The sequence below is a fragment of the Chanodichthys erythropterus genome, chromosome 7 (assembly GCF_024489055.1).
Source record: "Chanodichthys erythropterus isolate Z2021 chromosome 7, ASM2448905v1, whole genome shotgun sequence".
NCBI classification, from domain to species: domain Eukaryota; kingdom Metazoa; phylum Chordata; class Actinopteri; order Cypriniformes; family Xenocyprididae; genus Chanodichthys; species Chanodichthys erythropterus.
This window is the reverse complement of record NC_090227.1, coordinates 23,749,991-23,822,079: the sequence shown is the minus strand read 5'-3', so window position 1 is coordinate 23,822,079 and position 72,089 is coordinate 23,749,991. Positions and strand designations below refer to the sequence as shown.

The 72,089-nt window shown below is 39.9% G+C and overlaps 1 protein-coding gene across 1 annotated transcript; it reads right to left on the bottom strand.

Moving 5' to 3' along the window:
* Window positions 1-25,813: 25,813 nt before the first annotated feature.
* LOC137022716 (cholinesterase-like) lies at window positions 25,814-53,601 on the bottom strand. The gene is made up of 4 exons (XM_067389158.1): window positions 53,479-53,601; window positions 39,383-40,918; window positions 33,743-33,900; window positions 25,814-26,146 (listed from the first exon to the last, which is right to left on the bottom strand). Exons 1-4 carry the CDS (start codon window positions 53,487-53,489, stop codon window positions 26,019-26,021), a joined length of 1,833 nt encoding a protein of 610 aa, XP_067245259.1. The 5' UTR covers window positions 53,490-53,601; the 3' UTR covers window positions 25,814-26,018.
* Between the last annotated feature and the right edge of the window lie 18,488 nt (window positions 53,602-72,089).

Genomic DNA, 72,089 nt, shown 5'->3' with positions numbered 1-72,089 from the left:
AAAATATTGGCTCATGTGATTTGAAAGTCTTTTAGTTTTCATTTTATTAAAAAAACAAAAAACAAACAAACAAACAACAACAACAACAACAACAAAAAAACGTCCCAACATTTCCAGAATTCGGGTTATATTTTAAAATGCAGTTTAATCCTGTGAAGCTGAATTTTCAGCATCATTACTCCAGTCTTCAGTGTCACAAAATCCTTCAGAAAACATTCTAATATGCCATATTTTCTGCTCAAGAAACATTTCTCATAGTTATCAATGTTGAAAACATCTCGGGTTACAGATGTAACCCTGGTTCCCTGAGTAGGGAACGAGACGCTGCGTCATGACGCATTGGGAACCTTCTGCGTGATTACGTCATTGAAGCACTCTTATATCTAACCAATTGTGTAGCGAAACGTCAGAGGCGGGTGACGTCACGGACCAGGAAACTATGAAGCATACCGGGATTCAGAGAACGCTAGCTTCTGAAATATGTCTAAACTAAGCACTCGCATGTATGCTGGGGGTACGGCAAGGTGACGCAGCGTCTCGTTCCCTACTCACTGAACCAGGGTTACATCTGTAACCCGAGACGTTCCCTTTCGTGGGAACTGTCGACGCTGCATCATGACGCATTGGGAATGCAATCCCAACTACGCCGTAACGTCAAGTACTTGCTTTATGTTAGCTTGACAAGACAGACGACCCCAGAGTGAAGCCACCATCAAGGTTGTAAAACCTGATAAATGTGTGCTGGCATGACCATCCAGCTACATCACATATATCATCAATGGAAATTCCAGACATCAAAGCCTTTGATGCCACCATACCCCTGGTAGAATGGGCGCAGATAGCCAATGGAGAAGGCTGTCCGGCCGCTTCATATGCAAGTGAGATGGCCTCGACCACCCACTTGCTCATCCTCTGCTTAGATGCTAGATCCCATAACAGACAAATTATTGATCTGATTCTCGCCACAGGGCAGCTCTGTGGACATACGCATCCAAAGCCCTCACTGGGCAGAGCAGATTACGTTTTTCCTGATCCGAAGATTAAAAAGGAGGAGGATAAAAGGCCTAAAGTACAATCGGACCTGGGACATTGGTGGGGATTTTTGGCACATAGCCAGGTCTAGTATGAATGAATGCTTTCACCATTCCTGGAGCAAATTCGAGATTAGATGGAGCAACTGAAAGTGCTTGTAGATCTCCTATCCTTTTCAGAGAAGTGATAGCAAGTAGGAAGAGTTTAGAGTGAGGAACTTTACTGGAACCTCCTCTAGTGGTTCGAAGGGAACCTCGGCTAACCCTTGCAATACCACGGCCAAGTCCCAGGCCGGAGTTCTTGTATGCACCAAGCCTCAACCTCAGTGTGCCACGGAGGAAGCGTGTAACGAGGGGGTCTTGTCCTACCGAGGAATCCCCCTCAAGAGGAGCATGATAGGCTGAGATCCTTCAACCTATTCAAGGTTGAAGGAGATAAACCCTCAGAGAATTTCTCTTGTAGGAATCGTAGCACGAAGCTAACAGATGAGTAGACAGGGTCCGTATTATTTTGTCTACACCAAGTAGCAAATATATTTCATTTATATGAATACAGCTTCCTCGTGAAGGGAGCTCTGGAGTTAAGGATGGTCTCAACAACCTCAAATTGGGAGACCAGCATCTATGAACCTGGTCCCCTCAGAGGCTAGGCCCATAGCTTCCATAGTTCTGGGCAAGGATGTATTATCGTGCCACCCACTTGAGACAGGAATGCCTCGGCTACGTCTGCACCATGGCATCCAGACCCAGAGGTGCTGGATGTGTTAGGGAGTACCAGAGTGGACACTGGGTTGACTCTCCCGAAGCAAATAGGTCAACTTCCGCTTGACCGAAATTTTTCCATATGAGATCCACCACTTCTGGGTGGAGTCTCCTTTCCCCGGGCCTCGGCCCCTGCCTTAACAGGGCGCCTGCTCCCACATTTTGATACCCTGGGATGTAAGCTGACTTCAGTGAGAGCAGCTTCCCCTGGGACCATAGGAGGATCCGACGGGCCAAGTAATATAGTTGGCGAGACCGCAGACCCCCCTGATGGTTTATGTATGAGACCTCTGACATGTTGTCCGTGCGGACCAACACATGGTGGTCTCTCAGGTCTGGGCAGAAATGTTTCAATGCTTTCAACACCGCCATCATCTCCAGCTGATTTATGTGCCAGGAGAGCTGATGGTCCTCCCATACACCATGAGCTGAGCGACCACTCATGATCGCCCCCCAGCCCGTGAGGGAAGCATCTGTCATAAGCATAACACCACAACCAGAATCCCCCAGCACGGGTCTCTGGGACAGGAACCAGGGGTTTTTCCACATGACAAGAGCACGAAGGAATCGCCGCGTGATCATGCGAAAAGGATTTCCCCTCAGAGAAAACCCCCTGGTCCTGAGCCACCACTGTAGGGTCTCATGTGCAGAAGGCCAAAAGGTCCCAGACCCAACAGGTGCCATCAGACCCAACAGTTTCTGGAACTGTTTTACAGTGAGTGACTGGCCTAACTTCACCCCTTTCACGACAACGAGAATGGAACTCACACGAGCGAGGGACAGATGTGCCTGAATCGTGCAGGAGTCCCAGTCTACACTTAGATAAGTGGTAGTCTGAGCCGGAACTAGCACACTTGTAACGCTTTCTATCTGGCTAATAACTTGTAGATTTAATAAATAATTAACTTGTTATATGCCAATCTATGGACCAGCGTCTCAGAAGGACAGATTCGCTACTGAGAAAGATGCAACACCAACAGTGAACAGACTTGAAGAATAATTCGGTTGAACACACAATGTGTATTTGTTTGACTGCATTCAAAAGGTAAGTTGAATCAATGTGAAATAAAAAAAAAATATATATATATATTTTCACAATTGAAAATATTGTTTCTGAATTTTCCTATCAATCTTTTGTTTTCACAGGTTTCGTGAAACTTTTCCCTTGATTGTCAACAAGGTAAGTACTTTGTTCACTTTAACTCAGTGTTCAATTCACCCAAAAATTAGTGTTCAAGTATCAAAACCCAAACAATACATCACTTGTCAACCCAGAAAATTGACACTTCTCAATGAAATAAAATAATGTCCTTTGATCTCAAAATTTCTCAGTCTTTCAAGAAAAACAGTTCTTCAAATGGTCCATAGAAGTACAAATGTCTTTTCTTTGTCCATGAGGAACATCTCCATCCAAAACACACACAAAAAAAGAAGAGTTATTCGATTTCCTACCATTCGCAGAGTTCAGAAAATCTTTTGTTTCCACAGAAAATCCAAGAACAACTCAAGGGAGGCTCGCCAGTCCAAACCTTCCTCAAAACCACTGGAAGGCCGGGACAAATCCAGAATATAGGCATCGGTACATCTCGTCACATCGGACAGGACAGCAATCCAATTTGGACAAGGGCAGAACAGGGAAAACAGAACAAAACCAAACAAAACAAAAAAAGACCTGACCAAGGAGATCTTTAAACTCACAGAAAATTCCAGAATGGAGCGGTTAGAACGCGTCCGATTTAAACCCTTTTCTTTAACATCAATCCATCGATAAAACACATCCAGAAGATTATTTCTATGTTTCTGTTCCGCGGAGCGTCAGCAAACACCGCGCTCATCAGCACCTATGCACGATAGAGAGAGCTGCCTCTGACTCCACGAGAAAACCTCGTGCAAAATCCGGAAACTAATTCCTCGGCTGCGCCACATTCTGCGCTCTCATTGGCTCACGTTGTATTAAAAACTACTCTCTATTGGTCACATTAATAACCAAGTAAAATATATGTTTATATAAAATTAATATTTTCTTTTATAATAGCACTCATTTTTAAGTAGTTCTCCATAGTTTTGTTTATATATTAGTATGTCTATATATTAATAACTTTATTTCTATATTACTCTGGTAACCTTGGTTACACACTCTTTTTGGCTTTGAGCCTCAGCCTAAGCCTTTTCATGTGGGACAGAACAGCATCTCAATGCTGGACTGCCAGTTGCTCTGACTGAGCTTGGATCAACCAATTGACGATATAATTCAGTACGCGGATGCCCTGGAGTCTCAACGGAGCCAGAGCTGCATCCACGCACTTCATGAATGTGCGGGGTGATAGGCTGAAAGGAAGAAAGTAAACCTGAGGAACTTCCTATGATAAGGATGGATGGAAACATGACACACGCCATAATACGTGTCTTTTTATATATAAATATATGGATTGGTGTGGGATACTCTTGTCCTCAGATGAAGAGATTGTGACTTGTTTATATGTAATAAAACAAACAACACCAAATAAGACACACGATAACATAGAGCACTTGCTGAAGACAACAGAAGCTAGTGTTCTCTGAATCCCGGTATGCTTTGTAGTTTCTTGGTCTGTGACATCACCCGCCTCTGATGTCTCGCTACACAATTGGTTAGATACAAGAGTGCTTCAACGACGTAATCACGCAGAAGGTTCCCAATCCGACGAAAGGGAACAGTTGTGCTGCTTAATGTTTATTGAAACAGATACTTTTTTTTCCAGGTTTTGATATATACAAAGATCAAAAGAACAGCATGTATTTGAAGTAGATTTTTTTTGTAATGTAATTGTATTTGTTTCTTTCAAAAAAATTAAACTGACCCCATACTTTGTGTATACAGGAGAGATCCCTTTATTCATTGAGCATGCACACTCAACTGCCTCTATTCTCTCAGAGTTTAAATTCAAAGTGTTCATCCAGTAGCATCACGCTGTTCTAAATCACACATCAAACGCTCAGCTGGCCTGATCAAAGTCCAACATTCCTGCAAAACCATTAAATATCCAGGCAATAAAAAGTCCAAAGCCAATGCAGCTATAGTGTTCAAAAAGCATTATTCTAGCACCATTTGAAAATGGATGAGTGTTTGGATTTGATGAAAAGGTGAGAGAGAGAGGAGTGTGAACTACAGGTGCAGGATGAGGGGAGAGCAGCATGACTAAAATTGTCCATTCTGCTGTCAAATATTTTTTGTATAATAAAGTAAACTGTTTAACTGTCTGTTGTCCCTGTAAATTTCATGTCTCTTACATGATAAAATACTGAGTTGAATTTAACGCGTAAGACTTTTGTTAATCTTCGTCATCTATATTATTATGAATAAGTAATTACTTCACGGCCACCAATAAAGTATGTTCTCTTTAGTACGAATGTGTAGTATGAACGTAAAGTAATATGGATGTACTACATTTGCCATGTTGCCCTTATCACATGACCTACTGGTGTCAGTTGCGTCGCTTCACTGCCATTCACAAATCCTCTCCCGTGGCCTCATGGAATAGTAAAGTGTCCATCATATGCACACTTCAGAATTGTGCTGGAGTGCTGTTTTATGAGTACTGTGGATTCAGACATACTTATTTTGTCACATATAGTTTTTTGCCTACAATATAGCAGGGAAGTATGCGATTTCGCATGCAGCCTCATTGGTTCTTGCACATCAAGCAAACAAGATTGAGATTCCATTTACCATAACTGATGTGTGTGCTTATATGTGAATAAAGGCCTAAATTCAATAACCATTGTGTGTGCTTATATGTGAATAAAGGCCTAAATTCAATCTGTTCATCATATAGCGATCATGTTTCCTCAGAAAATTTGGACTAAAACGCTCAATTCTTATGGATTAGTTTTACAATTTCTATTTGAAGCGTCACAGTGGTACAATAAACAACTAAACACAGCTTTTTAGCATTTTGCCAAACGACAACTCCTTAATATTAAGTTTTTCCTCATCCTGCTCTGTACTTTCCCCTTATAAGGATCAATAACGTAAAGCAGTGTTGCCCAACCTGTAGCGGCTCAAATATGTTGACTATTGTTGCAAAATTACTAATAGTTGATACAGTATATGTATACACCACCATACTGACCAATCTATGCAGTTCCAACTTTCACCTTTTTGCTTAAAGCTCTTTTTCTCTAATACAACAATCATATGCTTTAGAAATCGGAAAATGAGAGCAAGAGAGAGACGAATAGTAAAAGACACAGAGACAGGCTAAGAGGCAGACAAAGTGAATGAAAAAAGGAAACCGAGCTGGAGAGAGATGAAAATAAGAATACATAGAAAAAAAAAAATAAGACACCCACTCATACATAGGGGAACGCCGCATGAATTAATCTCCCTACGTACACAAAAGCAATAACATTTGCTGCACCAATTCAAACAATTATCACCAAGTGAAGAACAGACATTGAATGAATAAATACATGAGCTGAGAGAATTGTCACAAGTTGTTCAATGTACCTTAAACAATCACATTAGAGTCCTCCTGATTTCTTTTTCTCCAGCCATATGTTTCCACATCCCAGCTTGGCTGAACCTGAAGATAAACCCGTCACTTCCTCTCAGCTGATGTGTATCTTTCATTTGACGTGACACTGAATAGCCCGTGACAGTGGAGGTCAGCTTTTAATATATGTTGCCATGGCATTTCTGCAGTATTTTCTTTTTACCACTTTTTTTCCAATTCATCTTGATGCCTGTGCAATGGATTGTTGGGTTCATGGGTGAGAAAAGCTCTCCAAGGTCCATCAGCTTGGACAAACGTCAGACAGAATGAAGAGCCTTTCACAAAAGCAAACAGAAGTCGTACATTTTCAAAGAGAGGTAGTGATTTGAGGCAACATGAGGGAAAATTGGCGCTCCGACAGGCCACTAACCTCAACCGTGTTCCTTCAGAAATCATTCTACTATGCTGATTTGGTGCTCAATTTTAATAACGATTCTCATTATTATGAATGTTGAAAACAATTTGTGCGGTCTAATATTTTTATGGAAACTGATACATATTATTCAGGATTCTTTGATGAATAGAAAGTTCAAGAGAACAGCATTTATTTAAAAAAATCGTTTGTAATCTTTTACAGATATTAATCAGCACAATTGTTCCTAATGTTGATAATATTAAGATTATTGTTTTTTGAGCAAATCAGCATATTTAAAAGATTTCTGAATGATCATGTGACACTGAAGACTGGAGTAATGATGCTGAAAATTCAGCTTTGCATCACAGGAATAAATTACACTTTAAAATGTATTCCAATAGAAAATTGTAATAATATTTCACAATATTACCATTGTTTTGACTATTTTTGATCAAATAAATGTGTCCTGGTGATCAAGATACTTCTTTCAAAAACATAACTTATCATCTTAATTATTCCAAACTTTTCTTTTTTTACCAGTAGTGTATATCAAAAACAACATATGGAGACATTCTTACAGGGAGTCATTCACTAAATTAGTTCCTTCACCAGGTCCAAAACTCGACCTGATTGCTGGTGGTTTCTCCAGAGACATGCTGAGAACAAAGGGGGAAGAAGAAGAAGAAAAAAAACTCCATCCTAATCCATCCCCACTTTGGATTGCAATTAACACTGTAATTAGAAACACAGCAGTGGTTTTGTCCGTGTTGTGTGGTGCCGGGTCTCTGTGGAAATCTGCAAACACAACGTGCTACTGCTCCAGGGGTGGGAGATGCAGGTGTGTGTTTGTTTGTTTGTGACTGATCAGACGGAGGAAATGCACTGAGGAGAATCATTCTGTATCGTTTCTGAACACACTGACCTCATGAAGATAATATGCTGAACACTTTTCTCATTAATATAATCGGGGGTTCAAAAATTAACTCTAAATGACAGTAAAAACTGGCTCAGCAAATTGGCTGGTAACTTCAAGAAACGTAAATTCTAAACTTGAAAGAATGGCAATATACTGAATATATGAACTCTATTTTTTGCACTTATTGCATAGTTGATAGTAGAGTAGTGGGAGAGGGGGAAAAGTTTGGGAAAGGTCAACGAGCCGGGACTCAAACTCGGGTCACCTGAAGTGCATTCACGCTAAATGTTGCAGCGCTGCCCACTAGGCTATCGGCTCTGATGAAGAATTATATTAATATAACATTCAGTACTTTCATTTTTTACACAATTTTGTTCTACTTAATAAGCAAACTTAGACAACATTTTAGCATTGCTAACCAGTTTAATCTAATTAATACATAAACAAAACATCCATTATTTGTCAGTACAGTGTACATGTTAGCATATTTGATTACAGTCGCTGCCATGAAAGCCAATTAATCAACTATGAGGTTGCCTTCAAAGTCATTAAAGAATGTAATATGAAATGAATGCAATTATAATTGCACAATTGGTAGTAGGACTTTTCTTTAAGAAACAACTTTATAAGTTGATAATTACATAATCCTGGCAGAATCTAATTGGCAGTCAACTGGTCATAACCAAGCTTTTTTTAATATTATTTTATATTACACATTTTGTGTACTGTTAATGAAAAGAAAAAAGAAGCAATTTTGTGGCAACATGGAAATGATAAAACACACTGATAAAGCATCAATTATACACCTAACATGCAGCCTTTGCTCTTTATTATGTCACACTAGTGCTAAAAAGCTTCCCGTCTTTGTCAGGAAGTGAAAAAAGAAAAGAGAAATACAGCGTGAAAATGCACAAAGTGTCCATTTTACTAATTTAAATTAAAATCACTTGAATGCACATAACATCATAATTATAACTTCCGAACTCGTAATTAGGAACTTCCCGAGAGAACATGAAGGCAGCATGAGTGTTAGTTGAATCTCTTGCACATCTCATAAGGAGTGTTAATTGTGTGGCACGAGAGTGACTGTCACCGGAGATCCTGGTTATGAAGAGTGTTTCAAATCATCATTTATGAGGATTAATTTCCATCATGCAGCTTTAGAAGAGAGCTGACTATGTAGAAAGTAGGTGCTGAGGCGTGTCACTAGGGTTTGGAACAGACTTCCTATGCATCTATAAGTTCCTCAAATCTAGACAACTTCTGGTTAAATGATTGGTAAGAATTCATATAACATAAAACTCTGCTCTCGATTGTTAAGAATGCCAAACATTTTCATAATTGAGGGGACATATTACAAAGTGCTTTTTTTTTTTTCTTCTCGATTTTTTTTTCTTTTTTCTTTGGACTTTTATAACAGAGCACAGTGCCACTTTCAACCAAATACTTCAGAAAAGGTTAGTCAAGTAGCATCCCTAAATGAGTAGAGCATAAATGAACAACTATGGCATTTAAGACCCCGAACTCCATCTGCTTGACTACAGCTGCACGCAAAATGCTTGCGGCTTCTTTGTATTACCTCCAGTTTTTGATTATGACCTGCTGACTGACTGCCAATTAGATCCTGCAAGGCCTCATGTTCAAGGACACATAGCAAAAACACAAACTAGCAATGGCTCAAGCATCACACAACACAAAACGATTACGAAAACGATGATCAGATTAGTTTGTTTCTTAAGTACACACATTTATTTCAGCACTGTGAGAAGTGACACTTGATGTGAGTGCTGATGTCACAATAGCTCTGCAGACATCAAAATACATTCTGCAACTAGAAATGAAGGTTTCTTTGCAAACTTTAAGCTGGCTTGGCAAAAACAGCTTGGTGATCAAGGGGGATCAAAAAGGAAAAAGAGGAAGAAGCTTTTAAGAGCAGGGACAATAGATGGAACTCAATTGAAGGTTTGGTGGATGGTTGGAGTAGGAGTTTTAACTGTAACTAGGTCAATATGGGGCAGAAAAAAATAGCAACAGAAACTGAATGGATGTGGCTTATAAAGTTGGAATTGGCTACTGCCAATAATACAAGTTTGGTTCGATTGAGGAATCTGAATCCAAAATGTCTTAGTGGCAACCTTTTTTACACATACATACACTCCGCTCCAAATTATTATGCAAGAGACAAATCAGTAAGATTTCTGTACAATAAACATTCAGATTTTAGTTTTTCTAAGAAAATGTTTGTTCGTTTATTTATCCATGTCTTTTTAGATAACTGGTATCAACCTCAGACAAAATAATTTTCCAGATCTATGGAAACCCTACTTAGAGGTTGTTCCACATTATTAAGCAAGTCACAGTTCTCATGCAATATGGGGAGGAAGAAAGATCTTTTTGAAGATGAAAAGCATGAAATGGTGCAATGTTGTGCAAAAGGCATGAAAACAACTAATATTGTGTGAAACTGAATGGAGATTATCGAATTATCATAACATTTGTGAGTGATTTAGAGCACAGCAGAACTATGTCAGATAAAAGCTTATTAATGAAAGTTCCTGTCAAATAAATGTATTGTATTAAAAGGGCAGCTATAAAAAGCCAGTGTTGAGCAGCAAACAGGTATTTGAAGCTTCTGGTGTCTCTGGAGTCTCAAGAAGCTCTCCATGCAGGCTGGCAGTTGTGCGTAAAAATGCATTTCAGCCACTCCAAACCAAACCTCACAAAGAGAAACATTTACAGTGGGTTTAGAAATACATGAAGACTCATTTTTAAATAGTTTTATTCACTGAATAATGCCGTACTACTACTGGATGGTTGGTGAAAGGCCACCACGTTCCAATAAGACTGCGATGTCAGCAAGGAGCTGGCGGGTGATGATTTGGGCTGGAATATTGGGAAGTGAGATGGAGGGTATTAAAATGACTTTTGCAAGATATGTGGAGTTCATAACTGTCCATTTTCAGCTATGGTATAAAAAGGAGGATAGTGCATAGTTCAATGCACTATTGTACAATGCACTATGCACTATCCCATGCTGCAAAAAACACCACAGCAATAAAACTGTTTGTATTTCTACACCCACTGTAAATATTTCTCTTTGTTAGGTTTGGTTTGTGGTGTCTAAAATGCATTTTTACGCACAACTGCCAGCTTGCATGGTGAGGTTCTCGAGACTCCAGAGACACCAGCAGCTTCAAATACCTGTTTTCTGCTCAACACTGGCTTTTTTTTATAGCTGCCCTTTTAATACAATATTTTTTTTTGATAGGAACTTTCATTAATAAGCTTTTATCTGACAGAGTTCTGCTGTGCTCTAAATCACTCACAAATGTTATGATAATTCGATAATCGCCATTCAGTTGCACACAATATTAGTTGTTTTCATGCCTTTTGCACAGCATTGCACCATTTCATGCTTTTCATCTTCAGAAAGATCTTTCTTCCTCCCCATATTGCATGAGAACTGTGACTTGCTTAATAATGTGGAACAACCTCTAAGTAGGGTTTCCATAGATCTGACCTATTATTTTGTCTGAGATTGATACCAGTTGTCTAAAAAGACATGGATAAACAAACAAACATTTTCTTAGAAAAACTAAAATCTGAATGTTTATTGTACTGAAATCTTACTGATATGTCAATTGCATAATAATTTGGAACGCAGTGTATAAATGCCTAATGTCGAAAGAATATACTCACCAGCCACTTCATTTTCGAAGTTTTAAAATAAATTAACTTATATTTTAGTGTTGGTTTAGTCAATTATTAATTAATTAATTCATTCATTAATAATTATGAATTATTAAACTCAACTTATTAAGCTTATCCCACTCATTCAGTTTGAATTCAGGTAACAAATCTAATTAAAGCTGTAAGCAGCGATGAAAGGGTCCTCGCACCCGTGCCACTGTCACCGGGTGGCTTTAGAAAAACAGTGCATGATGGGCAATATGCATTTAAGTATATAAATATAGAATCACTACATCAGAGATTTGTATTTGCCACACGTCTTGCTACCAGCTGCTGGTTATATGACTATAAATTTTGGCATGTAGATGTCTTCAGGCCAGGGCACTTATCAAACATGTGAAGTTTGGATTGGACACTGTATGCTTGAGCTACAACAACTTCCTGTTTCATGACGATAATCGCATACATTAGCGCTTAGCCAAGTGTTTCATGATTTAACGTGTTTCTAGCATGTTTGGTACTTCATGGCATATTTAAATGTGTTTCAGGGAATGAATTACAGTGTAAAGCATGCCATTTCCTGTTTCCAGCAGGTGCCGCTATGACTAACTGAATATTTGCATGTTGATGTCTTCAGGCCAGGACTCTTATCACATATGTGAAGTTTAGGGCAGGTTGGACATTGTATGCCTGACTTACACCAGCTTCCTGTTTCATGGCGAAACAACACTTTGTCTGGCCACCCCGGACACGCCGTTCAACAAAAACTCAAGATCTTTGCAATTTAACATCACTAAGGCCTTAAGATTAGACTGACGAAATATGATGCTGTTCTGGTTAAATCTCAATGAGGAGTTAAATCACAGTGTAAAACATGTCACTTCCTGTTTCCCGCAGATGGCGCTATGACTGTAACTGAATATTGGCATGTACATGTCTTCAGGCCAGGACTCTAATTAAACACGTGAAATTTTTGGGGAAGATCGGACATTTTATGCTCGAGTTACAACAACTTCCTGTTTCATAGCGAAACATCAAATTTTATCAGGCCGCCATGGACACTCTACAGCAAAAACTCAAGATCTTCACAATTTAACATCACCAAGGTCTTTAGATTAGACTGACCAAATATGATGTTTATCTGATAAAATGATCTGATAAGTTTGTTAAAGTATAACATCTGGAAATGGCAAAAACTGCAAATATTTTGCAGAGAAAATTAAAAATCTCTCACTTGTTGTGTTTTCAGATTTTGCTCCCAGGGACTTCACACTATCGGTGCTCGAGCCCTAACCAAGACATAACTATATAGCTACTTAAATGGTTTGAGGAAACCGATGGCCTTAAAATGATTTAAGTTTATCAAATTCAAAGTAATAAAGTTACATAGGACTAAGCAAATACTAACATTAGTACAAAGCAACAACATCCTCTCGTACCAGTGTTTGAAGAATTTATCTTCCAGAATCTGGCAGTAAGTTTGGGAGTTCATTTTTAGTCAATCTCCTACCCTGAGAGGTCTGTCTTGCTCATGGTTAGTAGCAGCTCACAGCACGATTCCCTCGCCACCGCCGCTGTTGTCTGACTTGAACTGGTGCTAGTCCCTCAAGAGTCACTCTTAACCTCTTAATCTGTCTATAAAGCCTTCAGACAGATAGGTTATCTATAAACAGTCTTCATGTATTTCACAACACTTCAGCTTGTGATTCTTATTAAGTGTGGGTCATGTTTCAGAATCCTTTACCATTGCAGTCTCTGAGATCCTGACACCTTGTACTTCTGGAGACTCCAGATAGGTTGCAGTTCTGGAAAATGGTGGCACTGGAGACTAAAGGGTTCCTGATGGTTTCATGCCCAATTCTTCACCTTAATTCCCAATTTCTTTTGCAGTTAACACAGTTAACGCATCTTTTCTTCTAGGCCTGTTTTTGTATGACCCTGCTGAACCAATGAGCGTTTTTCTGTCCTTTGGCCACGTCTAATTTTTGCAACTTCTAGTATTGCATTGTTCTCATGAGCATTTAATATATATTTTTTTACTTTTCAGTGCGAGTTAAACCTCTTTTTTCGCCCATTTTAACTGTAAAAGAAAACTTGCTTAATTATGTACACCTGAATATAAGACATTTTTCACTTCCAGCCATCCTTAATTATATCAATGAAAAAAATATTGAAGGGTTAGTTCACCCAAAAATGAAAATTCTGTCATTAATTACTCACCCTCATGTCGTTCCACACCCGTAAGACCTTCGTTCATCTTCAGAACACAAATTAAAATGTTTTTGATAAAATAATTATCTTGCTGTCAATGGATAACACTTTCAAACGCCCAGAAATGTACTAAAAACACATTTAAAACAGTTAATGGGACTACAGTGGTTCAACCTTAATGTTGTGAAGCGTTGAGAATAGTTTTTGTCCACCAAAAAAAACTAAATAAAGACTTCATTCAACAATATCTAGTGATGGGCGATTTCAAAACACTGCTTCATGAAGCTTCGAAGCTTTACAAAACTTTTGTTTTGAATCAGTGGTTCAGAGCATGTATCAAATTGCCAAAGTCATGCCCCCCAGTAGTGAGCCACTGCAATTTTGAAACACTTATGACGTGAGGAAGCCTCGTTTACTGAAATCACATGACTTTGGCAGTTTGATACACGTTCCGAACCACTGATTCAAAACAAAAGATTTGTAAAGTTTTGAAGCTTCATGAAGTAGTGTTTTGAAATTGCCCATCACTAGATATTGTCGAGTAAAGTACTTATTTTTTGTTTTGATTTTTTGGTGCAAAAAAGTATTCTCATCGCTTCATAACCTTAAAGGTTGAACCACTGTAGTCACATTTTAAATATGTCTTTAGTAGCTTTCTGGGAGTTTGGAAGTGTTAATTATCTTGCTGGCAAGAAGATGAACGAAGGTCTTACAGGTGTGGAATGACATGAGGGTGAGTAATTCATTTTTGGGTGAACTAACCCTTTAAATACACAATTAATAATAGTTATTAAGATAAATGGGGTTTGGAATTGGTAAAATGTGCTTAAAAATATATGATCAGAAGATCAATTTGCATAATTATTCACACACTGTATATTGTTTTGGACAACAGAATTTAATACATTTTTTTCAACGACCTGCTACATAAATCCATATATAGTTTTATTTTTATGTATTTTATTGTTTTTTTTTTGGTTGCACATTTGCGCAGCAGGTCATTGTGTTCAGCATCATACATGAGATGAGTCAGTCTCTGTCAGTGAAAATGCACCCGTCACAACAACCTGATGCCCCATTGTGATTTTCTTTTTCTATTTTTGCTTAATGAGAGGAATATTTGCCACATGGAGTTCCAGAAAATTACTTTAGGCATGCCAGATAAGCATCTGAATGTAAATCTACAGAAGGTAAAAATCATCAGAAGATGCCTGAGTCACAACAGATGTTTCCTTGTTGCCAGAAGCCTTAAATTAGGGGTCTCAAACTCAAACTGGCTGGGGATCGTTGCTGTGATTCAAGCACAAAAAAAGCGCAAAATTTCTGAAAATTTACTTTCCTTTGCATCATTTTTTTTTTCTATTTACTTCAAATGCCATACTTAACAAAAATTGTAAACAGCAATGTCTCTATCATTGTTACATACAGTAGTACTTTTTAACAGCGGTCTCTCCAAACAGTTGAAGGTCAAAATCACAGTTTCAGTGCAGCTTATAAGGACTTTAAACCAGGGGTTCTTAACCTTTTTGATGTCGGGGCCCAAATTTTACAGTACAAAGTGGCCCAGGGCCCAATCAAATATTAGCACTGTATTGGTTTATTGATCTCACCCTTGATTTGATTTGTATTCAATAACTAAGTGAAATCCACTTGCAGTTTAACAGTTTATTATCCATGTGTATGTAAACCTGCACATATAACAAGATGCCAAACACACAACAATTCATGGAACAAATCAATCTGCATCAAGAACAAATGTAAAGGCTCAAGTCAGGCATATTAACACAAAAATCAGTTAGATTTGACAAATTTTACTTACAAAAATAGAAAATGTATATAAATAAAAATAAATAAAATAAAAATAAAATGTGTTGCTAAAGTAAACAAATTCAAAATAATATTTTTCAAATTAAATAAAGTTGTAAATGAAAATTGAAAAAGTGCAAATGAAAAAATATAGCTTTATAATCTGCAAAATAATTTGATAATTGTTTCAGCAGTCTACATTTTTGCATGGCAGAACCTGAAGTTGCTCTTCATATCTGTTATAAATGAACAATAACAGTCACAACAGTCCAATTTGAACAAGCTACAACTCCCTATTTATGTTCCCCTCTTAATGAGACACTTGGGCCTGCTTCACAGACATTATCAGATCCAGCCTGGGTGGAATGGGGGAAAGGCTCTCTCAGAGTAGCCTCCAGTGTTGCTTTGAGTCTGTTTCGGGCCTTGGTCTTAGTTGTGGCCACAATGGAGAATCCTGATTCACACAGGTATGTAGTTGTGAATGCGAGGAGTAGTTTCACAGCCCTCAGTGCTAGACATGGGTACTCTTTTGAGACAGCAATCCAGAAGGAGCCCAGATCCAGTTTGCCCCACTGCAACTTTAAAGTACTGTCATTTGGCTACTTCCAGAAGCTGGGATTCCAGATGTGAGGGCAAAGCAACATAATTTTTAGTGGGATCCACAGAAAATGGGTCCGCAATCCACATGTGTCCCTCTCTGGGATCCTCAGGAAAGTAGTCATCAAATTTCACTGCCAGTTGTGAGAGGTGCTGTGAGACTAAGTCACTAATCTTCACCTGGGGGGAGTTTTCCATAATGTCAGACAAAAGGGGAAACATGTCCATCCTTTTTTCCTGAGCCCTCTTAATCCACAAAGTGTTTCCTTTTAAAAGCTTGAACTTTATCTGAAACAACAAATATGTTGCTATTTCTCCCTTGAAGTGAGATATTCAGCTGGTTCAGCAGTGAAAAAATGTCACAGAGGTAGGCAAGTTTAGCTGTGAACTGTGCATTGGCGTAATAATGTGCAAAAGGAGAATTTCTCTCAGTGAGAAAAGATAGGACCTCATTCCTCAGTTCAAACAAACGCTTGAGGACCAGTCCTCTTGAGAGCCATCTCACCTCACTGTGATAGAGCAGCTGGACATGATCTGCTTCCAAGCCTTCACAAAGTTTGGCAAAACATCTGGAGTTCACAGCATTATTTTTAATGAAGTTTATGGTTTTCACACTTACATCCATCACCTCATGTAACTCTGGTGACATTTTTTTTGCCGCAAGGCTTTCACGGTGAAGAAAACAGTGGGTCCATTTAGCTTCTGGGGAACGATCAAGTATCTGCCTGACGACACCGTGATGCCTGCCTGTCATTGACGCTGCACCATCGCTGCACACCCCAACACAGTTCTGACAGTCTAGGCCGTTCTCTTTGAAGTAGTTATCCATGCAGCGGAAACATTCCTGAGCCGTAGTCCGTGTCGGTAGCTCTCCACAAAACAGTATGTCTTTGTGCAAACTACTGTCCCAGCGATAGCGAACAAAAACCAGTAGCAGTGCATCATTTGTAACGTCGGTAGACTCGTCTAGTTGTAAAGAGAAAAATGGGCTGCTTTTTATTCTTTCTAGCAACTGATGCTGTATGTCTGTGGCCATGTCCACGATACGGTGACTAACAGTGTCGTTTGAGAGTGGGATGGTTAGCAGCTTTTTTGCAGCAGCCTCTCCGATCATCTCACGGCACATATCTACAGCGGCAGGTAAAACCAACTCCTCCGCTATCGTGAATGCTTTTTTAGTCTGCGCCACTCATCTGGCTACGAGGTAGCTGGCTTTCAAAGCGCATTTAGAATTTCCAGTCAGTGCCACAACAGACCTTTTCTGCATCTGAAGCCCATTTTCTTTTCTCTTGAAAAATTCCACCGACTTTCCCACAAGCGATGGATGTTTGGTTTCTAGATGCTGCTTTAGTTTTGAAGGCTTCAGTGCTTCGTTGGACAGCATTAGCCCACACTCCACACACTGGGCTCTCGGCTCTGCCTCGTCACCTCCATCCACAAATCCGTACTTAATGAAGTCAGGATTGTATTTGCGGCAAAATCTTGACTTTTGGGGTGGGTTGGCGCAACTTTTGTCTCCACTTTTCCGCTTTAAAAATTTCTCCATAACTTTTACTACAAGCTACGGTTGATTGAGTGTCTTCTGCTTATTAGCGCTTGTTTAACAACTAACTGAGGCATTACTGCCACTAGTGGTGGGATGGGGTATTGTAACTGTCTCATGGATAACAGTGGTCACTCTGGTGTCTTCAATTGATAATTTGTTTGGTCCCGCGGCCCTCAAGGCCCACAGGTGAAAAACGTAAAGTTTTTTGTGGCCCTCCACGTGGCGCTCGGGCCGCGGCCCTATGGTTAAGAATAGGTGCTTTAAACAATACCAGACGAGGAATAAGGGTCTTATCTAGCAAAACGATCGTCATTTTCCAGAAAAATACAAATGTATATGCTTTAATCAACACAAATGATCACCTGATCACCTTCTTCAAAAAGCTTAAGCTGTATGTCCTGCACGCCTTCCCTATTCTACTTACGGAACGAACGCGGTGCCAGTTCCATTTTTTTCATAAGTAGAATAGGAAAGGGTAGTCCACTATAAGGAGATTGGGTAGTCCACATTGAAGTCCACTATAAGGAGAATAATCCTGGAATGTTTTCATCAAAAACCTTAATTTCTTTTCCACTGAAGAAAGAAAGACATGAACATCTTGGATGACATGGGGGTAAGTAAATTATCAGGAAAATTTTATTTGAAAGTGGACTAATCCTTTAAACTACGCCAGAGCGCGTACACACCTCAAGCACCGGAAGCCGTGCACAAGGCAGTTGGACATAGTGGTGTATTAGAGGTAAAAAAAAAAAAAAAAAAATGATATAAATGCTGTTCGGTTTCTCACACAAACTGATCGTTTCGTGTCTTAGGACATCAATGTGTCATCACGAGCCGCAGAGTTTAATTTGGATTTGTTGGATGTTTTTTTTTTTTTACTCTTATAGATGGTGTTCCCTTTGACATGCATTATAAGACTGACAGACGGCAACGGTTGGAGTTAAAAATCATCATTTGTGTTGTACTGAAGAAACAAAGTCACCTACATCTTGGATGCCCTGGGGGTAAGCAGATAAACATCAAATTTTCATTTTTGGGTGAATTATCCCTTTAACAACATCGAAAGCTCAGCCAAACAGCTGATCATAGCTGAACAGGGCAGGTTCCCATTCAGTCGGTCACGTTCGATGTACGTCGGACAGACCGACGAATAGGAATCTCGCTAGAGAGGCCAATCTACTTCGAGTGTAACTAAACGAGCCAATGCACATTGGCATGCAATCATATGCATCAGCTGCTCGCCTCGCAGCGCGGGTATATAATGAGCAGCAGGTGCGTTGCATGTTCAGCTTTTCGCTTCGGAGCCGAACGGTGTTGTTCCTGTTCTCTGCAAGCGAGTGTCTGCTAGAAGACGAGTCAAGCTTTTGGTTGAACTTCTCTTTTTTTCCGAGTGCGGGCGAACAGCACAGCAGCGGGGTCAACGTCCTCTCTTTTTCGGTTTCGTTTGCCGTTTTTGAGCAAATAGCTGTTTGACAGCGTCAGAAGGCTGTTCTCACGGCCGGTACGGTGCGCTTTTGAGCGCTGAAAAGCCGTTTTTACGGCTGGTAAGAGTGAGCGCCTTCAAAGAGAGAGAAAGCACATGACAGGCTGCACACAATCCCTGTCTGTGTTGCGGTGGCCGTTCCCCTGCGTGCTTCAGCACTTCTAAAAGAGTAAAGTCCCTGAAAGAGCTTACACAAGTAGATTCGCGTCTTTTTAAAGACGACATCCTACTTGTGTTTCTGGATGCGATCGTTCCTGTCCTCACTGACGGCCACGATCACCGTTTCGCATGTCTGGGCGCGTGCTGAAATGATGTTCGTGGGTGTTGTGACGCCGGTCGTGACTCTTCTTTCTCCGGGAAGCTTGAGTCCCCTCTGTTGTTGGCCAGCTGCCGCTTGTGTGTAAAAGCACAGCCGCGGCTCTGCCCGACACTCTGGGAGACCGCGGAGATCAGCGAGAGCAAACCTCTCGCTCCTCTGCGTGTCGTGTGCCGTCGAGCTGCCGGGCTGCAGCGCGGGTTGTCACGGCAACCCAGCGCTCGCTCGGCGCTCTAGATGCGCGGTTCCCTTGCGTAATCTCCATTGTAGCGCCCTCTCTGGTGCACCAGAAGAGGTCTACTTTGCTGATATGGCTTGGGTGACATGAGGTTGAGGGGTTCCTTCGGGGAACCAACCCCCTAGGGCCCCTCCCTCTCTAGCGCATTGCAAGCTGTGCAGTTTCTGGATTGGATTGCTGGTCCTTTTCATAGGGGAACCTAGCATTTCATTCAGAGTTTACAGCCATGCTTTCCTGGGTCTTCCAGATGTGCATGGAAAACTTGGCAGTATGGGGGTATATTGGTGCCATAAATATGGAATGCCAAAGGTGCCAATCTGCATAAGTTTTTCCTCTCTCACTACCCTCTTGGATGGGGTGGCTGTACACAGACCACACCCACCCTGCATGTGAGGCCAAGGCACTCTTTTTGCATGAGGGTAGTTCTGTGCTGGGGTTGAGCTGCGCTTGTTGACTAACCGTGATCAAAGTCACGGCGCAGGCCCTCAGCCAGACGATGTCCACCTCCGTGGTCCAGAAGTGCCCCCTGGCTTACCTTGTGAGGTGTGAGAGGTTGTCAAGCTAAATGCTTTCTCAATGCTCCCATCTTACAAGGAGGCCTTTCAGTGACACTGTCGAGGACTGAGCCCAGCGGTTCTCCTCAGTTAGTAGCGGATAGGGGAGCTTCCCATGACAAACCATTGAGTTCCTCTTGGGCCGCCCCTCAGTCTGCTCGTCGCCAAGGGTGTCGTCCCCTGCAAGAAACTCCGGCCCAGCAGGCTCTGCTGTATCCATTGCGGGGAGATGACGCCTCCCGTCTCTGCAGCTGTTTAACTGGTTGGTGAGAATCACCCCTGAGACGGGCGACCCAGAGATGGGTGGGGCTGCTCTTCCACCCCTGGAGGAGGGCCAGGTGGTAAATCCTTTATTGGGTTTGTTTCTGTTCCGCCACTGACCCAAGAGGCAGCGGTACCCAAATTTTAAAGAGCAGTTCCTCCATTTCCAGGTCTGAAGAGGGTTTGGAGAGCAGTGGGAGGAGAAAAACCTCACCACTCTCATCCCCCTCTTCTGTCGCCAGCGGACAGCAGCGAGCAGCGGGCAGCCAAAGCCTCGACTGCTCCCTCTGTCCATCCGTGGAGCCAGGTAAGTGTTGCCTAGCACACTGTGACGCCGCTTCGGGCCGCCTCACAAAGAGAGCCCCCCGAGCCGCGTCCCTGTGTTCCACCTCGCTGCCCTGCTGCGGGTACACCGGTGGTCCCTTTGGTCCTGCTTGTACGGTCTCTGCGAGCCGGGTTAGCGCTCCCTAGTCCGTCTCGCTGGCTCCTTCGGACCATCAGGGTCGGCTTTGCGATTCAGTTCGCCCGGCTCCCCCCCCCCCCAAGTTCAGGGACGTCCTCTTCACTACAGTGAAAGATGCCGATGCCCCTGTCCTGCGTGCGGAGATCGCAGTCCTACTGGCGAAGGACGCGATAGAGCCGGTCCCTCCAGCCAATTTGAGGTCGGGGTTCTACAGCCCCTACTTCATTGTACCCAGGAAAAGCGGCGGGTTACGACCGATCTTGGACCTGCGAGTTTTGAATCGGAGCCTCCACAAGCTACCATTCAAAATGCTCACGCAGAAACGCATTTTCGAGTGCATCCGTCCCCGAGATTGGTTTGCAGCGATCGACCTGAAGGACGCGTACTTCCATGTTTCGATTCTTCCGCGACACAGGCCATTCCTGAGATTCGCGTTCGAAGGTCGAGCATATCAGTACAGAGTCCTACCCTTCGGGCTGGCCCTGTCTCCCCGCGTCTTCACGAAAGTCGTGGAGGGAGCCCTTGTTCCCATGAGAGAACAGGGTGTTCGCATTCTCAACTATCTAGACGACTGGCTCATTCTAGCACAGTCCCGGGATCAGTTGTGCAAACACAGGGATTTGGTGCTCAGACACCTCAGCCAGTTGGGGCTTCAGGTCAACTGGGAAAAGAGCAAACTCGCCCCGGTGCAGAGGATCTCTTTTCTCGGTATGGAGTTGGATTCGGTCGAGCAGATAGCACGCCTCACAGAGGAACGTGCTCGGTCAGTGTTGAACTGCCTGAATACATTCAATGGCAGGACAGCGGTCCCACTGAAGTTCTTTCAGAGGCTCCTGGGGCATATGGCGGCTGCAGCGGCTGTAACACCGCTCGGTCTGCTTCATATGAGACCGCTTCAGCACTGGCTTCACGGCCGAGTCCCGAGATGGGCGTGGCAACGCGGCACGTTCCGGGTGCCAATCACTCAGGAGTGCCGCTGAACCTTCAGTCCGTGGTCGGACCCTTTGTTTCTTCGGGCAGGAGTGCCCCTAGAACAAGTGTCCCGGCATGCTGTGGTTTTCACAGATGCTTCTGCCACCGGCTGGGGTGCCACGTACAACGGGCATGCAGTCTCAGGGGTTTGGACGGGACCCCATCTGCATTGGCACATCAATTGCCTCGAGTTGCTGGCAGTACGCCTTGCTCTGAGCCGCCTCAAAGGCCTGCTTCAGGGCAAGCATGTACTGGTCCGTACGGACAACACTGCGACCGTTGCGTACATCAACCGTCAAGGTGGTCTACGCTCCCGTCGCATGTCACAACTCGCCCGCCATCTCCTCCTGTGGAGTCGGAAGCATCTGAGGTCGCTTCGCGCCATTCATGTCTCCGGTGTGCTCAACCGTGTGGCCGACGAGCTATCACGAGCTGCGCTGCCAGGAGAGTGGCGACTCCACCCCCAGGTGGTTCAGCTGATCTGGAGAGAGTTCGGAGAGGCTCAGGTAGACCTGTTTGCCTCACCAGAAACCTCCCACTGCCAGTTGTTTTTACTCTCTGACCGAGGGGACACTCGGGACAGATGCACTGGCTCACAGCTGGCCCCGGGGCCTGCGCAAATATGCGTTTCCCCCAGTGAGCCTACTTGCACAGACCCTGTGCAAAGTCAGGGAGGACGAGGAGCAGGTCTTGTTAGTTGCGCCTTACTGGCCCAACCGGACCTGGTTCCCAGAACTCTCACTCCTCGCGACAGCCCCTCCCTGGCCCATCCCTCTGAGGAAGGACCTCCTCTCTCAGAGACGGGGCACTCTTTGGCACCCGCGTCCAGACCTCTGGAAACTCCATGTCTGGTCCCTGGACGGGACGCGGAGGTTCTAGGTGACTTACCCCCTGAGGTACTTAACACCATCACTTCGGACGAGACGTGCTTACGCCTCGAAGTGGAACCTGTTTGTCGAGTGGTGTTCTTCTCGTCGAGAAGACCCCCGAAGATGCTCGATCGGAGTCGTGCTTTCCTTCTTGCAGCAAGGGTTGGAGCGTAGGCTGTCCCCCTCCACCCTCAAAGTCCATACTGCTGCCATATCCGCTTACCACGACCACATAGATGGCAAATCTGTTGGTCAGCACGACCTGGTCATCAGGTTCCTTAGGGGGGCGAGACGGTTAAATCCTCCTCGCCCCCCCTCCATACCCTCTTGGGACCTTACTCTGGTGCTCAGAGCACTCCAGATTGCTCCCTTTGAGCCTTTGCTGTCAGCAGACTTAAAGATTCTCTCTATGAAGACTTTGCTGCTGGTGGCATTGGCCTCCATCAAGAGGGTAGGGGACCTGCAGTCATTTTCGGTCGACGAATCGTGCCTAGAGTTCGGGCCGGGTGACAGCCACGTGGTACTGAGACCCCGGCCTGGCTACGTGCCCAAGGTTCCTACCACTCCCTTCAGGGACCAGGTAGTGAGCCTGCAAGCGCTGCCGCGGAGGAGGCAGACCCAGCCCTGGCTGTGCTCTGTCCAGTTCGCGCCTTGCGACTGTACTTAGACAGAACTCGAAGCTTCAGGACCTCAGACCAGCTCTTTGTCTGTTACGGAGGCCAGCAGAAGGGAAAGGCTGTCTCCAAGCAGAGGATGGCCCACTGGATAGTGGATGTCATCGCCCTGGCTTACCAAGCTCAGGGCGTGCCCTGCCCGCTCAGGTTGCATGCTCACTCCACGAGAGGTGTCGCATCCTCCTGGGCACTGGCTCGTGGCGCCTCGCTGACAGACATTTGTAGAGCTGCGGGCTGGGCGACACCTAACACGTTCGCTAGATACTATAGCCTTCGTGTCGAGCCGGTCTCCTCCCATGTTCTCGCCACAGGTCAGAGGCACGGAGAGGCCCCGGCTTAGTGTCGGCTTGCTGCGCTACATGCGCTTCTTTTCTCCAGAGAGTCCCTACAAGGCAGACCCTGTCGAGTCCTCCGATATCCCTTCGGCAGCCGACGTGGCGGAGCGTCTGGCGCCAGGCCTATACTCTGTTGTATCCTTGAGAACCGGGTTTAGGCTGGGTTCCATATGTGTGACCCTACGGGGATCCCATATGGTTGGTTCCACGGTTGCTCCTAAACGAAGCCCGTGTCTTTCCCTCTGGGAGAACCTACCCTTCATCGGGTTGGAGTCACCCCAGCTCTTCCATATGTAGCACAGCCCTACAGGGTTAGTCCATATGTACTTCTCCACATAACTCCTTCGGGGAAGGATGTGGCTTCCGCAGCGTTCCTTTCCCAGCGAAGGGTACGCTTTCCCAGCGTTATCCAATAGTCTCACTGAATGGGTTTTGGGGAACAGCAGTGATCGACTCTCTCTGTGTTAGCCCTGTCCCACCATCCTCAGGCAAGGGGGTTCAGGTGGCTTGCAACAGAACGCTGGAAGGGGGCAGCTCCTGTGGCGCTTTGGTAGGGATTCCTATTCGTCGGTCTGTCCGACGTACGTCGAACGTGACCGACCAAATGGGAACGTCTCGGTTACAAAGGTAACCCTCGTTCCCTGAAGGAGGGAACGGAGACGTACGTCCCGTCGCCACAGTCGCTGTACCCCGCTGATGCTGCCGCCTATCCGGTTCGGCTCCTCAGCGAAAACCTGAAGATGCAACGCACCTGCTGCTCATTATATACCCGCGCTGCGAGGCGAGCAGCTGATGCATATGATTGCATGCCAATGTGCATTGGCTCGTTTAGTTACACTCGAAGTAGATTGGCCTCTCTAGCGAGATTCCTATTCGTCGGTCTGTCCGACGTACGTCTCCGTTCCCTCCTTCAGGGAACGAGGGTTACCTTTGTAACCGAGACGTTTTTATTTCTCATCTCCATAAATATATCTAGAAGTAGAGCTAATGCATTGACTAGAAATACATTTTTCTTTTTCTGAAACGTCATCGCTGAGAGCGCAGTTCAAAGGTTAAAAGGGCTAAAAGAGCTAAAAGGCCCACGGGCTGCCAGTTTGAGACCACTGCCTTAAATAGAGCAGGTCATTTATATCTGCAAGAGTAAGATTATCATTTTTACAGTTGAATTCAAAATAAGCAATGCATTATGTTAAAGTTTCTAATAAAGTTATCAACCTATATTACAGAGTAACTTTCCAAAGCCAGTTTTCACTCATATTATGGGTTTGAGTGTTAAATTCGAAGCCTGGTTAAAGATAAGAGAATATTTGCAAGCTGGAATAGTTAAGGTAATAATAAGTATAATAAAAGTAAGATGCTTATTAAATTTTATAAAGCCAACTTATTGGAACAAAACATTCAGTCAGTAATGGTGCTCACATCCTCAGTGATGAGTTTCCCCCATAAAATAGAAGCACTGTTTTTAGCATTAGGACAGAAACAAAACTCCGGAATACCCCACAGTTATTACAGTGACTAATCGTGCAATATTAGCATCGTGTTGCAGCAACAATATTCATCTTTATGTCCATTATAGAAAAGCACCACAAATGTGCCGTGTAAATACTGCAGTTTATTACTGTTTGAAGGAGCCATTGTGTAAAAATACTCAATCCTCAATTTCATCATTCAGCAGAATTTCCACTTTTCATATTTAATTCTATATATTCACTCAACTACATTAATTAAAATGGAAAGTATTAAAAATGTACAATTTTGATAACAAAACAAGGAACAAGCCTCAAGCAAATCATGAAAAATATTCCACATTAAACACAATCAGATTGCATTTCAAAAGTATGACACTCAGTTACACACATCACCAAACCAAATCAAACCAAGTTCATTTTCTTGGCCATTTAGGAGGTAAAATTCACAAAAACATCTGTGTGAAATGTGTATAATGCGTATGGACCTTTTAATAATGAGGTTGTTCTGTCACTGCCATTTTTTTAGACAATGTATAATTACAACAATTACATTTGAGGTTGAAAAGTGCTTAATTGTCATTAAAATAATGTCACAATGGAATAAAAAACTAAAAGGTTTGAAAACAAGCTTCAGTTTTTGAATACAAAGAATACATTTTATTTTTTTTTGTGTAATATGACCTAGACATATTCTTGTGTTAAGCAAACACACTTACCCCAGTACCTCGATAAGACGGACCCTTTTTTGAGTTCCCAATATAGCAATTCTCTACCACACAAGGCCTTAAGAAGGAAGCAAAAAGGCATAAAGTTGTGAAGATATAGAAGCTTCAGAAGCTCCTTCCTCTTTATACATATGGGCTCTGGCTTTCTAAAGCTTTCTGAAGTAGTAAAGTGCACTGCATGGGCTGCTTTTGGGGAAATGTGGTCAGACATTAAAGGTTTTCACACTGTTGCTTTTTGACAGAGGCATAGTCGTTAAATTGATTCTTCCAGTCCAGCATGTAAGAAACCCAGCGGTGGAACTGAGACTTCCACTGGAACTCCACTTCATCAATACTCACTACAGCAGAGAAAGAGAGAGAGAGGGGAAGAGAGAGAAATAGAGAGATTGAGGCAGGTCAAGTTTGAGACACAGGGATATTGGATTTATCATACTGCAAATGAGAAGTGAAGTCACTTAGGCCTGACAAACATTCAGGAGGCCTAAACAGTACCCGCATGATTTGAGTTTGTGCAGCGGTGCATGTGTGCATTATCGTGGTAACAGCCCTAATGGAAATATTATAAATTGCTTTACATTTTTCTCATCATGAAGCCACATATCGACTTTGATTTAGCAGAACCAAAATCTCAATTAAATTTTCCAAGCTCTGCTTAATGTTTTGGCCTGTTAACAAAATGCAAAACTGTCTTAAGTAACTGAAACCCAAAATAATGTTGGAAATATTCCCTGATGGTAACACGTTAAAGCAATAGCTAAACCAAAAATGAATAGATACTGTGCTATCGTATGACACCAGAAGACTTGCAGTGTACAATTTGTACATTTACAATTTTATGGTGCATTTTGTCATATATTTACAAAAACTTTATATGTTGCATTTGGAATTTGGTATAATAGTGTTCTTTATTTAAAATTAAATCAAGTCAGGGACTTTTTTGCAATCATGAAAATATTCTCATGACAGAATCACTTGAACTCAGGAATGAGCACATTTGTGCCTAGTCTATAAGTCAACAATTAAAAATTAAATAAATAAATAATAATAATAATAATAATAATAATAATAATAATAATAATAATAATAATAAATGTATTACATTATTATTATATTTATATATTTAAAAAAGGTGTAACTATGCAACATGATTCATTCCTGTTATGCATTAACTTTTAAACTATGCAACTTTAAACAATAAATAGGGCTGTGATACACATTTTTCTAAGGGTATACTACACTTTCAAAAAATATGCGTAAAAATTTAATACATACTTGATTACTGTATATGCACAATGGCGAAAAAACATCAAATCCATTAATACATTGGTGATGTTTTCCATCCAATATGTGACCCTGGACCACAAAACCAGTTATAATTTGCACAGGTATAATTGTTGCAATAGCCAACAATACACTGTATGGGTCAAAATGATCAATTTTTCTTTTATGCCAAAAATCATCAGGATATTAAGTAAAGATCATGTTCCATGAAGATATTTTGTAAATATATAATGTATTTTTTTTTTAAGTGTTATGCATTGCTAAGGACTCCCATTTGCATGTCTCGCTTTAAGAGCCAAAAGAAACTGAAACCTAGTAGGTAGCACAATAATTATTTTTGCATACAAAATCAGAAACTTTACACGTTCAGATCATGCCTCCAACATGCTCCTATTGTGTTGTTTTCACCCTCTAATGAGTCTGAACAAATTGAGTTTACAACAAAAACAGCACACAGGCGATAACTGAAAACAAATATGTAGATTTCACGTGGCGTTTTTGCGCATAACTTCATGAAAATTGCACAGATCATAGATCATCACATCACCATTTAAAGCAGAATCTTACGATTAAAATGATTAAAATCCATTGTCTCGATTACGAGATACTCACGGATTGATGTAATTTGGCTAAAAATATGTCTCTCCTCTTTCCGAGATGCAATGTGTTATCCAATGTTTCAGGAACTGTCCATGCTTGTTTTCCAATGTGGAATAACACGAAATAGTGTTTTAACACTAACAAAAAAAAATGTAATGGCTTTTTAAAGGTGCCCTACATTTCAAAAATTTTATTTACCTCGGCATAGTTAAATAACAAGAGTTCAGTACATGGAAATGACATACAGTGAGTCTCAAACTCCATTGTTTCCTCCTTCTTATATAAATCTCATTTGTTTAAAAGACCTCCGAAGAACAGGCGAATCTCAACATACTGTAACACCGACTGTTATGTAACAGTGTACGCCCCCAATATTTGCATATGCCAACCCATGTTCCCAACATTATGAAAGGCATTAGACAAAGGCAGAACGTCTGGATCTGTGCACAGCTAAATCAACAGACTAGGTAAGCAAGCAAGGACAATAGCAAAAAATGGCAGATGGAGCAATAATAACTGACATGATCCATGATATTTTTAGTGATATTTGTAAATTGTCTTTCTAAAATGTTTCGTTAGCATGTTGCTAATGTACTGTTAAATGTGGTTAAAGTTACCATTGTTTCTTACTGTATTCACGGAGACAAGAGCCATTGCTATTTTTATTTTTAAACACTTGCAGTCTGTATAATGCATAAACACAACTTCATTCTTTATAAATCTCTCCAACAGTGTAGCATTAGCCGTTAGCCACGGAGCACCATCAAACTCATTCAGAATCAATGTAAACATCAAAATAAACACTGTACTTACGCAATTTGACATGCTGCATGATGAACACTTTGTAAAGATCCATTTTGAGGGTTATATTAGCTGTTTGAACTTTTTTTATGTTGTTTAAAAAGGTACAATTTGTGATATTTTTTTCCGCTAGAGGTCGCTAGAAGCCTATTCAAAACAAAGGCGTAGTTTGATGACGTAAAGTTTTAGAGTGGAAACTTGGGACATGTGGTCTCCATCTCAACGGACGGTGCAAAAGAATAGGGATTGGAGTCTGGAAGAACTCATGTTCGTGGATGCGATTATTAACGTTACTGTAGTATGAAGTAGAGCAGGAGCGAGTGTTGTGGAGCTGAACAAGGAGCTGGAGCGATTGATCAACACACGCCTCACGAGCAGCGGGACTTTTATTATGACACAGTCGCCAGCGCCGCTTCCGCTTTTCCGGTCATGAGTTTACGGGAGCTTTACTTGTCGACAGAACCAGCGGCAGATGGTAAACAGTAATTATGTTCCATAAATAATTAACACAATCCACCATAAAACGTGCAAGAAGTAAATAAGGAACTGCTTGAAGCAAGCTAGTGGTTTGCTGGACGCTAGACACTACTTCCGCATTTGTCCACGGCACTGTTGTCATGTGGTTTCTACGTCAGTAAAGGCGGTAACAAAGGTAACTGCGTCATTGACAGGCGACTGCACTGCCCCGTGTCACTGTTTAGAATGGGAATTTTCTCATGATTTACAGGTAGTTGAAAACATTAGAGATATTGTTAGTAATCAGCTGGACAAAATATATAACACTAGCCTAGTGGTTTTTGGATATTTTACTGCAAAAATTTTACAAATTGTACCTTTAAGGCAAGCGCAAGCTCTTGGGGCGTGGAGCACCAGATTTAAAGGGCCACACACCCTGAATCGGCTCATTTCTAATTATGCCCCAAAATAGGCAGTTAAAAAAATGAATTAAAAAAAAAAAATCTATGGGGTATTTTGAGCTGAAACTTCACAGACACATTCAGGGGACATCTTAGACGTATATTACATCCATCTTTTAAAAAAAAGTTCTAGGGCACCTTTAATGCATCTAACCATTTTGGTGAACTCTTAATGAGTGCTGAGTAGTCCTTATAAACCGGAGTGTACCACCCGCCGGCGCCACCTAGCAACGAAAAAATGTATGATCATTTTTCACCCTCTTTTTTCACTACTGCCTTGAATAGGTGTCAAAAGGTGTCATTTGAAATCTTACAGTCTGAACTTTACAATGCATGACGCCAATTGGATGAACTCCTATGTAGTTTTTTTTGCTGATAAATAGAAAAAATGTTTTCATAATTTAACTAAAAACAAATATGTAGATTTCAAGAGGCATTTTATTTTCATGAAACATGCACCGATCGTAGAAAATGGCACAGCATTATTTAAAGCAGATTCTAGTAATTAAAATGAGTCCAAAATCAACATAATCCCTTGAGTCAATCACAAGACTTTCCTCGTGGAGGAACAATTTTTAAAATGCCCATTAGGGGGCATCAAGGTCTAAATAAAAAGGCTTCCTTGGTTCCAAATGCTGTAACCTTTGATCACTTTATGCTATCACCACAAAATTTGATTTAGATTTTAATCAGCAGTATTTCAAATGAGAATGTCCAATTGTAATGCCATTTATATTTTCTAAAAATTTAAAAAGTGTTCTGTCAAACGATACCTACCTTTTGACTCCCCTTGCTATAGTTTTGGAGTTATGAAGTTTTACTTTTGTGTATGTCACATTTAGAAAAAAAAAAACAACAACTCTAAAAAGAGTAAAGGGTAAAGGGTTTTAAAGGCAATTTTCTCAAAAAAATTTTTTTCAATTTTTTGCACCCTCAAATTCCTTATTTATTCAACTTTCAGATGATGCATAAATCTCAAATCTCAAAAAAAAAAAAAAAAAAAAAAAAATGACCCCATGACTGGTTTTGAGGTACAGGGTCACATATTATATGTCACTTACTAGAGGAGGATGTTATTAAGGAATTGGCTTTTGTTAGTTAAAGGGATTTTACAAAAGAGAGACAGGATGGAAAGTGAATTAGACTTAAGAAAACACAAACTAATTATGAATTAAAGTGATTAAATGTTTTAAACATTTTGTTTACCCCTGTACTTGTTTGAGAAATTGTGATTAAAAAAAATCTAATCTAATATACTGAGGTATGAGGAGGACATGTAAATGACTGCATTGCAGAAATGACCCAAATAACATAGCTGGTTTCAAATACCTGCATTTTCTGCCTGCTATTCTTATGTTCGGAGCTGGCTGCTGGTTCAGTCCCTGCAAGCAGTGTGCCATGAGCTATCAACATTGTGCTCTTGATTAAGACACTTAATCCCAGAATGCCCCAGGGCGATTGTATCTGAAATAAGTTTATAGCGTCTACTTGGTTCAGACTCTATAAATCACTGTTTACCTTACATACTAGTGTATGTTATAAAAGCAGGGGGCCAAACGAAGTTTACCATCTAGACATGATCCCACTTACATGCCTTTCATCAAATCAGCTACTACAACTGGGTGCTGCATCTCTAATTAATATTCATAAGCCAAGTTGATAAGGTTTCTTTGTTCCTATGCCCCCACATAAAAAAGTCCTTCATTTGTGCATAACCATTGCAGTCTCAAAAGAGTAGGCGAGGTAGCGAATCCTCTGGGAATGGCATTGCCGTCACAAGCGCCAGGGAGACTGCACACTGCCCACAGTGACAATAATTCAATTTGCGCATATGTGCATTTGTATGCGCAGTCACTGGTGTCTGACCTCCAGTACGTAAACAAGACAAGTCTACTACTTCACCTAGACTCAAATCAGAATCGATTCATTCCATTTCAGTGTCAAATTCAATTCTGCTCCCTACGGTTGCACTACCTGGATCTCTTCCGCTTTCTACCGCTGATAATACTGACAGCCAGAACTTTGGGAGTTTACAGACACTACACTATTGAGCGTCACCTTGCAAAGACCTCCAAAAAGAAGATTAAAAGCATCAGTTTATATTCATTGCTTTAACCAGTAATGACAGCTGTGAAGACACCCCAAGGTTTACAAGATGATTTTAAGTGTGCCAAAAGCTGTTTAAATATACAAACGTACAAGCAGCAACTGCTTCCAGTACATAATGCTGTGACTTGCTCTCCCACCTTATGTTTAGTAACGCACTTAAAAGCACACATCTCTCACCGCAGGGCTAGAAACAGACCACAAGCTACATGTTTAGTTGAAAAAGGTTTAAATGAGCGAGGAACTACAGCAAAATGCACTTCACTTTCTCTTCAAATAGCTTCCGCTGTTAAACCTTAGGAAAAAAAAAAAAATATATATATATCACTAACAAATAGAATATCAAACCTACTATACCTAAAAACACCCTGATGGTGGGATACCTGTATAATGGATAAAATGGATTAACAGCCAAGACTGAAGCATTCAAACCCATTCACACTGAATTTAAATTCATAGTGTTTTAAATTAGCACCATCTCAGCAACATATTTCTCCATTATCCATGTGTCCTTATGAATACATTCTGAATGCATTAAAGACAAGTACTTGCCATTTATGGCGGGGACAGAACAGCTTTTGAGAAAAGTGTACATTTTAGTCTCAAGCTTCTGGATTCCAGGCCACATCATTCAACTCATTTTAGTTTGTCATGCAATGGAATGACAAAAAATGAGTAACTGTGAAAAAATAAAGATAGTGACAGGCTATTTCCTGAAAAGCATTTCTATCTAACCCAGGTAGCACAGTTTGGTTCATACAAGCCGGAATATTATTGGTGGTGCTTGCTAAGGCAACTTGTCCCACATTTTTTATGTCTTTATAACATAAACAAACAAACAAATAAAAAAAAAAAAAACATATAGCTTATTGAGGACAGGTGTAATATTACTTTAAAGACTTAAAGGGTTAGTTCACCCAAAAATGAAAATTATGTCATTAATTACTCACCCTCATGTCGTTCCACACCTGTAAGATTTTTGTTCATCTTCGGAACACAAATTAAGATATTTTGGATAAAATCCAATGGCTCAGTGAGGCCTCCATTGACAGCAAGATGACTAACACTTTCATATGCTCAGAAAAGTACTAAAGAAAACAGTTAACTGTTTTTTGTGACTACAGTGGTTCAACCTTAATGTTATGAAGCGACGAGAATACTTTTTGTGCACCAAAAAGAAAAAAAAAAAAAAGAAAAAAAAAACTTTATTCAACAATATCTAGTGATGGGCTATTTCAAAACACTGCTTCAAGAAGCTTCGAAGCTTTATGAATCTTTTGTTTCGAATCAGTGGTTTGCATGATTTCAGTAAACGAGGCTTTGTTACGTTACAAGTGTTTCGAAATTTTTTGAAATTTCAATGGTTCACATTACTTTGGGAGTTTGATACATGCTCCGAACCACTGATTCAAAACAAAAGATTTGTAAAGCTTTGAAGCTTCACAAAGCAGTGTTTTGAAATTGCCCAAAACAAGATATTGTTTATGGTCTTATGGGTGTGGAACAACATGAGGGTAAGTAATTAATGACAGAATTTTCATTTTTGGGTGAACTAACCCTTTAAGTTTTTCCCACCTGACAAATGAAAAAACAGGTGGTTAAAAAAAAAAAAAAAAAAAAAAAAAAAGTCAAAATAAACTCCACAAGTCATGAGCGATTTTGCCGTTCTCGTAATGTATAATGACAGCAGACCCTTCTCAGCCGCTCCAGCAATGGATGCAACGCGGAAAAACTATCAGGTATGGACTTTTGTAGATATCCGATTGTTCCAGCAATTGTTTATCAGTGCCGATTAATCGGCAAAACTGATCAAATCGGTCGACCTCTAAAAAAAGAATACATTGAAATGGGTACTTTTGACTTAGAAAAGCAATCACCTAGCAACCCTCTAAAAGCAACTCAAAAGAACAATCTAACTGTACAGTTTAATAATCTACAAGCATTCTTGTAGCTCAGAAAAGTTCATGCATTCTCTGAGAATCAAACAATGACCAAACACAAAAATGTAAATAATTTCTGCGCTTTTGAAAAGACTCAACCACCTCCAGTCCCGCATTAAGCTCCACTATATAGCTGGCCAGGGCTGCACTACAGGTGTCCTCAAGAGACTAGAAGATGACACATGTGCTGGCCAGGCAGAGCTGGAGAGACAATCAGAAGCGAGCATGTCACGATTTTCTTTGTTTATGTGGTGTGGGTGGACGGTTGTTCTCATTCTGTGACTCTCACCTGTGACACACTGCAGTTTTGGCAGGAAACTGTCCCAGAACTTGCACTGCTGGGCTCTGAGCATCCGGAGTGTTTGTGACAGGCCAGTGTTAAGCGTGACATACTGCTGATGTTCCAGCGTGAATAGCGGCCAATCTGCTCCCTCCACACTTGGATCCCTGAAACATCAAGTGAGGAAATCAACCAAAAGGTCAGTTTATGTATGGCACCAAGTTACATCAATACATTTCTGCCCCAAAACAACTCAAGACAAATAAATAAATAAATAAATAAAAATCAATGCAATGACTCAATAGCTATGACGTTTACATGCTCTTTTAAAGAACGCCTTGCAGTCTTTTACAACAAGAGGCTTTGAATCTTAAATGCACAATCCCAGCAAAGCGAAGTCTTCAAAATAAGCTATTTAAGGAATTGCACCCGATACTTGTCATAAGCGAATCTGCCCATTTCAGGAAAAAGATTAACTTTGGCGTGTTCCATTGTGATCTTGTTTACTGATCATGTTCATTGATGTATTAGCATCGTGTCATTCCCCTCCAGCGTGAAGTGTATGAAGTGTTAATTGTAAGAAACTAAGCTTGCTCACAGCCACAATAAAGGCTGTTTCTGCCTCTCTATAATTTATGCCAAACAAATGAGGATGCTAATCAACACTAGCCTGCCAGCAACACCAAGACTTTTTTTTTTTTTTTTTTTTTTTTTTTTTTACACACACAACTGAAAAAGTGTGAGCAGATGAAAGCCTGTCTCATCAAGATATTATGTATTAAACTTCTCCAAATCTGCACTGGTTTATACTCTTCACAGAGATAAATATAAACAATTCCATCACCGTGTTTAGTAAATATATACAAATACATAAAAATGGTCTTGTAAACACAAATGTGAGAACGATATTCTCAGTATTAAAGAATAGTTTGGTCAAGAAAGAAAATGTTTCATTTCGACACTTCATTTTTTTTTTTTTTTTCTGTTCTGTGGCAAACAAATAGGCAGAATGCTTACACAGATTTTCTCCAAATAGTGAAAGAGAAAAATATCCTGTCAAATGCTTTAAAAGGAACAAAAAGAGCACCCTAAGGGTAAGGGTAGCCCACGTTTTGTACGGCACAATTTTTATGATGCTACAAGTCACAAGAGGGTTTTTGTGTTAAACAGACCAAAATTTAAGTTGTTATTCTCTGACAATGTTCTAGGTAGCTTTCAAGCCTAATTCACACTTTGGTTATGAGGCATGCAACAGCCAATGATGTTTGACATTATTGATGTCAAAACCTGGCGTGTTGTGTCTGCACAAGCGATATGAATATATGTAAAAACAAATGAGATTTGACAGCTGCTACAGAGAGCAAGACTAAATATTTTCCACACTATCAGAAAAAAGTGTGCTACAGTTGTACCTGTAGCTTGTCACATGGACAATACCCTTAAAGGTAAATCTTTTTACCTTATTTGTAGGAGTGGGAAGCTTTTGGTATCCCACGATTCTATTAAAATCGATTGTTGATGTCATAATTCATTTTTAACAAAAACAAAACAAAAAAGACTCGATTTTGAATCAAATTTCAATTGGATAAATGCATAGATTTGATTCTAGTTCACAGTTTTATGACATGCGGTAGGCAGTTTAATAGGTCTTGAAGAAAAAATCCCATTGAATTAAATGTGAACCTTGAAATTAATTTAGTTTTTCCTTCTCATTTTGAAACAACCTAACATTATAAAACAAAAGCCATTTAAGCTGACAACAATCATTTCACACAGTCACCATGATTTTGCCAAGTAAGACATGATCCTGAAACGATATTCCAATCAACCAATCAGATTTGTGGGACAAGTTTACCATTTATGACAAGTTTAGGTTTGCAACAAGGGTTAGGTGCTTCTACATCATGTTATTCACCTATCTTTCCCCTCTGATTTTAGGGATAAGTTATGGGTAGGATAAGGTTTAGGGGGTAGGAATACGGTTAAGACTAAATTTTCAGACTGGAATGTTCCAGGATCAACAAAATATTTTGATCCAGGAACATGTCTTACTTGGCAAAATCACCCATTACACACATGGCAGAATGGTACTCTTCTGTAACAAAAGCAAGGCAGGAACATAGAAGCAAATTACAAACAATAGGACAATACAATAGAAGAAAAAAAAAAAAAAATTCAGGTACAGTAGACTAGGTTTATTTAATAAGTAGTAATAAATACAACAGAAATTGAATCAAATGTAAAAAATAAAACACTGTAGTCTTTACTGTATGAATTAAATATAAATTGATTCATAGTAAAAGATACAAAAGTAATTCAGTCAAAAGCAGCAAGTGATTATATATAATTTTAATTATCAATAATGAAACAAACAGCAACAGTTTCTGAGGCTGCTGTCCCTTTAACATGGAGGTCTGAGGTATCACCGGCGATACCACCGTGCTTTTTTTTTTTTTTTTTTAACAGTGTGGAAGAGACTCAAAATACTCTGTCAATGTTGCACGTACAATTAAGAGTTATACACTATTTTAATCTGTGGAATATCTTCTTTTTTTGTGTACACTCAGAGTAAAAACAAAACGTTGTGCTTTTTGCAAAATAAAGAAAACTAACATGATGCGTGATCTCTCGTCTCCCTCTGAACGAAGTCCAATCTGATAGTTCTCAGAAAATGAACTGTAACTTAGTGAATACTAAATCACAAAAAAATTAGACTAATATTCTCTGTTTATGAAATGAATGAAAAGAGAGCCATGTCAGAAGTCTGTGATTGAGCTCATTATTCGCTAATGTGGCCACGCCCACGGAGCCAGCGCTGTTCAGACGCAAATTCAGTCAATACATGCATACATAGTCTCAATCGTGTATTTATTGTCTTGAAAAGTGTTTTGAATAGCCATAGTTAGCAATCTCTGGCCTCTGTTAGTTCGGTTAGTTCCTGGATTGCCTATTCTTTAGCAGGCATTTGTGGACTAAAGGTGCACAGAGTGCCCTCCAGCTGCAGGTATGAATTGAAAACACAGTATCCAGCGCTCATAGTAATGACAGTAAATCCTGAATAAATATTACTCCTTTATACAGAAATTTGACAAACATATGAGAATCCATCAATATTTCTCCAAATGTGCATGCTTTTAAGCTAAAAGCCTATATGAAATGCCATAGAGGTAACAATTGTTCAGACACTTTGCATCACACAAATATATTATATTTTAAAGAATATAATAGAATACCATTATTTTAAATTGTAATAATATTTCACAGTATTGCGTTTGTTTTCTGTATGTTTGATATACACCACATGATCACAGTTGTTTTTTTTTCACAGCCTACCTGACTGAAAGAGCTCATTATTATGCAAGTCATTTCAGATCATTATTATGTGATTATTTTGTCTTCTCAGGTGAGAATCACCCATTATTCATGGTGATTCACACCTCCATGCATACTGTGTTTCTTGACCAAAGATGTTTTAGAAAATTTAAATCTCTCTATTGTTTTATATGAAAGAGTAGTCAGAATAATTTTTACATAATTTTGAAGCAAAAACTCTAGTCTACAACCTCCAATACCCAGAAGTCTTGTGAACACAGATTTAATATTATTTTTTTGGCCTTATTTCAGTGACTTAAGTATTTTGTTTTTCCAATAACCACGCATAAACGTTATTCCTTCAAAAACACAAACATGTACATACATGTTCCTCACATATCATGGTAGCCTAGTTTGTGCTGAATACAGTGTAATGACACTTTTGTCATTAATATGTTTATGAACAACTAAAAAAAGCACAAATGTCAGGGCATGTCAAAACTTCTCCAGGCCCCAAATCAGCCTCAGACTCCAGGGGGTTAAGAATAAATGCATGGATCTAATATACTGTTACAAATCCAATTTTCACCTAACTGTTTACATTTGCATAGGACATAACAGCCTGTGTTTATGTGAATACTCACAAAATTATGTCAAAATGCGCATTGTGTAGTGTATGTAACCATGCAAGCACAATAAGCTGTGAAAAAGAAGTGAATTCAGGATTGTATGCATCTGAAAGGCTCCATCTGTTCTCGTGCTTGGGATGTGTATCAGTCAGCATGAGCACCGCATTGAGTCCTTTTTCGCGGTTTACTGTGATTAATGACACTCTAATGTGTCAATAACTAAGTAGTACTCTGATGTTAAAATCTGTGTAAAGTCAATTCTAAGAATTTTTTTCTAAACACATTATAAATGTTATAAATGTACAGCTGAAACACATTACAAAGACTGAACTGTGTAGTACTGAATTGTGGAGTTAGACCTTTAAACAGTTTTTCACCAATTCTGTGTTCAGGATTTTTTTTTTTGGCAGGGCTAAAATGGTGGCTCGATGACGCACTGGAGCCACAGAGCATTGCCCCACCCCTAACACTAAAATAACTACAGCATATTTGCATCAGTGGCTCACCCACTTAATAGTGAGTTACAGTCATTACTGTTAGTTACTACAGCCTACATTTTGCTAGCTAGCTATGCCTCCTTCACACAAATGCATTTTACCTGGTTGTGATAATATACAAAACAGCACAGTCTCCTTATTTAAATTTCCTAAAAACTATGATATGAGGAAGACGTGGATTAATTTTGTGAAAAGTCATCTTGATAGAGAGCTGACAATCACCACCAACACCAGCATCTGCAGTGATAATTTTACAATGGATAGTTATACAAACTTTCATCAGAGACAACTGGGATTCGTTGTTATGATGATCCGCTGTTATTTGACTGAACTGACTTATCTCCCACCTCTGCCTTCATTCTCCTGTCCTGCCGACAACCGATGTTATGGAGCCGGACCGGGAGGGTGTGGTTTCAGCGCCGACAGCAGAACGTTTACGTTTTTTTTTTTTTTAATCATTCAAATTTAGCTGGGCGGTTAAAGGCTTAGTTCACTTTAAAATTACTCCAAGCTTTACTCACCCTCAAGCCATACTAGGTGCATATGACTTCTTTCAGATGAACACAATCAGAGATATATTAATAAATATCCTGACGCATCAAAGCTTTATAATAGCAGTGAATAGGTCCAACGAGTAGAAAGCTCAAGAAATTGCATCCGTTCAAAGCAAAACGTATTCCACAAAACGTATCCCCAAGCTTGGGGTAATTTTCATTTGAAAGTGAACAAATCCTTTAATTACACATTTCTTTTTTGTTGTGTGACAGAACACATATTTTAATATTGCTCTGCATGGACTTTAAAGAAGTGTAACACTTCTGCACAATCAAATCGATTTTTGAAATTTGTGGACTGATGTGAATCAGTGGAAGACAGAATCGCGACTCATATGTGAATCGATTTTCCCCCCACCCCTTCTTACTTTCCTAGGTTCATAGTAGTATCCTAAGGTTACTACTCTAAAGTAGTAATACATTTTTTTAGGGTTGGTAAGGTACAAAGTAGTCCATTTAAGGGTACAGCTCCAGTCCATCAGTTTTTTTTTTTTTTTTTGTTTGTTTGTTTGTGTTTTTTTCCTGATAGTGCATGGATGAAAGAAAGTCATAAGTGTTTGGAACAACATCAGTGAGTAAATAAAGACAGATTGAATACTGTGAATTAGGACAGAATATAAGCTTACACAGTAGATTGTGTGTCAGATTTACACTCACCCACTTCTGGCAAAGTTGCTCCAATGCACCATTATCTTCCTGCTCATGGCCTCCTCCTCCTTAGAAAATCCAAAGGTCTGGTTCAGAGGAATCCCAAAAACAAATGGGATCTCATCCCCGTGCATTACACCCATCCAACGAGGCCAGGGGTTGAAGCCGGAGCGATGGTTAAAGAGGAACAATCGGGCACTGCCACTATTCTCAACATACATACGGGCAAAATCCAATAAGAGGCATGAAAAATAGCAGTCGCCCACCAACCAGCCTAGGGCTTCTCTGTTTTTTGGTTTGCTCTGCTCATCTGTCCAATCAGTATACTGAAAAACAGCTGCCTCTCTGGCTATGTCACTGAAACCAGGGAGGCCCAAGGATACACCTGTGAGGAACTGGTCTCGATTGATAAGACTCTGGTTATGGATGCCAAATCCAGGTGCACCATATACAAGAAAGTATGTCCCTTCATTTCTGTTTAATCCCAAAAGAACCTCTGTTTTCAGAAAATGTCCTGACTGGATTAGGACACTTGGCATGTCTACAAGAAATTCTCCATCCACTGTTGGCGGAAAGGGCACACTTATTATAGTGTGATGAGGAATGACATTGAATTGAAGATTGACTATTTTCTCAGGTTCAACTGTTTTTAAGCAAGCCTCCATTTCATCAACAGATGAAAGTGGGCAGTTCAGAAGCTGAGCCAGAGTTAAAGAACGGTTCCAGGCCTGAGCTGGATCCACGGTCGCCCACAAGGCATTGGGACTTCCACTCTGGAGAATTGCGCGGGTGAACAGGCCATGGCTGCCCTGTGAAAGCAAATGGTGTCCCACAGAGCCAGCACCAGCACTCTCCCCAAACAAGGTTACGGAGGATGGATCTCCCCCAAAAGCAGCAATGTTTTTTGACACCCAGCTTAGAGCCAGGCGCTGGTCAAATAGACCAGCATTTCCTTTAATGTTCTTACTTTCAGGTACAGATAGAAAACCCAATGCCCCTAACCTGTAGTTCATGGATACCACCACCACCTGCTGGGTCTGGCTGAGGAAACGCCCATTGTACACATCCAGAGAGGCAGTACCTGTGGAAAAGCCTCCACCATAGATCCACACCATAACTGGGACTAAGGGTTTGGCTCGGTTCTGGAGGTTGATTGAGGGAGTCCAGACATTGAGGTACAGACAGTCTTCACTAATCCTGGTGTTCGGATTCCACATTTTAGCTCCAGGGAATTCTGGGTACAATGTATCCAGTTCCTGGAAGCAGGAATTGGAGTAGTGTGTGGCATCCCATATCCCATTCCACACCTCAGCAGGCTCTGGTCGATTGAATCGAAGCAGGTCCAATGGAGGCTTGGCGTAAGGGATCCCAAGAAAGGCCCCAACATACCCTGAACCTCCCGGCACAGGAAGCCTCAGTCCTCTGACTTTGCCTTTGTCAGTAGAGATAATAAAGTCATTTTGCCCTGCTGCCAGTTGGAAGAACAAAAAAGCCAGAACTGGCCAAATACATCTGACGTGAATGCCCATCATGGTGTCTTCAAGGCTGATAAATCAAAACATAAGGAGATCAAAACAAGCTTCATCCATCAAAATAAGTAATGTTCTGTTTGGGATTCCAGAGACCCCAGACCATATTAAAAAATAAAAAGTAAATAAAAAATACATATAATAAACTTCTTCATGCTGAAGCATTAGTTTGAATTCAAAAGTGTTTGCAAATTTTAAAAGAATTGATTATAAACAAATTGATAACTACCCTCTATATAACAAAAATAATTTAGAGTTTTTAATTAGGTTAAAGGAACTTACTGAAAGAATATGAAGATAAAATTAAGTTAGCATTATTAATTGTTATGCATACCTCATAGGAGGTATGATAACCCCAAATACATAAACAGCAAATTTAATCGCAACAGAACTTCAAGGTTAACAATGAATTTTTTTTTTTCTCTCTCTAAAGGTTGCCTCTCCCCTGTGACAAAACAGCATATTGTGACATTGCATGGCTACACAAGTAAGGCAGGAGCCAGCAGAGACAGTCAGACAGCTATTAATGACACCTCGGTTTCAGCTTACTCCAGATGGAGAGGAAAGCTCAGACAATCAAAATGCTCTCTATGACTCACTCAGTATGATGAGACGCCCAACAACCCCTTCAACCCTTCTCTAGATTACTCAGCTCCAAATGCAAAAAAAAAAAAAAAAAAAAAAAAAAAAACCCTTGATTTCTAAAATTAGACTCCTTGATTGCTTGTTGTGATAGTGGGTAAATCCTGCTTGATTAATATGGCCTGCCTGAACCAGACAGATTGACCCAGAAGACTGAGCTTCTATGTTATTGAGAAGAACTACTTTCCTTAAGTAGAAAATGCTCCATACAGAGCCGCTTCAAGAGTGACGGGACAGCTTCAGGGTTGGTGCATCGGGACTGCAAGTCATTAACAAGATGATGTGGTAAATTAATTTGTAAAAGTGTTTGTTTCCCCAAAAACAAAGACTTTTTCTATCTCTTTACAGTGGTGAGAATTTTTAATTCCGACTCTTCTTTGATGCTGTGATGAAAGGAGACCCTCCTTATCTCAAATACAAACAATAAAATCACTTTTTTTCAATTCTTGTAGAAAGCAATATGAGCATCTGAAAATGGACATCTATCTAGTCTTGCATGTAAAATTTTGAATAATTGCCACAGACTGAGAAACCGCACAACGAAAACAAGTATTTTTACATTTTCTGAAGCCAAAGTGTTCTGGGTTGCTTACCGGCCCAAACAAAAAATAAATAAATAAATAAATAAAAAAAGCCCACTTCCAGGTCTCCAAGGGTTTCTGGTCTCTATGTGCTGATTTATGGGATCCACGGGATTTTTGCATCTATTTATTGTTGGCCAGGTGAAAATTGAAAGTCTGATGGTTTAGAAAAGTAATCGCACACCTCTTCTCAACAAGCTGCATGATGTGAGGTATCATTTAACAAATGGTGCAGTACATATTACATGTGTACACTACCTTTCAAAAGTTTAGGATCAGTAAGTGTTTTTTTTTTTTTTTTTTTTTTTTTTTTTTAAGAAATTAATACTTGTATTCTTTAATTGATCAAAAGTCACAGTAAAGAAACAAATTGCACACAGAAACAAATTACATTTTAAAGTATATTCAAATAGAAAACAGTTATTTTAATTTGTAATATTTTGCAATATTACTGTTTTAACAGTGTTTTTGATCAAATATAAATGAATTCTTTCAAAAATCGTACCAGCCCCAAACTTTTGAACAGTAGTGTAAATATTCAAGGTTAGGATCATAGATATTAGTAATAATAATCAGCACCACTAATGATTAGATTTTACTTGTAAATTAAGTTTGCTTTGATTGAACATTGATTAATGTAATGGTTCACAGTAGATTACTCCAATTTCTAAATCAAAGTAAACTGTAGGGTTTTGCTGTAGGCGGTCTATCCCTAATGAGGAGCCGAAATGAACAAAAGGACCAAGGACTATGCCTTTATTAAATCCGTGACAGAACCAAAAGAATGTTAGTTTGTCAATTTAATGCCTGACTGATGTTGTCGATTCTCTCGCTTCTGTGAAAAATCACTCTTCAAGTCTTGGAGTTTTGATGTCAGAAGATGAAAATAGAAAATGTCTATATTAAACTTAAATCGTGTATAAAATAAAAATCTTCTACACTGATTGAACAAATCAAACAAAAATCATGTGAGAAAGAATGCATTAGAGACCTTTCCAGTCAACATTTAGAAGATGATAATTTGCCAAAATGTCTTTGAAATATGTCAATTTTTACTGCCTCTAAGGTTTTTTTTTATATATATATATAAATATAAATATACCTTAATGTCTCAGAAGAAAATAACCAGAGAAAGACTGCAATAGAGATAAAGAGAGGAGCAGGGGTCAAACTACAAAAAGCATGAGATGGCTTGTGGGAGATATATCAGCGAGGCAACTAATGATGGTTTTATCCATCCGACAGCAGCATCATAACACTGGCGCCAGGTTCATGTAAATGGCACATTTAATGTCAGAAGATCCCCAAAGATCCACAGCACTTTATCCAACCGACAATGCAGAAAGACAACAGCAAATCTCTTGTGTCTGCAGGTTGAATTGAGAAGATAAGACTGTCTCCTTCCCCTTTTCATTTTGTCCCTTTAGACTAAACCTTCAGACAAGTTTGTTTCCCTCTTCACTCATATCTTTGTCTCATCTTGCACACAGTTTATTTATTTATTTATTTAACCTTTGTCAAAGAGAAATCAGACATTTTGGTTGAGTTGTCAGAATCCTCTGAAGCAGATCTCAACGAGACCCAAGAGGAGAGTGCTGTGGGACTTTTGTTGCAGCTCTTAAAACAAGTACCATACCTTTGCAAAGGCCAATCCGAACATTTGGCTTAAAGGGCACCTATTATGCCCCTTTTCACAAGATTTAAAATTAGTCTCTGATGTCCCCAGATTGTGTATGTGAAGGTTTAGCTCAGAACACCCCACAGATAGATATATATATATATTTTTTATAGCATATTAAAATTGCCACTTTTGGGGGGTGAGCAAAAATGTGCCGTTTAGTGTGTCCCTTTAAATGCAAATGAGCTGCTGCTCCCGGCCTAAGAGGACGGAGCTTCAAGACCTCATTTGCCAGTTTCAGGACGCACTAATAATGTCATAAACTGTCAGTAACAGTGTTAAGTTCGAACCGGATTCAGACAATAATGCCTACAGTGCCAGAGAATGTATGCTGCATGAAGAACAGGTCTGGTTTAGTTTAATTACGGCTATAACTTATGTTGTCATCTTGCTTTTATCCATTATTAGTACAAGCCTGTTGTACCGGACCCCGTCCGAATGATGGCCAAACCTTTACTGATGAGTTTTATGATGTTTATTGTACTTCACACAAAAGATGAAGTGTCTGTTTTCACTCCAGAAAATCACTGTAAGAGCTTAATAAAACACAGTGCAAGAAGTGTGCATTAAAATTTTATCCATAAACTTTCTCCTGTGCATTATCATCAACATACACAGTGAATTACACAAAAACACTTGTTACAAATAACAGTAAACAAATATATATACACAGGTGCTTGTCATATAATTAGAATATCATCAAAAAGTTTATTTATTTCACTAATTCCATTTAAAAAGTGAAACTTGTATATTATATTCATTCATTACACACATGATATATTTCAAATGTTTATTTATTTTAATTTTGATGATTATAACTGACAACTAAGAAAAGAGTTAGAATATTACTTAAGAAAATCTTGGCCAACTGAAAAGTATGATTATTATTAAGAATATTGTGAAAAGGTTCAATATTGAAGACACCTGGTGCCACACTCTAATCAGCTAATTAACTCAAAATGGTTAATGCCTTTAAATGTTCTCTCAGTCTAGTTCTGTAGGCTACACAATCATGGGGAAGACTGCTGACTTGACAGTTGTCCAAAAGACGATCATTGACACCTTGCACAAGGAGGGCAAGACACAAAAGGTCATTGCAAAAGAGGCTGGCTGTTCACAGAGCTCTGTGTCCAAGCACATTAATAGAGAGGTGAAGGGAAGGAAGAAATGTAGTAGAAAAAAAGTGTACAAGCAATAGGGATAACCGCACCCTGGAGAGGATTGTGAAACAAAACCCATTCAAAAATGTGGGGGAGATTCACAAAGAGTGGACTGCAGCTGGAGTCAGTGCTTCAAGAACCACTACGCACAGAAGTATGCAAGACATGGGTTTCAGCTGTTGCATTCCTTGTGTCAAGCCACTATAGCTAAAGTAAATTTTGCATTTCCTTTGGAAATCAGGGTCCCAGAGTCTGGAGGAAGAGAGGAGAGGCACACAATCCAAGAGGTCCAGTGTAAAGTTTTCACAGTCAGTGATGGTTTGGGGTGCCATGTCATCTGCTGGTGTTGGTCCACTGTGTTTTCTGAGGTCCAAGGTCAACACAGCCGTATACCAGGAAGTTTTAGAGCACTTCATGCTTCCTTCTGCTGACCAACTTTATGGAGATGCAGATTTAATTTATTTTCCAAAAGGACTTGGCACCTGCATGCAGTGCCAAAGCTACCAGTACCTGGTTTAAGGACCATGATATCCCTGTTCTTAATTGGCCAGCAAACTCGCCTGACCTTAACCCCATAGAAAATATATTGGGTATTGTGAAGAGGAAGATGCGATATGCCAGACCCAACAATGCAGAGGAGCTGAAGGCCACTATCAGAGCAACCTGGGCTCTCATAACACCTGAGCAGTGCCACAGACTGATTGACTCCATGCACGCCGCATTACTGCAGTAATTCAGGCAAAAGGATTGAGTGCTGTACATGCTCATACTTTTCATGTTCATACTTTTCAGTTGGCCAAGATTTCTAAAAATCCTTTCTTTGTATTGGTCTTAAGTAATATTCTAATTATCTGAGATACTGGATTTGGGATTTTCCTTAGTTGTCAGTTATAATCATCAAAATTAAAAGAACATTTGAAATATATCAGTCTGTGTGTAATGAATGAATATAATAAACAAGTTTCACTTTTTGAATGGAATTAGTGAAATAAATCAACTTTTTGATGATATTCTAATTATATGACCAGCACCTATAGTCCTTATGCCTTTTAAGGGGTGCTTAATAAACTGGTAAACTTAATATCCGTAAACCAACTCCGATGAACTATAATAAAGTGCATGTTCTCCCTTTCATTACTGCCACATCCAGTATCGCTCTGGAGACTGTAAGCTGGATCACGAACATGTGGTACTGATCCATCCTTGAGTAACAACTTAGCAAAAGCAGTGTTTTATATTGTCCCTTTGTATTGAGATTCATTCAAAAATCAGAGTGACGTAAAATGACTGATAAGGAGACATAAACGAATTTAGGTATATGGGGGGGCGCATTTCCTTCAAAAATAAAACTAATCCACTGCGTCTTCAGCGGCTCTGATGTCAGGAGTACATGGAGACTGTTATGTTCACTCTTACATCCAACAACAAAACACCTCAAAGGCTTACGAGACATTCCTGTTGCTGCAGCTGCTCCAGCCTGGAGAAAATGGCGGACTGTGTACAACTCGCTCAGGGTGGTGTCTATGCTAATACGGTAGAATCCATCAGCAGTCGTGGGCATGGCCTGTGCAAAGTGACTTTGTAAAGTAAACATGAAATGGTATTTAAAACCCATTGTACTTCCATAATGTAGGGCTAGATTCGGGAATTGACTGGATCATGACAAATGGGCGTTTCATACCAGAATAAATATTTTTTTTAAAATTTTGATTTCATACTGACATTCAATCCTTGATAGACTATAATTCACTAGTAATAATTCAAACAAACGCTTAATAAAACAGCTCTCAGGCCTTTTTAAACTAAGGTAGCAGTTTAGCTTTATTACGCTGTATGATGATGGTTTAAAATAAATAAATAAATAAATAAACATACCGGGCAGGAATCCATCAGTCTACATATTTTCCTCCTAAATCAATATCAGTTCAGCAAGGGCTGCGGAAGACTCTAAATATCCACCCACAAGCACACATCTTCAACAGACATAGAGTTTACCAAGCACTTTTAATAAAGGAAATTCCTATAATATGTCCTGGTGCCACAGCTGTGACGCCTGCTTTTAGTAAAAATAGTTAATTGCGTCATACCTGCGTCTGTTTGTGACTCTCCCACAATCCCTCACCACAAACGCCCCCCTGCCACCAATCTCAAAGGCCTGCTAAACAAGCTATCAGATCAGTGCTGGGCAGTTTTGAATGAGATCAAGTACATTTCTACATTCTGACTCACTCCAATCACACCATCTCCAATTATTCATCTAGATCAGAGTGAGGGGCACACAAACTGGAACAAACTTCCTGAGTGAGTCAGAAGAGTATGATGGGAGATATGCTGCCACACTGTTTATCTTGTGCTTCTTAACACTTTTAGGAAAATATACAGATAGAACTGAGAATCAATTTTTTTTTTTTTTTTTTTTAATAGAGATCATGATTCTATGGTGGCCCAGTGGTGCACAGAACAACACAATTTAAACAACAGTGGAAACAAGCCACAACACAACTGCAGTGGCAACTACAATCCCACAGATTGAACTGGATCGATACTTCACACTCCTCTGGACAAACACTGCTCCCTGTGCCAGCACTTACAATGGGGCCATTAGAAAGTGTGCTGTCGGACAATGCCACTTCTGCCAGTCAGCCTTCAAACACTGCCATAAACCACCCAAGATCATGCTATACATTCATGATTCAAATGTTATCAGGCATCACATACTTAATCAGAGACTCACAAAAGTGATAAATTTTCCAACAAGTGATTTAAAATCATTATTATTCACTGAGTTCTGATGATATAATTCTAAAGCCTTCTGAAGGTTCACGGCTCAGTGTTAGTAACTCAGAGAGGACTGGAACTTGCAAAAGGCAAAAATAATTCAATATCTCAAAATAAACTATGCGGAAAATTATTTGATGAATGAGTAATTTCTAAAAAATAACAGTAAACATCTGTTGCCTTTAAAGTTTGTGTAACTTGTGATAACTGCAATGTAAGATGCTTAGTTTTATAGATAATGGCTTGCTTAGCATAAAATGAAGAGAGATATACAAATTGAGCAGTAATTTAAAAATAAGAAGCTCTGAAAATATACCTAGCCTCAAAGGGTTAGTTCACCCAAAAATGAAAATTCTGTCATTTATTACTTACCCTCATGCCGTTCCACACCCGTAAAACCTTCGTTAATCTTCGGAACACACATTAAGATATTTTAGTTGAAATCCGATGGCTCCGTGAGGCCTCCGTAGGGAGCAATGACACTTCCTCTCTCAAGATTATAAAATAATTGACTACAGGGGGACTTTAATAATTTCAGTTATTTTAAAGCTGCAATATGTAGATTTTTGCTGCTAGATGTTGCCTATTCAAAACAAAGGCTTAGCTTGATGACGGAATCTTGGGAAATGTCAAATCAATATTTGAATATAATATTAATAAATGCTGAGTGGCTTGTGTTGCTAAATGGCATACAATTGAACTTTAAAACATATTGTATGATGGAGAAAATGCTGTATTACTTACTGTATTACAAAATAGTGTTTTTCTCTGAGGCATGGTAAAAGCATGTTGCTCTCGGAAAATCAATAAAATGTAACCCTGGTTCCCTGAGATACGGAATGAGTATTGCGTATGGGAAAAACTCATTTTTCTTCAATACTGAAGCCTTTTTCAATAACGCAGTGTAACTACACAGCCATTAGTTCAAACTGGGAAACTTTTTGAACCAATGACGGCGTGGCGGAGCTGCACGAGCCTATAGCGCCAAAGCCTGCCAGAATGGGTGGGGCGTCTGGCTATATAAGCGAGCATTTCGCCATAGGATTTCAGGTCAATCGACTGAAGCAACGTGAAGCAAGTTGTCATAGGGTTAAAAAGGTGTACTATAAATGGTCACACCGACTAACACTAGTCATGGCATAGAGCTGTCAGTGGAGCATTCTGGCTGAGCACTGTCAGTGTGGTAACACCGGGAAATCCCTTGGTGCAGGAAAAATGAGACACGCGGAAACAGACCGGAAGTGTTCACTTAGTCCTGTTCACTTGGCCCTGTAACCTTTGTTTTTCCCCACTCTATTGAGATGGAAAACAAGAGGAAAACAAGGGAAGGAGCCGCTTTCTAGAAAAAGTGTTCCGTGAACACAGCAAGGTGAGTCAAGTCCTCAATGAACGCGGCTTGCGGGAGCGGAGCCAGCAAGGGACACGAACAGAGGTCCAGCGTAATCACAAACATTAGAGAGCGTCATGTTCAGCTGAGCATAAATAAGAATTGAACTCACTCTCTCAGTGAGAGCGTTCATCCTCAATGCACGTGGCTTGCAGGGGCAGGGCCGGCAAGCGACGCGCTGAGAGGCTCTGCCCTTTAAAACAAACGGTGGAAAAATATGCTCTCTCACCCTCATTGTGAGAACGATCATTCTCAATGAACATGGCTTGCGGGGGCGAAACCGACAAGTGACACGCTGAGAAACTCAGCAGAAATATGCTCCTTCAGATTGAATATATATTCACTATGAATAGTCCCACCTGAGTCGGGGGAGAGCGTCATGTCATATTCAGCTGAGTGGAGTCAAAAGTGAGACCGAGACCGGTCGGCGAGTCTCAGCTGGTCCGCTGCATTGCCTCTTCAACGGCGAGAAGCGAACATGACGGTCTCGTTGTCCGGCGAAGGGAAGCAGCATCGTCGCTGAAGGAGGTAGATCTGAAATTCTATGGCGAAATGCTCGCTTATATAGCCAGATGACCCGTCATTCTGGCGGGCTTTGGCATGCTGCATCGCCATAGCAGTATATTCTAGGGTCTTTTAACTAGTTTCTTATTAGCATGCATATTACAAGAATATTGGCTATTTATTAGTACTTATTAAGCACCTATTAATGCCTTATTCTGCATGACCTTATTCTACATTCTTAATCCTACCCAATACCTATTAATAAGCAGTAAATTAGGAGTTTATTGAGGGAAAAGTCATAGTTAATAGTTTATATGTGTTCCCTATGCTCAAGTGTTACCGAAAGTCTAAAGTGGACTATCAAAATAAAGACCAAAACCAAACTAGTAGTAACAGGAAAAAAAAAATCAGCTGGCCTTGGACTTGTATGAATCTAATCTTAGAAAACAAGAGTGGCAATTTTAGGTCCCTCACCAGGGACATCATGACTCACGTATCCTGACCTGACCTGACACACTGCCCTTACTACCACATCAGAAAGTGCTACTGCAATGCCTCATGGGTCTGAAGGGGCCAAACCTGGGAACGACATACACTCTATTAGCATACAATTATCTATTCAGAGCAGGGCGAGTGGGCTGGCTGGCAATTAAGCTACGATACGAGAGAACTTCAACCACAGCGTGTGATCTGACCTAATCTCTGGTTTCGTTTGCAGGGTGTTCTCCAGACTCAATGATTTACAACGAGGAGCCAGTAATGAGGAGCTGGACCATGTAATCAGAGCTCTGGAGGGACATGAGAGAAATATAAATGTAATTCGCAAATCCACATGGACGACACTGGCAGATGTCACACTGCCATGTCCTTTACTGAAGCCACGTCATGCTGCAGTTTCACTTTACTGATCTCCTCTGATTTACATTAAGATCATTATCAAATCAATAAATCAGAAGCAACCATGAAAAAGTCAAATTTAACCTAGTTAAAGGTAGGGTAGGCATTTATTTTTATTTTATTTTTTTTACATCAAAAACACATCCTCTTCACACCCTGATAGCAATCAATAATAAAAGTGGTCTACATTTTTAAAACTGTACATACATCATCTCAGGACCAATAAATGTTCATCCAATCATTGCACTCTGAATCCAATGCAGACATTGCATGTTCTGGAATGCTATGCAGAATTGCAGACAGACAGTCACTGGATGCCATGAACAAGTTATCTTTTACATTTCCTCCTGAATTAAAACAACTAGTCTATGCTGTTTTCACGGCATGTTGTAATTAGTGTTGTCAAAAACTCAGCCATATTGTAACTAGTGTCAAAACACCTCCGATAGGCCAATGTGTTCACATGCTCTATGTCCGTGATTGGCTACAATGATCAACGCTTCAAAAACACATCGTAAATAGACATCAATGACGCTCTTCACTGAGCACTTACACAGATACACACAGGAGCGTTTGAAAGCATGCGTCTATCAGCAGACCGGTCCTGCTTTCAAGCACTCCTACTCCCGCTTTCAAATTCAAACACTTCCATGTACTTTCAAACACTCCCGTTTACTGCGTTGATCATTTTAGCCACTCACAGACATATACAGTGTGTTGAACATGTAAACATAATGGCCAACCAGAGGTGTTTACGAATCCACTTAACACTCAAAGAATCACATTTTTAATATTTCAGTACAAACTTGGTATCGAAGTAGGTACATGTCTTTCTTTCTTCAGTCAAAAAGAAATTAAGGTTTTTGATGAAAACATTCCAGGATTTTTCTCCATTTAGTGGACTTCAATGGAGCCCAAACGGTTGAAGGTCAAAATTACAGTTAACAGCGATCCCAGACGAGAAATAAGGGTCTTATCCAGAGAAACCATCGCTCATTTACTAAAAAAAAAGTTAAAACATGTATACGTTTTAAATGCTCATCTTGAACTAGCTCTCTTCTTCTACTCCATTGAAGTCCACTATAAGGAGAAAAATCCTGGAATATTTTCATCAAAAACCTTAATTTCTTTTCGACTGAAGAAAGAAAGACATGAACATCTTGGATGACATGGGGGTGAGTAAATTATCAGGAAATTTTCATTTGAAAGTGAACTAATCCTTTAACACTGTCTCTTATGATGCTTTGTTGTATGTGCTCTGGCTGTGTTTTGCACGAGGCATGGCTTTGGAGAGCACTCTGAAGCCCTCAGCAAGCAAGGTATTTTGACATTTGACCATTGAAACTTGTGGGAATGGGTAAAATTTTGCGCAATACAAGCACTATTCAACTAGAGCTAGTGAGACATTAAAGGGTTAGTTCACCCAAAAATGAAAATGTCATTTATTACTCACCCTCATGCAGTTCCACACCCATAAGACCTTTGTTAATCTTCGGAATGCAAATTAAGATATTTTTGTTGAAATCTGATGGCTCAGTGAGGCCTGCATAGCCAGCAATGACACTTCCTCTCTCAAGATCCATAAATGTACTAAAAACATTTAAATCAGCTTTGGAGCATTATGAATCTTTTGTGTTGAATAAGCGGTTCGGAGCGCCAAAGTCACGTGATGTCAGCAGTTTGGCGGTTTGACACACGATCTGAATCATGATTCAACACGAAAGATTCATAACGCTCCGAAGCTTAATGAAGCAGTGCTTTGAAATTGGCCATCACTATATAAGTCGTTATTTTGTTTGTTTTTGGCACACCAAAAATATTCTTGTCGCTTTATAGTATTAATATTGAACCTCTGTATTCACATGAACTAATTTAAACATGTTTAATGGATCTTGAGAGAGGAAGTGTCATTGCTGGATTTCAATAAAAATATCTTAATTTGTGTTCCGAAGATGAACAAAGGTCTTACGGGTGTGGAACAGCATGAGGGTGAGTAATAAATTACATAATTTTAATTTTTGGGTGAACTAACCCTTTAAGTGAGAAGAGGCAGGTGTGTCAATTCGCCGTCAGGGAGAGAAGAGAGCAAGAACGCACAGCTGGTACTGCAGAAAAGGAGTATTGGAGCCATTTCCGATATTTCAGTATTCAATACATACAGAGATAACAATATTTTTGTTACAACACTAAAAGCTATAGTTTGCTGCTCCAAAATTGCCCACCCTACCTTTAAAGTAAATTTTAAACTAGTTACCCAAAACAACTTGGAAAAAATGTCAGTGATTCAACCTAACAGGAAATTAACATGAGTGTTGTAATCCAAAGTTCCCACAAAGATTCTAGCGTAGGCTAGCTACTTTTCTAAACAAAGAAGTAGAGAGAGAAAAAAAAAAAAGTGTTAAAGACACAATAATGTACTTCAACCATATTCATGTAGCATTTTAATATAATATAATATCAATTAATACCTAGAACAACCTAGCAACTGCATAGCAACACACTAAATACCTCTAAAGTGGAAAAATGTAAAGCATACATAAACAAACATTTGATATGGGTTCACTGTATTCCCTTGATGAGAATATGATTACTGGGGGAGTGGGGGTAAATCACTGTATAAATATTCCAAAAGGAAATAAGTAAATAAAATATGTTTAAGTTGAGTGTAACAAATATAATTTATATTCACTAGAAATATCAATGACTTAAAGTAGGCTACTTTTTTATTACCTCCAAACTTTAAAATTCTCTAATATGTTTTCTTTGAGTATAGGAGCACTGTTGGTGATAAGGCTAGCAGAATCAGGTAACAGTCTTAAAACAGTTAAAATAATTGCAGTGCTACATATTAGGGAATGACATTGTTGAGAATCCAGTGACGCGCCTCAGAACCTAAAATCCAGCCTGCGCTGAAACACTCTAAAGCGGTATATAAACAAACTTACTCACAAATCCGCCATTTAAGATGCAGAAAATCACACCACCGCCCAAACGCATTCACGAGCTTGGAAACGGAGACACTTCGCCGGCATATGGATGCAGTTCCTACCCTTTCAGACGCTTGCCTGTCTGTTCTTCCACAAGCACTTACAGGAGATATGTTTTGGGTTTTCGCGGTTTACTACCGGCGTCTGATCCACCTCTTGAGCACAGTACGTTCGGCGAGTCCAACTTCAAGCCTCGCGAGGTTTGGAAATAACTGGATGAGAGATAAGCTAGACATTTAATTACATCTACATTTACATTTAATCATTTAGCAAAGTGTTTTACCCAATCGAATGAGGAATAGAACGACATAAATCATTGCATTTAACAAAGTCAATCAAAGTAGGCACCTGTCATTATGAATTTCTGTTTTAAACTAATAATTCTTGGAGGCCAGATTTAACAACTGAGGATGATGATGATGATGATTAGTCAGTCCAATCAATCACAGATGGTTCATAAGGAGGTCACTAGGGTTTTGCTTGTTTTTCTTAATCTAGTATTGCTTAGCTCCTGTTTTCATGTACCCTGGCCTGAGCTTCTGTATTTTGGTTAAAAGCTATGATTTCAGCTGAATTTGTGAGTTTCATTTTGTCACAGACACAGGGGATAAGACACAAATCTGAGTCACTGGCTTGTGGGCTCTGTTCTATTGCTCATTGTAGCCCATTAGCTCAGTTTTCCCTGCCATATTGGGAAAAAATGCCTAGTTTAGTACTTCAGGGTTAATCTTCATCCAAGTCATTTACGTGATATGACTATGTGTGATATGTTCTGTATGGTTTAGGTCTGGATGAATTTGCATTGACGTTATTTTATGTGATATTGTATGACATATTCAGTGACATGTGACATATTCAGTGACATCAAATAAGGCAAAGCCCCCTCTCCAAATTTAACTTGTATTTGATGTTTACATATTTACATGGAACAGAATTTATATTACACAATAAACAAGAAACACTATTATAACATTTTTTTTTTAATGTTTACTGCTGAAATTTACTATTAAGATCAAAATTATAATCAAAAACTTTTTGCTTTGTTCTACTAGCTATTATATATATATATATATATATATATATATATATATATATATATATATATATATATAAAATGATAGATAGATATATATATTTATATATATTTTTTCCCCCTCATTATTAATAGGCACTCTTTTAAGACCATCAGTCTACAAATCCACTGTAAACACTGCAGGTGTCGGTACTGAAGAGCATTTTTCATTTAATTGACCTGAGAGGTCGCTAAAATACAGCTCATAGACAGATCACCATTTCAAGTTCAATTCGTTTCGGTCATGAGTTACCTTGATGATGTCCGAGTGGGTGAGTTTTTAATTCTGTAATTAATCCATCCATTTTCACCAGTTTGACCTCTCTTGTGGACTTGTATCCATCTGAATGATTATCTGCTGGTGTCCATTTTTAAAAGTGAGGGTTGCACACTATGTGATATTTTACAATATCTCTTGTTTTACTGTTGTAGTGGGGGGGTTGTTATTTTGTACATTTTGTTTCCTTTCTTTGCTTCCTATGCCCTGTATGTTAGCTACTACACAGATCAGATAACTCTGTTTCCCAGAGCATTCATACCAGAGTCAAATATGAGACATTATGATGTGATGTTGTGGGTTGACTTCTACCTGGCAGTTTATTTTCATGCATAAATGACTGAAACACACACACACTACCAAGAACAAACTGGAAGTAATTTTTCTAGTCTTCTTTAATGGCATCTTCTTCCCACCACATTACATTAATTTCCAGCTTATTCGATCTATTCAGTCCCAGAGCGGGAATTTAGAAGTTCATTCAGATATGATTTGTGAAATGAGTGGAACATACACTATGTGCCAATTTCATGCTGATGTATTTTTTATATTCCTAATGACAATGATTGACTTAAATTCTGTTTGATTTTCCCCTATGCAGAAATAAAAATGTGTGTGCAGCTCATCACTCTTAACGTCTTAACAAATCTATTAAGATGAACCCATGTAAAGACTTCCTGTAGTTTCTGTTGTTTTAGGCTGTTTGTTTTTTCTCATCTGCAGAGCTGTCATGATGAATATAATAGGTTTGAATGACAAGTTTATTTGTGATCTCTTTATCTGACTATTGCTTTTTGTGCAGAAGTCAGACTGATGACAATTAAAAGAACTATTGCTGCTGGCAGTTTTCTTAAATAGGCAACATTTTCATAAACTTGTCATGCATCTTTATTAGAACAGCAGCTGTTGACATGCTGTGACAACTGTGAAACGTTTTATACATTTACTTTTTTTTGTTACTCCCTTATATGCATATGTAAAGGTGCAAATGTAAAACACAGCAATATAAAAAAAAATGTAAATTTGTTAGACCTAAAATAACCATTTTAAGGTCCTGTCCACACAGGTATTTTCAAAAGCGCAGCTTTTTCTATGCGGTTTGGCTGTTCGTTCACACGCAAACACAGTATCCAGTAGCTGAAACCGAACTTTTTTGAAAACTCCAGCCAGGGTGAAGATTTTTAGAAACTCCAGTTACACCGTTGTCGTGTAGATGGTGAAACTGGAGATTTTGGCCAGTGCGTGCTGTTATCTCCTTTGTTTAACGTGAGATTGTGCTTCGCTGTATCCTTTGTTTACGTGAGATGAGTCTGTGCAATGAAGGACGTAGCCAAAATATCGCTGCTAATAACTTTGCTAATAGGGCTTATAACATGTATACAGATCATGCACAGTTCTCCCATATTGCGGAACAGAGGCATCAGAATGCTAATGTTATGTTTTTTTGTTTTGTTTTGTTTTTTAACTTTGAATGAATATGTGGACAGAGATTAAAAAAAACTAGGTCTAAGTAACCATGACCATTTACCTAAATACACTATATTGCCAAAAGTATCGGGATACCCCTCCAAATCATTGTATTCAGGTGTTCCAATCACTTCCATGGCCACAGGTGTATAAAATCAAGCACCTAGGCATGCAGACTGCTTCTACAAACATTTGTGAAGAATGGGTCACTCTCAGGAGCTCAGTGAATTCAAGCGTGGTACTGTGATAGGTTGCCACCTGTGCAATAAGTCCATTCATGAAATTTCCTCACTACTAAATATTCCACAGTCAACTGTTAATTGTATCATAACAAAGTGGAAATAATTGAGAACAACAGCAACTCAGTCATGAAGTGGTAGGCCACGTAAAATCACAGAGCGGAGTCAGCGCATGCTGAGGCGCACAGGGCGAAGAAGTCACCAACTTTTTGCAGAGTCAATAGCTACAGACCTCCAAACTTCGTGTGGCCTTCAGATTAGCAAGAACAGTGCGTAGAGAGCTTCATGAAATGGGTTTCAATGACCGAGCAGCTGCATGCAAGCCTTACATTACCAAGTGCAATGCAAAGCATCGGATGCAGTGGTGTAAAGCACGCCACTACTGGACTCCAGAGCAGTGGAGACGTGTTCTCTGGAGTGACGAATCACACTTCTCTGTCTGGCAATCCGACAGACGAGTCGGATCAACCCGATAGAACACCTTTTGGATGAATTAGAGTGGAGACTGTGAGCCAGGCCTTCTCGTCCAACATCAGTGCCTGACCTTACAAATGCGTTTCTAGAAGAATGGTCAAAAACTCCTAAACACACTCCTAAACCTTGTGGAAAGCCTTCCCAGAAGAGTTGAAGCTGTTATAGCTGCAAAGGGTGGGCCAACTCCATATTAAACCCTAAATGGATTAAGAATGGGATGTCAATAAAGTTCATGTGCACGTAAAGGGAGGCGTCCCAAAACCTTTGGCAATATAGTGTATATATAATATTATACATTTTTAATCCATTTTAAATTGACTGTTTTGAATATTTACTAAATAATAATTCTAAAAAAATTAAAATAATTCAATGGTTATTTGTGAAAACTAGTTTTTTGCTAAATCCATAGCATAATTGGCCAGTTTTTGTTGCTAAATCTGTCAAAAAAATTGGTTGTTTTTTGTAACATTCAGGGCCTTCATAACCCACACATTTGTGTGTGTGTGTGTGTGTGTGTGTGTGTGTGTGTGTGTGTGTGTGTGTGTGTGTGTGTGTGTGTGTGTGTGTGTGTGTGTTTATATTGTGCTGATGAGTGTTTCTGAAGACTGCTATTCTCTTCGCAGTCATACTCCCAGTATGACCGAGAAGAGAACAACAGTCTTCAAGCTGTGTAAAAGAGAACTGAATGTCCTTTGATTAAAGCCTTCATTTAAGTGCACCCTCATCTTCTACTTGTGTTGAACCAAGGCTGGGACTTCAGGGAGTATTTCAGCCTGTCTAATTTTAGAGACATTTTTTGTCCCTAGATATCTTAAGTTATCTGTTTCATCTTGTGTATAAAGAGCTACAAATTATGTTCTTTAAACTTTTAGGTTCTCAGCTATCAGAGCACAAGTTCAGGCAATGTGTATGTGAGAGATAAAAGAAAAACAGACAGCTTGCATTGTGTATGTGCAGGTACAGAACTGGACCTCTATAGAAAGTGGTGTGTCAATCCTATACTGCAATTGGCCATATCTTCAAAAAACTAGGTTAAGACCCAGAGTGGAATGCCGCTGATTCTCACAGGGGCTTCTGGCCCCATGAAATACTAATAATACGTCAATTCAGCATTGTGAGAATAATTTATTCTCTACTTAGGACTCGTAAAGGTCACCAGGGCATGTCTCCACAGAGCCACCACAGACAAGAAGAGCAGCAAAATCAACACCTCCAAGGACATGAAACTTGGAATAACTAGATGTATGTTCAACAAAATGGTTTAAGCCTAATGCACATTATACACTGTAAAAAATGACCGTGATTTTAACAGTAAAAGACTGTAAAAATGCTGTGGTGAAAAACTGTCAATTGGTTTACAGAAAGTTTCCGTACTATATACGGTGAATAACTGTAATAGATCTAACGGTACATTTAATGTAATTTTACGGTAAAATACCGTTAAATTCACAGTTTTTGGAAGTGAAAAATAACAATTCATTGTAAAATTTACAGTGAAAAACCGTAAATTGACATTCCCACAATTCCCTGCGTGACACTTCACATTTGATATATTTTCGTTGAAATAACTCTGTTTCTTCTTAGTTTTTCTCATTTTTTTCTAATCAGTTATGTACATTAGGGTTTTATGTTACATCTAATGTTGTTAAATTAATGTTTATTGCATTTTTAAAATTTCATGCATGTTACCATGATGGTGTTTAGTGTGTGTGTGAATGACACTGTGTGCACCTTCTATATATTAGTATTGTGCTTCTCAGCTTGTGGAAAAGCTGCTTGTGATGAACTTTGATTCATCATGTGACTCTCATCACCACTGTGTTTGGTGACTGTCAGTGTATTATAAAGGTACAAAACAGATATTAATACTTCATTAGGTTGGTAAATTAACATTATATCAGTTAATGAAATACGTTATTTTACCGTAAATTTTACTGGGATTTTTTTTTACAGTGTGTAACAATGATGTTAATATTACTGAAATCCAATGTTAAATATACATATTTAAAATGTAAAATTCACATGTAACTCCGTAAGTATGTTTACGGTTTGATGTCATTTTTACAGTATTGTTCTGGTAACCACAGCTGCCGGTATTTTTCCGTAGAAACAACGGGATTTTTTTTACAGTGTAAGATTATTGTGATGGTGTCAAAAAAGGTCCTGTAGTGAGATTATTCAATGCAGTCAGGTTTTGGCCAGTTAGCATGACCTGGTTAGCCCCTGCTGGTAGATGACTCGTAACTACATTATCAGGTTCCTAAAAGCATCATTCTTCATTAACTATTTAATTTTAGAGGTTCTTAAAAGCATGAAATTGATGTATTTCCAGTCTCTGGAAAAAGGGTTTGGCACTGTGTGCATTTTTGCTTGAGTTTATAGGATAGCATTTTTGATTTGCGTGTAAATGAGGATGTCTGAACGTACGTGGACTGATGACTTAAAGCAGTAACCTGCGATTTCACTAGGCTCATATCACACAATATGACAAGCAACCATCATCAGAAAAGCATAGTGCACACTAGGCTTTAATTGAACAACCTTCACATGGGCTGAGCCTGTAGAAATGAGAGCTTAATACATTGAAATATATTTAAAAAATGTTCAATTAAGAACATATCTAGGGGCAAGATTCTTGTGGAAGGTGGCTGAGACGCTTTTTTTTTTTTTAACTCTTTTTAAATATTTAGCACAAGTGAGATCAGCAACCAGATGTGAAATGTGTTTTGCACTCTATGGTTATAAATTTTTGTGATGGTGAAAAATCATATCAAATTAGTTGGAATAATATACAATTGCTAAGAAATGAAAATAATCACACTATTAAGTTGTGTTGTGTTGTGTGAAATAAAGACTTGAGTCAGTGTGCTGGTTCAGTGAATCTTTTCTTTCCAAGAGGCACTATCTGCATGAGTTGGAAAATGCAGCAATTATTTATTGTACATTATCAATATTGTGCAATAAAGCCTGTTCCTCGTGCTGCTCAGACCTTCCACAGACTGAAGCGAGCTCACAACATACAGATAATCTTATTTACAATAATAAAAGTGTACTATAAAGAAAATAATATGTATAATAATCATAATCATATTAACAATGCAGGTATAATATTGACATATATAGAAAATGTCTTATATAAAAGACCTCACTTCACAACAGTGAATACATTTCAAATAAATATGAGTATAATGTATGACACACTTATTCAAATTAAACGCATATAAAACATCTCTTCATCACCCACATTTCCAAAATTTGATGTATAACAAATTAAATTCCGAACATACATGACAAAGAAAACAGATCAAAACATATAACTATACCTGCATGAGTTGGAAAATGCAGCAATTATTTGTTGTATATTATCAATATTGTGCAATCAAGCCTGCTCCTGCCAAACATTCGAAGATATAAGAATATTAGCAGTCACGCTTCACAGGCCAACTTTCACACCAACATACAACGTCACATTGCTTTCACTCTGTAAAAATTCCACTTTTGCAAATAAAACTGCTTTAAAGGAAACGTAACATACTCAGTTACATCTTAACAAAACACAGATCAATTAATTAGTGATTATTTCACTTTAAACACTTTTTAACAGGAGTGAACAAAATGCATACCTCGCATGCACACATCCTGCTCGGACCTCCCGAGGACTGAAGCGAGACCGCGCCACACGCCAGTGACGTCACAGCTGTGATAAACGCAAAACTCATGACTCCAACAGAAAAACATGAGGATTTTGTGTGAATTAAAAATAAAGTTCAAGTTATAATCAATACCTGTTACATTTACCCAATTCTGAATTCACCACAATCCCAAAGACTTAACCAATTTCACTTATACACTTGACTGGGGTTTGCAAAATGTCTCTTCACCTATTTTAACCTTAAAATGCTACCTTCTTTAAATGTTGAGAGAAATTCAAGGGTGATCAGGCCTTAAAAAACTCCCAGAGTAAAATGATGCCATACCAGGTTTCAACCCACAAATCTTTTGGGTCAATTGTATCACATCTATAAATCACATCAAATGAATTTCTTTACAGTCACAGGGATAAAACTCATGTGTATCAGATGATATGAACTTGAACAATAAAATAACTTCTAAAACAAGGTGAGTAATGACTGTGACTTTCCACGCAATGTGTTTGTAATTGATTTAATCTTTAACTGTTTTTGTGCCATAGATTCAGTAAGACGATTGACCTTGTTAACCACTCTCCCAGCACGTGTAACTCGTTCTTGAGTATTTTCTACACCCTGAGTGTCTCAGTCTCCAGTCTATTTACTAGGCTGTATTAGGTATATCTCTGGTCTCCACTATGGGAGTGGCTCTGTCACTAACAAGACTAAAACAGTCCGTCAGTACAGGGCTATGTACTACGACTGTCATCATCACAGGACTTCTCAGAGCAATCCTCGTCTTGACTCTGCTGTTCTGCCTCAGTATAGAAGCGCAAAGATCCAGTTTCACTTTGTGAGCTTTGACCCAAGGAAATGTTCTGTTTCATCAAGCACCTAGAGGTTTGTTTGTTTCTCTGAACTTTCGCTCTCTAAGTAATCTGCAAAATCCTGGGGATGTGGATGAGCAACTGACTCCCCTTCATCATCACAGTCATCAAGATACGAATTACTGGCTACTCCAAGTTCTGTCTGAACAGTAAGAAACTGATGTTCAACAAGAAATTATGATGTACAGCTCTTTTAGCTCCTTTTTCATCCTGCCCTACGTAGGTATGTGTCTGGGGATTCTAACTGATGACAACATAGACGGTTGACTTCAACTTGTAGGTGAATTTTCTCCTCCATTTATCGCCCTTATTAGCAATCAGCACACGATCTCCAATGCTTAGGTGAGTGCCCCTTATTCTTTTGTTATATCCTTGAGCTTGTTTTTTCTGCTCTTTGACAGCATGCTGCTGCGCAATAGATGCTGCTTCACGGAGATGAGAGAGCAGTGTCTTGGCGTGGCTACCATAATCAACCACCACAGGATCTCAAAGCACCTGCTTGAACATCACGTCTATCGGGCGTCTCAGCACATGGCCAAACATGAGGTAAAAAGGTGGGAAGCCTGTTGTTTCCTGCACAGTGTCGTTATAAGAAAATGTCAGAGTCTTGATTTGTTGGGGCCACTAATGTTTAGCTTTGAGGGGCAAAGAAAGCAACATAGCTCCTAGAGTCCTATTAAATCTCTCAGTTCCTCCAATGCCCATTGGATGATATGCTGTGGTATGCGACTTAGCAACTCCTGAAAACTTAAGTAAATCTGCAATCAAACCACTCTCGAAATTAGCGCTCTGATTGTTGTGTACACGTTCAGGGAAGCCATAGACACAGAAAACTTGTTCCCACAGCTTTCTGGCAACTTGCTTAGCCATCTGATTTGCACACGGAAATGTGTGGGCTAATTTTGTAAAGTGGTCCGTGAAGTGGACGTGACAACACGTCAACAGAGTTCTGCCTAAAGTCTTCTGCACCCCAGAAATCCAAACATACCAGTTCCATGGGTGTTGAATTTCCGAGACTCTCCAACGGGGTTCTAGCAGAGGGCTCAGGCATTTTAGAATGCATCTTTGACAACATTTAACATAAGACTTGATGTCTTGCTCCATCTAAGGCCAATAGAACTGCTGCCTCGCTAAATGAAGCGTTCTTGCTTGCCCTTGAAGTCATGAATGCCACTCAATGCTTTGGCTCTAAGACTCTGAGGGATCACAAATTGATATATTTTTTGCTTACTCAATGGGTCCTTGATTACTCGATTGAGTATGCCATCCAGGAAGGTAAGTCTGCACTTGGGTTGAGGTTTGTTTACTCACATCTAGAAGGTAGGGCTGGGCGATATATCGAATGCTTTTGTCACGCGCATTTCGTCAGTAAAGCCGGTTCCCTGATTGCCGCTAAATCGCCATCACCACGCATTTAATAGACAGAGCCGTAGTTCACTGATAAGCCACGCAATATCACGTTCAATATCGACGGCGATTCACATCGATATTGAACGCGATATTGCGTGGCTTATCAGTGAACTACAGCTCTGTCTATTAAATGCCGCTCCATCTGAAAGCAGGTGATGGCGATTTAGCGGCAATCAGGGAACCGGCTTTACTGACGAAATGCGCGTGACAAAGGCATTCGATATATCACCCAGCCCTACTAGAAGGCCTTGTCTTGCGAGTCACAAAAGGAACAACCACAGATATGTCCCTGACTTTGTTGAAGTTCCTGTAGGGAGAGTTCTGGTAACATGTCCAGACTTGATGGTGCAAACTGCTGAACAGATTGGATCAACTGCACTGCTTTAGACCAGCTCCCAATTGTCATGAGCTTCACAAATGGCATGAACGTCCCCAATACTGCAAGTACTTGAAGTAGCCACTGAAAAGATCTCTTCTAGGTCAGTTTCCGACCCCTGCCGCTGACACTGAACTTTCAGTCAGAAAGTATCCTGGATCCCTTCCTCACTTACTCCCTGAGCTTCAGACAACAAACTCTCATACTGTTGGTTGAGCAGCCTATGGCCGAAAAACGGTCTTGACTAAGAGCATCAGCCACAAAGTTCTTGTTGCCCGCTATGTGACTCGAAGGTATAAGGGGCTAGCTTCATGACCCAGCATTGTTCGAAGGCATCAAGCTTCAGTTTAGTCATTATATACATCAGAGGATTGTTATCCATTCAGACAGAGAATGTGTCTCCTTTAAGTCAGTGACTAAACTTCTCACAGACACTCCACTTTAGGGCCAAGAATTCTAAGCGATGGGCTGGATATCGCCTCTGTGAAGCAGTGGTTTACTTGCAAAATCAATGGGCCTTGCTTTGTTCTCACCCTCTCTTCCAATGTCCTGTTTTAAAGAATACAAACACAATCCATCACAACTGCAATGCATGATAGTAGTCAGTCAAATTGCAAACTTTACATAGCTTTTGGAAAGACTGGAATCCGCTGGACATGTACGGTGTCTGGACTGCTGCTTGATGATTCTGCTTTACCACACGATCAAGTTGAACAATGAGATTCTGCAGGCTGATATTATCAGACGATGTGTCAACATCGCTCACAACTTCCATTTGGGTTTGTGGTCTCATTGAAGCCCCCAGCAAAGCTGATTCATCAATTGCAGCAGTCTACACGTTCGCAGAAGCATATCTCTCAGCACATGAACTTTTCGATCTGGCTTGTTGCTGCTGAATCTTCAGTTGTGTCTGATGATCGTCGAGCTGTTAAACGGATACAACAATATGACAATGGAATTTTCTTATTTATTTTTTTGCAAGAAAGTCAGTCTTTTTTGGTGTATTGTAAAAGTCTTTGTACCTCTTTCTCCAGCAGATTAGACAGGAAAAGATTAATTCTACCCAGTCCATCCAAGGAAATATGCAGTACTCAGAAACATCCGGCGGTCAATCTGACGTCAATCCTTCTGGAAATCTGGGTCTTGGCAACAATGTAGCCATTTTGGGTCCCACATGTCTGTGTCGCTCAGACTCGGTTACCCCTCTGCATTGTGTTGTGTGGTGTGATGTGATGTCATGTGAAATAAAGACTGGAGTCGGTCTGCTGGTTCAGTGAATCTTTTCTTTCCAAGAGGCACGATTTGTATGAGTTGGAAAATGCAGCAATTATTTGTTGTATATTATCAATATTGTGCAATAAAACCTGCTCCCGCAGACTGAAGCGAGAGCGTGCCCTGTGCCAATGACGTCACAACTGCAACGAACGCAAAACTCATAAAGAAATAATACAAATCTTTTTTCTTTTCTCACATACATATATTAATTTCCAACAGAAAAATATGAGGATTTTGTGTAAATTAACAATAAAAAACAAGTTATAAACAATACATGTTACACACACACATCATCTAGTATCGTCTTAGACTCCCCTTATGCCTCTCCATTGTTCCCCACCTGAAGTTTCCTTATCTGCTGTTTTTCTCCTCACCCGAGTCTCCATTCTCCGTGCCGTCGATCTCCAGTCTCCAGCTCCCTGTCTGCAGTCTCCTGTTCCGTCCTCTCCTCCTAGTCTCATGGATTTGCCCTATAAAGAAAAGAAAAGGAAAGTGTTTGTTGTCAATTCATCAGTGACTGAATAACGTGTGTGTGGCAATGTACCTGTGTGTTATCCTCCAGCTGTGTCTTCACTACTCAACTGCATCACAATTCTCCGATACCATACCATTATGCTTAAAAAAGCTTGCCTTTTGTCATACTTACTAGAGCTGTAATCGGGCCTTAAAAGTTAGGCCCGACAGTGCCTGAGCCAGACAGAAGTCGGCCCGAGCCCGACAAGTACATTTTGATTGACAGCTTTTTAGAAGCCCGAACCCGTTTACAGCCCAACATTATTCAAATGTGCGCACGCATACAGCTTTTGTCAAGAATTAGTCATTTATACATGTTTTACAATAATTTATTCATGACTAACATAGGCTACTTGGAAGATGTAACAAAGAAATAAAATAAGTCCATTGTAACATCTCAGCACTCCTATTATGCCTAGGCATACACTTAGCATATAAAAATAATTTCTTAACAAATGAAATTAAGATAAATTCTAAATTCAGATTGGTATTTGGCAATAACGAAATTAAGATAAAGGCTTTGCCACTTCTCTCCACAATCCGGCCTCAACGCGACAGTGAATAGCAGCTGAAATTTAATAAAAAATACTGCCAATATTACCCTATATACTCTGTCCACATTATGCATTTAAGACTCAATTAATATTTAGTTATAATTTGAAAAACCTTTACTCACCAAGATTAGGCTATGTTTTTGTGGAGGAAATTATTGAATTCCCTGTAGATAGCTTCAGCGCAGTCCTGCGCTTCCAGCAGCACTAAACACCCTTTCACCGCTGCTGCTACTGGCCGGGATCAAAGTTATTTTGCAAGTTTTGGGTATATGGTTTGTTGATCTTCCACATCCATTTCATTTTCCATGACAGCCGTTTTAATGTAGCGAGTGACCTCGTCATCATCCCAGTCAGCTTACTGTACATTTTTGCACGTTTCTCGCGCTAATCGAAACGCATCACATGATCACTAATTTTCCCCGCAAGCCGGAGCTCAAGCCCGAGCCCAACCCGAGCCCGTGTAAAATGATAGAAATTAAGCCCGAATCTGCGGGTCCCGTCGGGTTCTGTCGGGTTCGGGCAAAGATCTTCAGCTCTAATACTTACCATCTCTCTGGTCTGTGTAGACTAGACCTAAACAAACAGCACAGCAGCATGAGTATTGAGTACACCAATCCATCCACCGCCACACCAGTCACTGCACCAAGAACTTCACCGCCTACTGCAGTCGAAAGTCCCATGGCTCGGTGGAGGAGTGCAACGGATTCCTGCTTCAATGTTTGCTGGCCCTCAAGATGCAGCCACAAAGATTTTCAATGGAGAGAGCTAAGATCACTTTTATCATCTCCTTATTGAAGGGAAGAGCGCTGCAATAGGCAGAGACAATTTGGCAGCAATCCGGACCTGCTTCACAGTCCGTGAATGATTTCATAACTTCCGGTCATTTTTCGGTAAGACCCTAGGCGATACTTCTATTTGTGAGCAACTGTACCATTTAAAGCAAGGAAAATTGTCTACTACTGATTATGCCTTTAGTTTTGCACATTGCCATTAGCAAGTGGATGGAATAAAAGCATTCTGCTCACAACTTACAGACAAGGGCTCACACCATCACTGCAGCTGCATCTTGCTGCATACTATGATTCCTGCGGTCTTGAGAAGTTCATCCATCTCTCCATCCGAGTCGCCGTTCGTATGCAGGGGTGTTTGGAATCTAGCCCGGGTCAGCGATGCTCTCCTATGGCAGCATTTTAATGCCATTAATGACCGAACGCACAATTGATGCTTGCACGCGCAGTAAATCACTTCCGCGAGAGGGTAACAGATCTGCACGCGAGGAAACGGGAGCCCGCGAGCTCATTTTAAACCCGCGTGCGCGCATGACATCTCCTCTGCGCGCAGATCAAGCCCTCGCGTGCTTGGACAAGATTCGCAGCACGCGCGAACACATCATTCACCACACTCGCGCTCAATCTTCTATTTCGCTCGCGCGAACACTTTTGATTAGAAGTCGTGGGGCGGGACTTTACTTATTTCAGTGTAAGCTCAAATGTCATTGGTCAATTCAGTTTTCCAGAAGTCTGTTTTGATTGGACGTCTGTTGTAAGATCTGTAATCCTCTCGCGGAAGTGATTTACTTCGCGCGCAAGCATCAATTGTGCACTCGGTCATTAATGGCATTAAAATGCTGCCTTACTCTCCATCCTCCTCGCGCCTGATACACAGCCAGAGTCATCCAATTCTCCAGAACCTATGCAGATTGAGTAAACATGATTCATTTCTGTCTCTGATGTTTCCTATTCAGTCAATGCTCATTCCTCTGTTGGTACTGGTCACCCAGAGGCCAATCAAACCCTCTCACTTCTGAAAGATCGATTCTGGTGGCCAAGTATGGTCATTGTGGATAATTTTTCCAAATCATGCCATCTCTTTTGCCTCAAGAGATTACCCACTGCCATGGAAACTGCTGAAATCCTTTTCAACCACGTCTTCAGATACTTTGGAATTCCTAAAGACATTGTATCCGACAGAGGACCGCAGTTCATTTCAAGAGTCTGGAGAGCATTCATGAAACTCCTAGATGTGACCGTAAGCCTCTCCTCAGAATACCATCCTCAAACCAATGGGCAGTTGGAAAGGAAGATACAGGAAGTTGGCCATTTCCTCCGAAACTTCTGCCTTAACCACCAGAACTCCTGGAGCCAGTATCTAGCTTGGGCCACGTAAGCACAAAACTCCCTGCATCAGAAAGCCACAGGTCTTACTCCATTTCGGTGCGTACTCGGCTACCAACCACCCATGTTTTCCGTTGGTCGGGTGAACCGTCGGACGTACCATCAGTAAATCACTGGTTCCAGGAGAGTAAGATGGACTGGGACTCAGCTCATCACCATCTTCAAGGGGCCATACAGAGGCAGAAAAAACATGCTGACACACGTAGATCCACCACTCCAGGCTATCGTCTGGGTCAGAAGGTATGGCTATCCACCAAGAACATCAGGTTACGTCTACTCTGTGAGAAGCTGAGTCCCAGCTACTTTGGCCCCTTTGAAATCATCAAGGAAATCAATCTGGTAGCATTTCAACTCAAACTTCCAGATCACTACCGCATTCACCCAGTATTCCAATGTATCTCAACTCAAGCCATATCACTAACCTGTTTCTCTCCCTTCCACAGAGCCTGGTGATAGTGACGTATCTCCCTTTCCTTACATGGTGGACAGTGGCGGAGTCTTCACAGATCGAGAGATCATTGACTATCGGCGCAAAGGTGGTGTATTGGAATACCTGGTGGATTGTGAGGGCTATGGCCCAGATTAATGATCTTAGGTTCCTAGAGGTGACATACTGGACCCTGAACTACTCACCACCTTCCACAGCACTCATCCTGAGAAACCTGCACCATGCAACAGGGGTCACCCACCTCGGCGCTGATGGAGTCGTTGTCCCTCAGGAGCGGTAAGTGGAGAGGGGGTTACTGTCATGGAATCACCAGGCTCCACCTACACACAGCCACAATGATTGCAATCACCAGAGTTCTAATCATCACCAGCTGTCACCCATTTCACCTGCACCCATTATAAGGACCCTCCACACACACACTCATCATCTAGACTCGTCTTAGACTTACCTTATATCTCTCCTGGATTGTTCCCTACTTGACGTTTCCTTAACTGCTGTTCCTCTCCTCACCCAAGTCTCCATTCTCTGTGTCGTCGATCTCCAGTCTCCAGTTCCCTGTTTGCAGTCTCCTGTTCCATCTTCTCCTCCTAGTCTCCTGGATTCGTCCTATAAAGAAAAGGAAAGTGTTTATCAGCTCATCAGTGACTGAATAACGTGTGTGTGTGTGTGTGTGTGTGTGTGTGTGTGTGTGTGTGTGTGTGTGTGTGTGTGGCAACGTACCTGTGTGTTATCCTCCAGCTGTGTCTTCACTACTCACCTGCATCACCATTCTCCGATACCATACTGTTGTGTTTAATAAAGCTTGCCTTTTATTATACTTACCATCTCTCTGGTCTGTGTATCTTGACAAGTTGGATGTATATATACAGTCAAACCATAATTTATTCAGACATACTTACCATCTCTCTGGTCTGTGTATCTTGACAAGTTGGATGTATATATACAGTCATACCATAATTTATTCAGACACCTTGAACATTTCATTCATTAATACAGTTTATTCACTATAGCTTTAAAAAATGGGAATAAAATATGCCAAGATCTCAGAGTTAAACAGTGTCAGAAAAAAATAATCTTAATTATGTCAGGTAACACTTAAGCAAAACATGGTCAGGTCCAAGTGTCTGAATAATTTTTGGTTCCAAATTTTTATAAATTTTACTGATAGTCCACTGTATGAAGAATTTTGGGGTATAATATGTCACAGTTTCCTTTATTTTGCTATCCTCACTTACATACATGAACTATAGTGTCCTGCACCCACTAGTGAAAATATATATAAAAAAAATGTCTGAATAATTTTTGGTTTGACTATACAAACAAGTGAAGTCTTTATAAGTCAGTCATTAAATCATTAATTCAAACCGATTTTTAAATAATAATAATAATCCATTCAAATTAATTCATTATATTTGATTAGCAATTAAATTATTGTGTTTTAATAATTGATTATATTGTCAAATAGACTGCAGCATATAACATTTTGTTAGAACCTCAAGTATTATGTTTTGTTGTTGTTGTTGTCATTTTCTCCAGAATCATCCATAATAGTGTGGTTAAGGCATCTACCAACAGGGGCTAACCAGGTCAACCTTGGTTTTTTGGTCCACACTTCACAATCACAAACCAATCAATAAATAAAATTGAATATACTCTAAATTCTCTCAACAGTGTTACCTACTCCTGCATTCTGCATATTGGAGATCTGCAGAAAGTTTTATTCTTGTTGTCTATTTAAAATAGCAGAGCAATTGCTGAACAAGCAATTTCAAGAACAAATCATGTGACGTGCTCCACCTTTCTTCAGCACACAATGAGATTCTCATGTGAATAGCACACTACAATGGTGAACTGAGAACATGCTTGTATTAATCCTGAAAGTGGGTCACAGTCCTATTTTCCTTTAACACATTCCTCAGAAAGTCTTGAGTTATGAAAATGAATTTAAGCATTGCTGTGTGGCTTTGTTGTGCCTTGACTAATACCTTTTCAGCTCATAAAGACATCCTCTTAAGCTGCTCTTATAGTCCGGTTTGAGCTTCTTTTTAGCTGGATATACTGTCAAAACTTATTTTCAAAGAAGAATAAGCTTTATATATTTGCCAATCTTAAGCCTGACTTCTGACCTTTTTGCACGTTTACAAATCAAACACAGCTAGAAAAAATGGCTAAAATGTGTGGAAAGTATGTGATAACCCATTTAAAAGTCAATAGAAATGAAATTGTTCTAACAGTGTTTTTCACACACAAACACTCACTGGACTATATCGCTGCTCTGGGTCTGAGAAGTATTGATTGAACAACCTTATGCAATGTGCTTTGGAAACGAGAGAGCTTTGACTGCACTGCGTTCAGTTTCAGAGTTTTCTGGTTTGTATGAACGTGAATCAATGAAACATCACACACTTTCTCATCCTTCATTTCTGATGCAACACTTACTATGGCATAATACTTTTAAGGAAAGTTCACTCGGTTCACTCAGTGGCCATCTTGGCAACACCCCCGGACAGCTATTTTTTGTCTAGCATGTAAGTGCAGCTCCTGACTGTTTAAATCTGGAAAGACCTAAATCTTCACCTTTTTTTTGTGTGTGTGTCAAGATTGTATTTCAATAGCATGTAAACTACTTTTACAATCCTACTAGAAAATCCTAATTTAGCTGATAGCAGTTTTGAAACATGGTATCTGGTTTAAGATGGTCTTTAGCTTGTCCAGGCTGGTCATTTGTTGGTCCTAGCTGGTCTTTATCTGATAAGACATCTTGGAGCAACACCAATCCAGCTAACTGCTGGTCAAATCAGTAAGTTTAATCTGAGTTTTTGGAACATAGCTGCTGGATGATTAGCTAAAAAACAGCTTGAACACGCTAATGACCATCGTATTAATAGCAAAATATGGTTACATTTTATTTCCATAGTGCACTTTCTTAAGTTGCAAATTTAGGATATTTATAGTCAGTAGAATGTCTGTTGAGAGACCATCAAAATAAAGTGTTATCAGATATTAAGCAGACAGTCAACAAATACTCTAAAGACAGGAAGTTGACATGTCGTATTCAAAGTTACTTATAGTTCGAAGAATGTCTAAAGAGGACTATCAAAATAAAGTGTTACTGTGTTACCCAAATGAGCAAAAACATACCTACAGCATAAATACTATTCACTGCAGTTTCCAGCTGAAATGAACACTATGCAGTAAAATGACAACAACTTTTATTCCTTTTCACACAGATTATATTATGTCATGGTATTTCTGCACGATTCATTGCACAATACTATAGTATGACCTCAAAACTCCTTTACTATATTGCATGATTTGTAAACTACTACATTTTTGTTGTTTGCATCATATAACTGGCTCCATATGCATGGCTTTTCTGATGTAGCAATCTTGCTTGGTAGCTCACCTTATTGCATGTATATGCACTACGAGTCCTGTGAAAAATAACTTATTTTCAAACACAATAGAGCATTAATCTTTTAGTGCCACTCACTGGACATTTCATTTCTGAACTGTTGTGATACGCACAGCAACCAACGTATACAAAACATTGCCAGATTCACATTTCAGAAAAAAATTTAATATACTTTGAAAATCTTATGAAACATGCAGCTACCAGCTTAAGCTTTTCCAGATATTTCTTTAGAGTTCACATGTAAACAACATCTAGTAAAAAAATAGTAATAATCCACTAGTAAACATTAGTAGCCATGCAAGCTCTGCTATATTGTTGTTGTCAGCTATATCATATTGTGTTGTACCATCGTTCCTGTGCTTC

Bases quoted from the DNA above. Each gene is read 5' to 3' on its own strand.
- LOC137022716 (XM_067389158.1), bottom strand. The intron at 33,901-39,382 runs GTGAGTGTAAAT...TTGATGTTTCAG, and splicing joins AGCAACTTTGCCAGAAGTGG to GGATCCAAGTGTGGAGGGAG. The intron at 26,147-33,742 runs GTGAGAGTCACA...TCTCTGCTGTAG, and splicing joins AAAACTGCAGTGTGTCACAG to TGAGTATTGATGAAGTGGAG.